Genomic DNA, 72089 nt, shown 5'->3' on the forward strand with positions numbered 1-72089 from the left:
TACAGATCAAATGAAATGAGTAAGATGCCCAATAGAGAGAAGCTCACCATTATTGTTATAGTATTGGACAAAAAATATATATATATTCAGTGCAATCAAGATCCTAAACCTCGAATTGAACAAAAAGCAAATTGAACTTGCGTAATATTGGGATGCCCAATCTAGAAGACCAGAACCTTCAGAAAAGAACCAACTTCACAATGTTTAAAATACTCGAAAAGGATCTATCAACTACATCCCGACGTCTTTTAAGGTTTTAATCTCTTGGCTAATTCTACAAACAAAAATAACGAAACTATTACTCGGCATTGCTGTCAGTACATTTGTATGTCCATCCTAGAAAAAGAAAGAACCGTCTACTACCAAAATTAAACATAGATTCTGGCAGCATCAATCTACACAGATTGAGCTGAACATTAATGAGCTTCTGCCAAACTTAGTAAAAAAAAGGCAAACATCAGGGGAAAGAAAAATCCAAGCTTGTTCAATAATATACAGATGGTAAATTGGTCAAAAATCCAAAAAGAAATTTGCATGAGAAAGAACAATGATTTCAAAATTTCAAGAACTGTAGTATACACACCTACAAAAGTAGCCGAAGAGTCCAGCCGAGGCTCTTTTAGCCTTTGGTCCAATTTGAAATTAGCGAACATATATTGTAGTCAACTTAAATACATAACCATTCGAAATTAGTGTTTTGAATAAAGTTATCAAGTAGCGAGTCTAGCGACCAGCTACTATACTCCATTATTTGTGCATTAAGAGCAATAATATTGTAGTCTCTGAGAGTTTTTGTGATACCAAAAAAAAAAAATTGAATTTCTCAGTAGTTCAAATTATAATACAAATGAATTGAAACAAGCAAGATGCCCAATGTATAGCAACTTATTGACTTTCATCTCCAATGCACCCAAATAAGACAGTGAAACTGAAATCATCAGGAGCAATGCTCGTTTAATCATATCCTTATGCACAAATTTTACCTATATGCACACATTAATGGTGATCAAGCATACACTAACAAACACCAGCCAATGACAATTATAAGCAACAACACTGAAAGGGAAACCTAATTAGTAAGCCAAAAGAAGATAGATAGTTGTAACCTATATTGTGTTGGGGGCAACCCAAACTGGTATTGGGTCAATAATCTTCACCCTGTTTGGATAATAAGGTTTTATGCAGTTATCATGACCCTCATATGTGTTGTTAAATCCCATAAAGTAATCATCTGAAAAATAGATAGAATTCCCCATCAGCTCAGGATAATCACGAGTAGAGAGAGAGAATGAATGATTAGAGCCCACAAATAGTGCCCGATCACCTAAGCATTCCACAAATTCCCACTTATTGTGATCGAGATCAAACTTATGAACATCAAATCCCAGAGTCCAATAAGCATCGTCATCATGAATGAAGTAATTTTCCCATTCCTCGTCATTATTGTTATTATTCACCACTTTATCAGCTGCCAACCTACGAGGATGCACAATTCCATCTCTAGCAACACTTACAGCTATAAACCTGCAAATCAGCAAAAGATCCCCAGAGGACTCAACTAAATAATTTTTCTCATCCCAATTATAAGATTCATTAATTTTTTTCTCAACCTTCCCAGCACAAAGGTTAGGACTCTCAAACAGTTGCTTTTTGGGACTAGAAGGGTCTCTGAGGTCCCAAGCTTCCATGCAATAATCTGATCTCATGGCATAAAATCGCTGGTCCTTGCTGAAATATAAAATGTCAGCATAACGTCGGAGCGAAACGTCCAACATAGTCCACCTCTCGTCGCCTGGTTTGCAGAAGGCAATTTCATCACCTGCGCTGTGGAGGGTCATTATAGTGCAGTTGTCGTCGAGTTGTGGTTTTGAATCTATTGATAGTGATGAAGAATAACAGGGGAGTTTTGGGGCTGATGACATAACAACCCTTCGAACGAAATAAGAACAGGCGCTTTCGGAGGACAGCTTTTCCTCGTATGTGTCGGCGTCGAAATCGTAGTTTTCGTGGATTAAGATCAAGAACTGTGTGATGAGAGAAGGGGAAGGGGAGGAGTGATCGGATTTGAGGGTGCGAAAGCCGCGAACGGAGGGGATGGTTTCGACGGAAGGGAGGGGGATGTAGGGGAAATGAGGAGAGTCTATTAAGGGATTGTAGAGATAAGGATGGCAATAGCGAGGGTGGTTAAAGGCCAACCAGCCGTGAGAAGAGCCCACGCAAAATGCATCCTTGGGCATAAGGAGATCCCTCTGCCATGGCAATCTAAGAGTCTTCCGAACCCTAAATTGATTCTGCTCCGAAAGGCTGAAGAAATGAAAATAGTCCTCCTCATTGTTCTTGTTGTTGTTGGACTCGTCGTTTTCTGAATTGTTGCGACCGACAAAATCAACACCGGGAGGTACCATGAGCAATGGTGATGAAGACAGTGATCGAGGAGGACTTGCAGGTGGAGAAGGTGAAGAAGAAAAACGCCGGATCGGCAAAAAGGTCGCAGCTTTTTTGAAGCATCCGCCCCCAAGGTGCAAACCACCACCACCACCGGCGGTACTGGAGTTGTGAAAACTCGCCGGGTTGGAACCATTGCACCATATTTTTTGCACAGACCGGTGGCAATACAGCATCCGACCATCTAAACTCCTCCAATTAGCCATTCCTCTCTCTCTCTGCTATTCCAAAACCGTAATTCATACTACTGCAGTAGCATTTAATTCTGAAAATGGTTTACAAACACGACACTTCGGTTGAAGTGTTGGACTTGGGTTCAGTAGCTCTTTTATTGTTTTTAGTCTTAAAGAGTCCGTTATAAGGAAAAAAATTATAATTAAATTATTTTTTAATATGTTAAGTAGATAATATTTTAAAATACGGTGTTAGTACTAATTTTACAATAATATTTCTTTAATAAACATCGTATTTGATTATGGATGGAATTGTCTTTATAAAAAATAATAAGAATACATTTTTAAAAGCTACAAATTTATTAAAATCGATAAGTACTAAAAGTACATTTGATAGTTACCAAACCCATTGATCGTCAAAGATTTAGTTATCAAGCCTTATTAATAGTTAAATTTTTAGTTATCAAACTTTTAAATATATATATATATATATATATACATATTTAAACAAATTTATTTTAAACTTAAGCTTTTGAAAAGCAATTCTAAATTAGTACAATTTTTTTTTACTAACAATACAAACCTGTTTAGTGTCATTAGACATAATCCTAGCCCATATATATGATAAAAACTCAGACATAATTGAGATCAACTTTGGTGGTTGAGGTGCAGGCACAATCCAAATTTAGACATTATTCTAACCGATAAAAAAAAAAAAAAAAAACTTTATCTCTGTAATTCTCGTTCTTAATATCAATCAAATTTTTTTTTTTTTATCCATATTCAACCCAAGTTCAAATTCTCTCTTTATTTATTTATAATAATAATAATTAATTTTCTTTTAATTGCCAGGTTGGGAGGATAAGATGGGCAGAAGGTTTTACCAACTTGAGCTTATGAAAATTCTTCACCTCCTACTCTATAATGTGAATGATTCCCGCAGTGTGTACACAAATTTTCGTCTGAAAATAAAGAGACTGAAAAATAGGCCAATAATCAAAATTATTAATTTTGTAAATAAGTTATTACCAGACAGACCGGTATATTATGTTGGGGGTTAATAATTTTAGGGGGCAATAGTAATATTTTATAGGTATATAATTAAAGAAAATAAATTAATGGAGGTATAATAGTAAAAATAAATTAGGATCGCAATTGTCCCTTGTCCCTCTGTAGATTCGTGCCTTATTACAATCCTCAAAGAATATCTTTTACACAAATACTATATATCCTAAGATTGTCCGAACTTAATCTTGAATTGAATTATTGAGAGTATTTTTTAAAGTATTTGTTATTGAAAAAAAAATAACAATAATTTATGACTAATGACCGAAGAAGCTTTACTTTATGTAGTATAAAAAAGGGCATGATCTTAACACGTTTATTAGTTTATTCTTCCTCAGAGTTAAGTTTTGAAAGAGAGGATATCCCGAGGTGTTCCCTTTTCTTTTTGGAATTTATTGTGGACAATAATTTTCATGTGGACAATAAAAACTTAATTTCTTTCGGGAATTTATTGTGGACAATAATTTTTATGCTTAAGTTTGGTTGATCATGATTGCAAGAATACTAATAAATTCTTGGATAAATTACACCGACCTACTTTCAATATTTAAATAAATTATATACACGTAGATCGTCCAATATTTATAACTTTAACTCCCAAAATATTTAAAATATATGAACATTTTAAAAACTTTGCCATTAGTTTACAAGATGATTAGTTGATGTGGGACAGTCCAATAAACTTCAACCTACCATCAACTTACATTTCTAGGTTCTGATTGGTCCATTTTGTTCGAGTTAAGTTTGTGTTCAATTCGGTTCCTGTTTACATAGGCTCAACTTACAGCCATTTTAATAATAATATAAGTTAAATTTGAGTCCTGAGTCCTGAGTCCTGAGTCATAATCCAAGATTAAAAATTTGAAACTCAAATTCAATTATAGTAGCAGAAGTTATTTCAACTAGTCCAAAAATTGGATTGGGTTTGGATCGGCCCATAAAATTTTTAAAAAGCCCACGGTTCTCAATCCACATAGGAGATCTCAAAAGTGAATTGCAGCGGGAAAATATACCAAATGTCTCGCGCGATTAAAAATTCAAACAACGTCTTGAAAACCACTAGTCTCGCGCCTCACTGTTTCACCCCCTTCCGATTCAATCTCAACTCTCTCTCTCTCTCTCTCTCCCTCTCCCCCCCCCCCACACACACACACTGGAAAAAATGGCGGACTCTTCGCATCTTGAGAAAATGGGCAGAGAACTCAAGTGCCCCATCTGGTAATCTCTGCAAATACATACGTATTACGTATATATGTGTGTGTATAAATGTGTCGGTGTAGATCGATGTTAATCATTGACATGGTTGTCAAATTTTAATTGATTATATTAATTTGAACTCTGTATCTTCCAATGAGCATAATGAATTTTTTTTTGGTTTATATTTCTTCTAGGGTTTCGGAATTTATTCTAGGGTTGAACACTTGAGATTGACATTTGCAATTCTTTTCTATTGTTGCAGCTTGAGTCTCCTGAATTCTGCAGTTTCACTCACATGCAATCATGTATTTTGCAAGTAAGTCCTCTGATTCAGCTTCAATTCCTTTACTTCGTCCTCTCTTTTACACACACATACCAAGGAAGCATTCTCGAAGTGTAAAATTATGAGTCTGATACTTTTGTTCATTGTGTGATTTCAGTTTATGCATTGAGAAATCTATGAGATCAGCTTCCGATTGTCCTGTCTGTAAAGTTCCATATCGGCGTAGAGGTACTTATGATTCTTTGTTTTTTTATTTTTATTTTTATTTAAATGTTATAATTTATGGAAAAAATAGTAAAATATAATTGGAGCTTATCAATGCGAATAATGTGTATAAAATCTTGATATATATATTTTTTCATTAGTTAAAACTGATCTGCTAATATAGCCACTTTTGCATTTTCTTTGTGACAATCAATAATAATTCAATGGTAAATGCTTTTGCTTTTAAACGCGGTGGATAACATAGAATGATTTAATCCTAAACAAGTTTAATTTATCTAGCTGAATTTGTTGATTGGTTTAGTTACTACTCATATCTGTATAGTCCGTGCATTTTTTGATGGATAGGCTAACTGATTAATATTTTCTGCCGTAGAGGTTCGCCCTGCTCCTCATATGGATAATTTGGTTAGCATATACAAGAGCATGGAAGTTGCTTCGGGAGTCAATATATTTGTCACTCAAATGGCACCTTCAACCAAATTATCAGGTAATGTTTCAGTATGCTTATTTGAAACGTGAGCACAAGTTCCAAATGCTAATGCTGTTGAAAGAATTTATTAGTTAATACATACTGTTGGAATTTCATTTATGAATTATGCTTCCCAGGATTAGTATCCTGTTTATGTAAAATAATGCTTAACTTCTTTTTTTTTTTCTTCCTTAGATGGTACTCACACACACATGTCTCCACTAAGGTTCGAACCCTTGACCTCCCTTTGGGAAGTAGGGACCTGGTACCGTTAGGTCATTGGCCCGTTGGAAATATTTCCCATTGAAAGTCGGAAGATTATTGATTTTGTCTAGCTTTATGTTCTGTATGGCGCAATTTATTTATTTATTTTTGATAGTGCATGACTTTTTAATTGAAAGAGGTTTGAAGTGTGCAATGCAAGTAAATTCCTGTTAGTTTAGCAAAAAGTTTTTTTAATTTTTTTATTTATTATAATACAGTAAAGATTTTGTTTTTCTTGTCTGTGATGTGCAAATGGTTAGATATTGAAAGCATCAAGTGGATGCACATAACAGCCTCTCATTAGCATTTATAACCTACAACTGTTTTTTATTTTATTTTTTTGGTGTCACAATTAAATTTTTTATACAATTACAATCACATTTGTCATATCCATAAGCACTAGGCTTAAGGTAGTTAACCAGCTTGTACATTAAGGGCAATAATCAGTTAACTATATCCTACACTTATTATTATATTATTTTTATCAATATCATTTTTCTTTCTGTACAGATGGAGAGAACAAACCCAAAGGTGATAGGGTTAGTGGAGAACAAGAGAATGATGGAATTAGCCTTGAGGCACCAGATAATCAGAGAAGATCAGGAAGGAAACGCTCAAAACAATCATCAGGACATAACCTAAAAAATTCTAATTTGAACCCTGTGAAACCTTCCTTTCCAACGAAAAAAAGGGTTCAGGTGCCACAGTATCCTCTTTCAGAGACTCCAACACGGCCTGCAAAGTTTGAAGGTGGGAGGGGTGAAACTATCAATGGACCTGGCAAAAGTTCAGTTTTATCAATGGAGAAAACTGTTTTAAATGAAAATGGAGAGCCAGTGTTTTCTCCATTCTTCTGGTTGAGAGAGGAAGATGATATAGAAAAATTAAGTCAGCAGATTGATGGTAATAATGACATTGATCCAACACCAAAAGCTCCTTGCTTCAGTGATATCAAGGACTCTGATGATGAAATCCCTTCTAATATGACTCCAACAGTAAGTATTCTAAAGATTCAATCAGTTTGTAATAAGCTTGGGTCATTCTGAAATTGTTCATGAAGTACATTGAGTCATCATCTTAGCTGGTATATATTGTGTATACATGAAGCTGGATAGGTTAACTTAGAAAAGCATAAAATTCAGTAACTGGGTTATGGATAACTGTTATTATCTGGTCTATATAGTCAGTTCATTAATAATCTTTCAAAACTTCTAACGAATTACCTAGCAGATCTTAGTCTATAATATGTGAAGAAAGAATTGATATTGCAGAACCTGACACAGTTTGTGCTGCCCCTGTCTAAAGTTAAGCTTGGTTTTGCTGAGTCACTTGCAGGGTCTCTACATAGTATTTCATCAATGCAAAAAATTTCTATACATTTATTGCCTTAAATTCTTTAATAATGCCTTTACACTTCATGTAGGGGGAAACAAATATTGCCTTGAATGATGCAGATTACTTTGACAGTGAAATGTTTGAATGGACACAAAGACCTTGTTCTCCTGAACTCTGTTCAACTCCACTGAAAATGCAGGTATGCTGATGTGCACTAATAATGTCATGGATACATCAAACTCATTTTTCTCTTTATAGTATTTCTTTTTACTTTTTTTCTCCATTCTTGCTCAGGTTTATTACTGAACTAGTTGTGAAATGCAGGTTGCAGACTCATATGAATCTGATGGAATTCCAGGAAAGGAAGGCAAAGCATCCTCACAGGGCACAAATACTATCCGGGAGCCCAAAAGTGGACAAACAGAAAGTGTGGTTCCCAAGCAGGGGGCTGACAATACAGAAGAAAGCTTACCCACATCCTCTCTTAGGACCAAAGGCACTAACAGTGAAGAACAAATTAAAAGATCTAATAAGAGAGGTAGGAAGGCTGGTGGAAGCACCAGAAAGCAGGCCAAGAGAAGTAAGGGTGAAGTTCTTGGAATCCATGCTGGTTCACAGGAAGTGGCTGAAAGAATTATTCCAGAGAAGATTGACAATAACGGCAATCCATTGAATTTGAAAGCAAGAACTCAAAAAAGTGGTGGGAGAGTTGAGTTTGACGCTATTGCTACAGAAACAATGCTGGAAAATTTTCCTACTCTATTTGCTGAAGCAAAATCTTTTAATCAGAGTGATGAAACTGTGGTCAATGGTTCCACTTCATCAGATCAGAAAGGAAGCAGTGACAAAGTTCTTAAGTCTAAGAAAACTGGCAAAAGTCGTAGGAAGAGTGTTGATCATCTACTTGGAGATCAACGTGCAAGCTTCAAAACCCAGAACCAGGATTCTGCAAAGAATAATGTGGCACATGATAGAAATGTTTCTGACTTGGGGGTGGGAACCTGCAATGGTGAAATTAAGACCATAACTAAGCAGAAATATGCTAGGGAACTGAGATGTTCAAAAAGGCCGAAAATCTTCACCAACAATATTTCAAAGGGTAAGTCGGTTGATGCTGTTCAAGATGGTAATAACAAGGTTTCTGCAAAGAGTAAAAAGGTTCAAGGCAATTCTGATGTCAAAGATCTGAATAACACATCAGAAAAGGAGAGGTCTCTTCCCAGTTCTGGTGCACTTTTGCGTAAATGTGGCACTGTTCTTAATAAAATTCAGTGTTCCTTTTGTCATTCTGCCGAAGACTCCGAGGTATATCAAGTTTCTATTCAACATGATTCCTTCCCTCTGTTATAAGTCTGTTTTTAAATTTTACCTGTAAACAATATGCTTCTTAATTCTGCAACCAAAATTACAGGCCTCAGGAGTCATGTGTCACTACCTTAATGGAAAACCTGTTGCAGCAGATCATGATGGAGGATCCAAGGTCATTCATGCACACAGGAACTGTACAGAATGGTATAAAATTCTATTAACTGGGAAAAATACAACTGCTTCCAAATGTCATGTATAAGTCAGCGTGTGACACAACTGCATTGCTAGTTCATTCCAGAATGATGTTAGTAGGATGACTTTGGAAAACGTACAAAGCTAATCTACTGTCTTAAAAATACCTCTTCCGGACCTATTTCTGTTTAATCCAAGCTGAAATACTTGAAGCAAGGTTTACAGCAGCTGAGTATTGTAACTAATAACATCAAGATTTAAAAAAAAATGCAATTCTGTTCCTCCCATCCCATTTTAAAATCATTGGAATTTTGTGATTTACTAGCCAAAGCATGAATAATTTTATTAATTTCTGAACATTCTGACTTGAAAAATGCTTGACTGGTTTAAGTGAATTGGGTCATTTGTTAAAACTTGGTCCCGATATATACAATAGGTAAAACCTTGATATCATTGGTCTAATTTAACTATTCAAATTCATATACACAGGGCCCCCAATGTATATTTTCAAGATGATAATGCAATCAACCTTGAAGCTGAATTAGCTAGAAGTCGAAGGATGAAATGCTGTTGCTGTGACATCAAAGGGGCAGCTCTTGGGTGTTATGAGAAGAGTTGTCGCAAGAGCTTTCATTTTACTTGCGCAAAGTTGATCCTACAGTGTCGATGGGATAATGTATTTGCTCAATAGACCGAGTTTAATAAAAAGAACTCCATTGTAAGCATATACTCATTTGATTTTTTATTGTGACAGGATAATTTTGTCATGTTATGTCCTCTTCATGCCTCTTCTAAATTGCCTAATGAGATATCTGGAACTCAAGTAAAAAGGCAAAAGATATGTAATCCAAAAAGGTATGCTGCCGTTCCCAGGAACAGTTTTGAAATTTTTGTGATCTTACTTTGAGAGCTTTTCTGCAATGTTAATTTGTTACTTCCCCATTTTAAAATTTATTTACAGGCAAACTCAGACCTACCAACCACAAGTTACAATTAAGCGTGCTGGTTCCAACAGCACGTGCGTGCGTTGGAATTCTTGTGGATCTTTGCAAAAATTGGTTCTCTGCTGTTCAGCTCTCACAAATGCAGAGAAGGTAAATGAACATCTGGATGTTGTTTCTGGTCTGATTTGATTCTAAATGAAAATTTCCATTGCTTTATTAAAGTGATATCTGGAATTGCAGGAAATTGTTTCTGAATTTGAGAGGCTATCTGGAGTTACAGTATTGAAGAACTGGGATTCAAGTGTCACCCATATCATTGCTTCAACAGATGAGAATGGAGCATGCCGAAGAACCCTCAAGATTTTGATTGGAATCTTGGAGGGGAAGTGGATACTGAGCATTGACTGTTAGTACAACTTTTTTAATAATGATTAAATTGATTGAATCAAATTTTAGCATTTTTAAGATTTTCCAAGTGTAAATTTTTTAACTAATATCTTGTCTGCACTTAGCTATTTATTTATTATTATTTTTCTTGGTTCCTTTTTCTGGTTTTGCAGGGATAAAGGCTTGCATGAAAGCCATGGAACCTGTTGACGAGGAGCATTACGAAATTGGTGTTGACATCCACGGGATCAGGGATGGTCCTCAACTTGGAAGATTAAGAATCTTAAACAAGGTTATTTCCACATCTAGAATTTTGGTAACAGATTAAAAAATTATGGACTGTAGAACTAAATTTGATACTTCTTTAGAAAAGTATAGGAAAGCAACTTAATGAGGATAACTCATTAGAAGTTTAAACTATACTGTTGTCTTCATCCTCTGGTGAACCTAATGTAGGTGTACCATAACCTTGACTCATGGTACATCTGTAACCTCCATAATGCAAGTATAAAAGGTCTCTGTTATGGAAGTACACATGGCAAATAATCTTTTCCATGTTTTTCGTTATTAGTTATGCCAGGGAAGCGAACTAACCAAAAACATGGGTTGACATAGAAAGATAATAGTTGAGACAATGTTTTGTAGAGTTGAGAAACAAGAAGGAAGTTTTTCATCATTCAATTTCCTCTCTTAAATCTTTAGCTTATACTGTCTCGGTTACTGATTCTTGAGTTGTCATCCCTTAACTAGTTGATAGCAAGCAGGTTTTGATATGCAAAAGACTTCCATTAATTAGGTTATACCATCTTGCTGTGGGGTTCAACATATTCTTGAATAGCATATCAAAATATGAGTATATATTTGGTTTGTATATTCAGTTCAGAGGTAATATATATTCCTGTGTAGAAGCTTCAGTTAACAATTTTCCTTACTTGCAGCAACCAAAGCTTTTCAATGGGTATAAGTTTTATTTTATTGGAGACTTTATAGCTTCATACAAGGGTTATCTACAAGATCTTATAATTGCTGCTGGAGGTACAGTTCTGCACAGAAAGCCTATTTCAGGACATTCATCATCTGGATGCTCTACGTCTCCAACATTCATAATTTACAGCCTTGAGCTACCCGATAAGTCTGACCCCAGCAAGAGAAATTTCATTATTAACCGTAGGCGGTCTGATGCAGTGGCTCTAGCAAGTTCTATTGGAGCCACAACAGCAAGCAATTCATGGGTTTTGAACTCCATTGCTGGCTGTAAGTTACAAAACCTAGCAGAATAAAAGAGTTGCTTGATTGTAGGACTGCGCTTCATGTTTCATCAATTCTTTAATCTATAATGTCACTAAATCTTTCTTCCTTGAATGTGTATAAACATCATGTTAATATATTTCAACTTTGTGACTGAAGTTTGGCAGTATAAATCATTAAATATCTATTAGTTCAGAGCAGACTGTATACAAAATTGTTTCATGTGATATGGTGGTAAAGAAGATTCATTGAAACATATTGTGCTTTCATGTTTTGATTATATAATCTGAGTGGAAGTTTGAAAAATCATAGATTAGCTATTAATTATTGTGATTACCTATTAATTAGTGTCGCATTTCACTATCACAGAATACCATTTAGAGCACCTATTGATTTTCCAATACTATTATTGATTGTAGTAAATTGATTAGTTGGACTGTCATAGCTTAGCATTGTTTCAGGTGTTTTGAGTAATATGTATTGGTAACGAAGGCTTCTTCGTTTTGACCTACTTTGAAATACATCTCTGTTGATACACTTTGATCCTGCTTTAATTTTTTCCGTTCTAATTGGACAAGTTTTGTTTCTCTATTTTCATTTGAATCATGACTTGAACTTTATGCACAGGTTATAGAATAATGTCATGTATTGTTTGCTTGATTAATCTGAGCAGGACAGCAAGTACAAAACAATCATACTTAAAAGTAAATATATACAAAATCTCATTATCATACGATCTTCAGTATAAGTCATAATCTCGAACAATGCAACATGAAACATGAAACTAAAAAAGTTGGTTGCGCAAAGCTTTAATGCTAAAAGAGTTGAGACTCCAGAACTTTTATTGAGAGACTACAAAAGGCAACATCAACTGATGAAGTGCAACATTTTTGTTCTCTCTTCAAAGAAGACAAAAATGGGGATCATACAACTCTTCAGGAACAGTACATGGGCTACAAAATTGAACAGTCAATAGCATATGAACAATGTGTAACATCACTAGTCACTCCTATTACGATACCCTATAAGTGATTCCTTTTTATTTTATTTTGATACCATAGAAATTTCTGTTTTTCCATCTATATGGAAAATGTTAGCAGAAAATTCTGTACCAGACACTTACGGTTTTAACTTACCCTTTCTTCTCATGCCAGAATAGAAGGCTGACTAGCACTGATCTCGCCTTTCGGCTTAACACACTCTCCTTTCTTCTTCCCATGTTCGGAGACCTTCAATTCAAGGCACTCGAACACATTCTCCAACTCTGAAATCTCCTTTTCAATATCAAGTCGTTGTCCATTCCTCGTGGCAATGTGTTGTTTGAATCCACGTATCCATTCAACTCTAGCTCCGACTTCCACCTCCATTTCCTCCATTGTTGTGCGAATTGCTTCATTTTCCTCTTTTGCTTCTTTTAACTTCCTCTTTAGGGATTTATACCCGTCAAGTGACCTTAGGAGTTGCTCTGAAAGTGCCTTGTTGCGCTCTAGGAGGGCTGCATTCGCCTTTGTCTCTCCTCCATGACCAATTTTCTTCTCTTTGTGCTCAGCAGCATACTCTTTTACTTTCTCCGACAACGTTTCATTTTGGACTTTAAGGTCGTTAGTGAGTTCCTCCATTCCACTCAATTCTTGAACCTTTTTTGCTAGCTCTGCTGCCATAATCTCTTTCTCCTTTCCCAAGCTAGTACACATGATTTCGAGGCTTTTTCGTGCTGCCAAGCTTGCATTGAGCTCTTTTCTTAACTTAGACTTCTCATCGATTATTGGTTCACTAGGCCTTTTGTCACTTTGGACATTACAAGGCTTGTGATCGGCATTGCATCCTCTCAGCTCAGCTTCGTTTTTCAAGCCAAAAGATTGGCACTTTTGAATTCTTGTCCTAACATTTTCGAGAATGGTCATCATTCCTGCCACCCTTAGCATTCTCCGGCCATCATTTTTCTCTTTAGTGCACGCCGCATTATGGTCTTGAATTAATTTTAACAGTAACTTAACAGTTGCAGCCACACCTATGGAATAGAAAAAAAGAAAAAGAAAGAAAGAATTTAACAAAAGATAATATAAATGAAGAAATACATTTAGCTTGCATATATAATTTCTTGACTTTTTCTATACCACATATCATTTCTGGCAAAAAAAAAAAAAAAAATGAAGAAGCCATATTTAATTGAGAATTAATCATTTTATAAGTGTCCAAAATGAAGCAAGAACTGGTTATATATATATTTGGTTTTCTGCAACATAAGCTATCATATAATACATTAATTAAATAATAGTAGCAACATAATTTTATATGAAAACAATGAAAGATTTATGCAATTATATTCTTTGATCTAATTATAAAATTTAATTCGAAAAAGAGTGATGCAATGAATAATTCACCTTCCAAAGTCGATTGATCATGCCGTTCACTTGTTCTTGAAGATGAATTTACTTGAACCCCACTCATATTTTCCCGAAAAACAATTTACAAGAGAAAAAAAATATTTTGTAATGATGATAAGATACAATGAGTGTCATGAAATGTAGCAACAATAATTGATGGCGAAGAGAAACAAAAAGGAATTATGATGAGTTAAAGAGATCCAAAAAAGAGAGAATTGATTCTGCAGTTTCTCTCTCTTTTTCTTCTCTCTTCCTCTGTGTGTAACTCTGTGGTTTGTCTCTCTATTTTCTATGTAAATAATCTACGTTTTGTTGGTGTTTGCTCATCTGAGAATGGTTGGTTAATAGTAGTTAATTTTGCGCAATTGTGGGTATTGGTTTGACTTTTCCATTGCCTCATGTGTCCATAACCATTCACAACCCTTTGCCTTAGTGTGGTCCCTCGCGCGCGCATATATACATATACACACACACACATATTATGGTTCGCACCATTAGTTATATACAAATATTATGGTTCGCACTGTCCGTTATGATTGCAGTGTAAAAGATTCGGACAAAATTAGTATAAACTGGCCGATACGAGTCGCATATCAGATTCGAAAAAGCAAAAAAGCGTTGTGTATGTTAGAAGATGCTATATTTGGAATATATTATTATAGGAATACTTCAATTACTCCTAGAATATTGATTGGAGTGATTTATGGTATTGATTTTAGAAATCTTCCATTAATGTATTTTTCATATTTATCACCTCTATTCGTTCACCTATAAATAGAGGTGAGAGAATATATTATAAAGTGATGTAGTCCTTTGGACTCTTTGTGCTGTAGATGTAGGCCCCTCTTTGTGCTGTAGATGTAGGCCCTAGTGGTTGAACCACGTAATATTCTTCTTGTATTCTTCGTGTTTCATTTCTCTCTTCCCTTCTGTTTTATACTTTACAACATGGTATCAGAGCCTAATCTCTCTTCCTAGGTTCGGACCTCTATTTTGGGGTATTCCCTTGGAATCTGAAATGTTGCTAAGGGTTTCTTGCTGCTATTTGTGCCTTGTTTGGGCTGCCAGTTTGTTCGGCGATAATTTTTATTAACTTGTTTCGGCTGCTGGTGTGTTCGGTAGCATTGTTGTTCGCTACCTTCGCCATATGTTCGGTTCTTTGTGGACTTATTTGGGCTTCCGGTGTGTTCGGTAGCATTGTTCTTCGCATTCACCGTGTCTCTAGCAGTTTTATTGTCTTTTTCCAAATCGTTGGAAAAGGATGTTTCATGATTTGATATGCAAGCTGAGTGTTATTTCCATACACCCTTCAGCTTGAGGGGGAGTGTTAGAAGATGCTATATTTGGAATATATTATTATAGGAATCCTTCAATTACTCCTTGACAGAATATTTGATATAAGAATATCATAGGAGAGATTTTAGCCCATGATAGAATATTGATTGGAGTGATTTATGGTATTGATTTTAGAAATCTTTCATTAATGTATTTTTCATATTTATCACCTCTATTCTTTCACCTATAAACAGAGGTGATTATTGTATACAAAGATCAAGAGAGAATATATTATAAAGTGATGTAGTCCTTTGGGCTCTTTGTGCTGTGGATGTAGACCCTAGTGGTTGAACCACGTAATATTCTTGTGTTCTTCGTGTTTCATATTTCTCTCCTTCCTTCTGTTTTATACTTTACAATAGTGTATCATGTGTACTAACTAAGAACATCTTAATTAAAAGGTCCATATTAAAAGGTCCATAAGAAAGAGGGAAGTGATTTTACGAGAATTTTATTTTATTTTATTTATTTTTTTTAACTTCACAAAATTATGAAAAAAAAAAAGAAAAAAAAGAAAAAAGAAGAAGCAGGAGAGAAGAAAAATCATTTAATAAACACCATTAAGCTAACTCCATAATTTTCATCCTTTTGTAGACTTATTCTAAATAAAAATTTCAAATAAAATGCACTTTACACAAGTTGCATGATTAGTCACCATTAAATCATAAAAACCATGAAAGTGATATGAATGTTTTTTTGATACAAGGAAGATGATGGATACAAATTTGCCCCTTTTCTATTAAATACCAAATGGGCAAATTTATAATTAAAATTTTGGTATTAAAAGAGAAAGAAATTTGTATTAAAATTTAAAATATAAATAATTTATCTTTCAAATTATTATATACCAATTTACTTTTATTTTAGAAAAAAAAAAAAATTACTTTCTCCAACAATTCTCTAAAATATTATGTCAGAAATGATCTCCTCGAATGCTTTTTCTCTCTAATAATTTCTAATCTTTAATTTAACTTTTTTTGTTTAGAATATTTTGACTCATAAAGTGACTGATGAGGCACGATATAAAAATAATATCTCAATAATGACCACCATTTCCCATTTTCATTCCCACTCAAATCAAATGATCTATCTCACTTCCCCTCACTTTCCCGGAAAATTCTGAATACTTCGTCGGAAAATCTGCCGATCCATGGCGTCCTCTTCGAGCACACAGCCACCGGCCGAAGAAACGAGGAACTGGCTCGAACTGCCGCGAGACGTGACGGCGATGATACTGCACAAGCTTGGAGCGATCGAGATACTGACTAGCGCACAGAAGGTGTGTATGACGTGGCGTATGATCTGCAAAGACCCTGCGATGTGGAGGACCATCGACATGCACAATTTGGGGGACGATGGGGACATGGATTACGATCTCGAGAAGATGGCGAGGCACGCCATCGATCGCAGTTGTGGACAGTTGGTCGACATCAATATCGAGTATTTCGGAACCGATGAGCTTGTTCAGTACATCATTGAGCGGTATCACACTGTCTTTTATATGTATATATATATGTGTGTATATATGTGCTATGATTGTGTTTAAATACATTATTGATTAGTGATTACTGATAGTTAAACACCGTCGATGAATTTATGTCTTGAATGTTATGCTAAGGTTTTTTGTTTTTCTTCTATTAGTTATAGGGTTTTTTAGATGATGAGTTCAACTTAGTTGGGTTAAATAGTTGTTATTTATTGATTAATATTTAGTAGTATCTAGCTGATCTGTACCATTGTACTCTTAAATTTTTGTGATTTTTATGGATTTCTCTTCTCCTGCCATTTGATAAATGATATAATGGAAAAGATAAAGGAAAGAACTTAAATTATTAATCGTACTTTACTCATTTTTTAGAACGAAAATGAAAATGTCAAGTCAATTGATGGTTTGATGCTAATAAACGTAATTTGTGATTTGTGCAGTGTTTTGGTATCACTGATCTTATAAATTGCATACCTTATCTATTAGGAACTCCCTTTGGAATATATATATATATGTATATGTTTTGAAAATCATGCTGTGTTAACTTCATTCTTTTTGAAATCACAAGTTCATCTTAATTGGTGCACAATGATCTTACAAAATTAATAAATATTGACCTATGTTACATGGACTCTTAAAAAATGCTTGAATACCCGTTTTGGATTCAATAAATACACCTAATATTTAATGATAAATTCTATCTAATGGTTTTTAGATGAACTAATACTAGCATAGAATATTGGGCTTTTTGGAAACAAGATTTTCATAAAATAAGTATGGTCAAAATGTGTATGTGGAGATGCATGTGTGAGAAGACGAGAAAGGACAGAATTAGAAATGTACATATGTGAACGGACTGAAACAACACTTTTTTGAGGTAATTAGAGAAAATTAACCAAGTTGATTTGGCCATGTGTATTGAACACCAAAATTGCAACAATGAGGAAGAGTGATGGTGCACATATATGGTAATGATAGAAGCAGAAGAGCAAAATTAACATGGTCTTCTATATTAAAGAAATATATCATAAAAATGATTTAACAGAAGTTGTGCTCTAAGAGAAAAATGGCAAAACAACATAACCCTAATATTTGGGGAAACTTTGTTGAGCTGAATCAATTTTTAGTTGATTTGTCTTCAGTGCGAAATTATGTTGACTATGGTTTTGTTGGTTGTTTTATTCATTTTGACCTTAGGTTTTACAGCATATTTTCCAGCTGAAGTTGTTCGGCCGTCCTTGGTTTCCTGAATTTTCTGTTGAGGGTTGTTCCGACAGTTACTTGGATGAGCTCACTGGTCCCTTTTGAATTGTGTGCCTGCATGGACACAGTAGTTTTCTTTTACAAGGACCATGAATTTTGCTACTTTCAAAGATCTGTTTTTGTATACATATCTTACTGACGCATGATAAAAAGGAAAATGTTTCCTCTTCGTGAATTATGGATAGCCAAATTTTCACGTGCCAATAATCATGAGCTGCCATTGATCCATATATATGGCCTATATTTGGATTTCAATAAACGTAGTCATATTGCTACAATAGTAGTAGCAAAAAGTTTTGTGCCCATTGGAGTTTTGAAATGAGTGTTATTCTGCTCAAGCTTTGCTTGTTTGAAGTTTGAACTTAGATCTATCTTAAAGCCAAAATAAAGATTTACTTGAGCTCAATAACTCCTGTTCAAGTTTGTTCATTTAGGGCACAAGCTTGTTTCTCTGCATAATGGAGCTTATTCATTGTCAAATATACTCATTTTTGTCAATTCAAATTAGCAGCTGCCACACGCTAGAAGATACCTTGAGTTTCCTTTACACCTTGTTCCTTCATATTATCACATGGTGCACACGGAGGCACACAGATGCAAAAAAACTTTTTTATATGTATAATTACTCATTTTTCTTGCCACTTTGTTTTACAAACTCTTTACAGGACCAGTCAACTTAGATGTCTTCGTCTTATCTGTTGCTTATGCATTTCATCTTATGGCTTGTGTGAAGCTGCTAAAGGACTACCATTGTTAGAAGAGCTTCACATGTATCTCTGCCATGATGTTCCAAAAGAAGCTCTTGAAGCTTTTGGTCGCTGTTGTCCTCTGCTAAAGTCATTTTCATTAAACAACATAGGGTGGAGAAGCAAGGTAATTGAAATAGAGTTTGACGACGAAGCGCTAGTAGTTGCAGGAAACATGCCTGAATTACGCAACCTTAAACTCTTTGGAAATAGGATGACAAATGTTGGACTGCAGGCGATTCTTGATGGTTGTCCTCACCTTGAATCCCTTGACCTGCGGCAGTGTTTCAATGTTGATCTTGAAGGGGATTTGGCAAAAGGACTTTATAAGAAGATCAAATATCTACAACTTCCTAACGATTCCACTGAAGCCTATGAATTTGGTGCTCAATTTTACGATGCGGACTCATTTGGTGATGAGAGCCCTTCTGAATTATACGACTCCTCTGATTATGATTGCTCTTGTGAAATCGATGGTGACAGTGACTTTGATTATGATGACTTCACAAAAATCCCTGGCGGCAGCAACTTTTCTGACTTTGAGGAGCCCTTTTTATCTTAGTTGTTGTCTTTGAAAACTATCAATTATGAGGAAACCCATGGTATGTGTGTGGTGTGTGTTTGCCCCCCTCATCCTCCTTTGCAATTTTAAAGCTTATTAGTAGCAGCTACTTGCTTGGTAGTTCAAACTTTTAGTATATCCAGTCAAGACACTACTTTCATGATGGTGGTAGAAGTTGATTTTGTTGGCATTTTGCTCATCTGGATAAGATTGCTGAAATGGTGTTGCAGTCTGATGCAGTGCTTGAATAAGTTGCTGTTGATCAGAGTTAATTTCATCATCTTTCTTTATGAACATGAGCTTACTTTGTGTACCCATGGGGACTTCAGCTTTGTAGAAGATATTTGTTTATTACTATCTCTTTGTTATGTCTAGGATAATGATTTTTCGCATAATTTGAATTCGGTAATAATGCCCCTAAATGACTACTCATATGTTTATGGTTTTTGATTTCTTATCACTGTAGACAATTTTTTTTTTTTTGGGATGCTATTTGACATGTTTTGTTTTTGCATATTTTGGGTACACTAATGATCATCATTAGATGACCAGTCATTTTTTCCCAAAAAATACACATAATTTTTTCAATGGTATGATTAGCAAGAGGTAGCCTAAGAGCGTCTTTAAGTCCATAAGGAAGAGAGCAGTGGTTTTAAGAGATGTTGTTTGTTTGTTTTGTTTGTTGGTTTTTTTTTTGAACTTTACAAAATTATGAAGGAAAAAAAAACAGAGAGAAAAAAAAATCATTTTAATAAACACCATTAAGCTAAATCCATTATTTTTATCCTTTTGTAGACTTATTTAATAAAAATTTCAATTAAGATGCACTTTACACAAGTTGAATGATTAGTCACCATTTTTTTATTAAATCATAAAAACTATCAAAGTGGTATGAATGTTTTCTGATACAAGGAAGATGATGGATACAAATTTGATCCTTTTCTATTAAAATTTTAGTTGAACTCCAAGTAAGGGTAACACAGGCAATTTTTTAAAATTCCAGCAATAGAAGATCTCACTTATAAATAGAAGTTAATATCCACACCAAAAGAGAAAAAAAAAATTGTATTATATTTTAAAATATAAATAATTTATCTTCAAATTATTGGTACGAGCCCCTTCTACCCCCAGACGCGTAAAGACCTTGACTTACCACATAAATTCTGAAAACTTCGTCGGAAAATCTGCCGATCAATGGCGTCCTCTTCGAGCACACAGCCACCGGCCGAAGAAACGACGAACTGGCTCGAACTGCCGCGAGACGTGACGGCGATGATACTGCACAAGCTTGGAGCGATAGAGATACTGACTAGCGCACAGAAGGTATGTATGACGTGGCGTAAGATCTGCAAAGACCCTGCGATGTGGAGGACCATCGACATGCACTATTTGGGGGATGGGGACATGGATTACGATCTCGAGAAGATGACGAGGCACGCCATCGATCGCAGTTGTGGACAGTTGGTCGACATCAATATCGAGTATTTCGGAACCGATGAGCTTCTTCAGTACATCATTGAGCGGTATCACACTGTCTTTTAGATCCATATATATATATATATATGTATATGTGCTGTGATTGTGTTTAAAATGCATTATTGATTAGTGATTATTGATAGTTAAACACCGTCTATGAATTTATGTCTTAATGTTATGCTAGGGTTTTTTGTTTTTGTTTTTCTTCTATTAGTTATAGCGTTTTTTAGATGATGAGTTCAACTTAGTTGGGATAAATAGTTGTTATTTATTGATTAATATTTAGTAGTATCTAGCTGATCTGTAACATTGTACTCTAAATTTTTGTGATTTTTATGGATTTCTCTTCTCCATCCATTTGATAAATGATATAATGGAAAAGATAAAGGAAAGAACTTAAATTATTAATAGTACTTTACTCATTTTTTAGAACTAAAATGAAAATGTCAATTCAATTGATGGTTTGATGCTAATAAACGTAATTTCTGATTTGTGCAGTGTTTCGGTATCATTGATCTTATAAATTGCATACCTTTATCTATTACGAACTCCCTTTGGAATATATATGTTTTGAAAATCATGCTGTGTTAACTTCATTCTTTTTGAAATCACAAGTTCATCTTAATTGGAGCACAACGATCTTACAAAATTAATAAATATTGACCTATGTTACATGGACTCTTAAAAAATGCTTGAATACCCATTTTGGATTCAATAAATACAACTAATATTTAATGATAAATTCTATCTAATGGTTTTTAGATGCACTAATACTTACAGCATAGAATATTGGGCTTTTTGGAAACAAGATTTTCATAAAATAAGTATGGTCAAAATGTGGATGTGGAGATGCATGTGTGAGAAGACGTGAAAGGACAGAATTAGAAATATACATATGTGAACTGACTGAAACAACACTTATTTGAGGTAATTAGAGAAAATTAACCAAGTTGATTTGGCCATGTGTATTGAACACCAAAATTGCAACAATGAGGAAGAGTGATGGTGCACATATATGGTATTGATAGAAGCAGAAGAGCAAAATTAACATGGTCTTCTATATTAAAGAAATATATCATAAAGTATGATTTAACAGAAGTTGTGCTCTGAGAGAAAAATGGCAAAACAACATAACCCTAATAGTTGGGGAAACTTTGTTGAGCTGAATCAATTTTTAGTTGATTTGTCTTCAGTGCGAAAGTATGTTGACTATGGTTTTGTTGGTTGTTTTATTCATTTTGACCCTTAGGTTTTACAGCATATTTTCCAGGCTGAAGTTGTTCGGCCGTCCTTGGTTTCCTGAATTTTCTGGTGAGGGTTGTTCTGACAGTTACTTGGATGAGTTCACTGGTCCCTTTTGAATTGTGTGCCTGCATGGACACAGTAGTTGTCTTTTACAAGGACCATGAATTTTGATACTTTCAAAGATCTGTTTTTGTATACATATCTTACTGACGCATGATAAAAAGGAAAATGTTGCCTCTTCGTGAATTATGGATAGCCAAATTTTCACGAGCCAATAATCATGAGCTGCCATTGATCCATATATGTGGCCTGTACTTGGATTCCAATAAACGTAGTCATATTGCTACAATAGCAGTAGCAAAAAGTTTTGTGCCCATTGGAGTTTTGAAATGAGTGTTATTCTGCTCAAGCTTTGCTTGTTTGAAGTTTGAACTTAGATCTATATTAAAGTTTTTTTCATTTAGGGCACAAGCTTGTTTCTCTGCATAATGGAGCTTATTCATTGTCAAATATACTCATTTTTGTCAATTCAAATTAGCAGCTGCCACACGCTAGAAGATACCTTGAGTTTCCCTTACACCTTGTTCCTTCATATCATCACATGGTGCACACGGAGGCTCACGTGCAAAATACTCTATGTTTATATCTAATTACTCATCTTTCCTGCCACTTTGTTTTACAACCTCTTTACAGGACCAGTCAACTTAGACGTCTTCGTCTTATCTATTGCTATAACATTTCATGCGACGGTTTGAGTGAAGCGGCTAAAGGACTACCATTGTTAGAGGAGCTTCACATTTATTTCTGCGCTAATATTTCAGAAGAAGCATTTGAAGCTGTTGGTCGCTGTTGTCCTCTGCTGAAGTCATTTTCATTTAACGACAAAGGGGTGAAAAGCAAAGACATAGAAATAGAGTTTGACGACAAAGCACTAGTTATTGCAGGAAACATGCCTGAATTATGCCGCCTTCAACTCTTTGGAAATAGGATGACAAATGTTGGCCTGCAGGCGATTCTTGATGGTTGTCCTCACCTTGAATCCCTTGACCTGCGGCAGTGTTTCAATGTTAATCTGGAAGGGGATTTGGCAAAAAGACTTCATAAGATCAAAGATCTGCGACTTCCTCACGATTCCACCGAAGACTATGGATTTGATGATCAAATTTACGATGAGGACGACCCATTTGGATCTTCTGACGTTAGCTCCTTTTCTTTTGACGATTATGGTGACAGCTACCAAGATAATGACTTAGATTATGACAGTGACTTTGATTATGATGACTACTACACAAAAGTCCCTCGACAGTGGGCCCCTGGACAGTGGAGGCTGTGGTAGTTCAAAGTTTTAGTATATCCAGTCAAGACACTACTTTCATGATGGTGGTAGAAGATGATTTTGATGGCATTTTGCTCATCTGGATAAGATTGCTGAAATGGTGTTGCAGTCTGATGTAGTGCTTGATCAGAGTTAATTTCATCATCTTTCTTTATGAACATGAGCGTACTTTGTACCTAAGGGGGGGACTTGAGCTTTGTAGAAGATATTTGTTTTTTACTGTATGTCTTTGTTATTCAAATTCACATTATGTGAGGTACACCACCACATTCACATAATTTGAATTCGGTAATTATGCTCCTAAATCACTACTGTAGACCAATTTTATTTTATTATTTTTTATTTTTTGGGATGCTTTTTGACATTTTATAGGAAAACCCAGCAAAAGCAAAGTAATTTTGTTTTTGCATATTTTGGGTACACTAATGATCATCATTAGATGACCAGTCATTTTTTCCCAAAAAAAAAAAAACATTTTTGTATGGGTCTCGAACCCACTATATGAGTATGATGCGTGTGACAATGTCCTGTACCACTTGAACTACAGAGTTTTTAAAAATACTCTTTTTTATTTTTATTTTTTTTATTTTTTTGTAATATTTAAATTTATAATGATAATTTTGGTAAGTACAAACATTTTTTCTTCTTCCTTTCATGTTATCCAAATTTATAAAATACTAGTAATATTTTTTTGTAACTTTTTTGAAATTTTTTTTTATTAACTAAATGAATGTTGGAAATTTGATTTTTCATTTTGTGATGGATTCCTAAAATGTCAAAAAACTACCTGTTACTTAAATGATTTTCACCTATGTTTTTTTTTGTCTACTTATCTCTAATACTTAATTTAATGTTCAAAAAATTACATTTTAATTTTTCTTTAGATAAAATTCTGTATATATAAAATTATAAAAAAATTAAAATAATGACATAACATATTTTTTATTATATAATTTGATTTTGAATTAAAATTTTGTTCTTGATAATTTGGATATTGAAAAAGTATTGAGGAGAATATTCAAATCCCTATAAATGTCTCCAAAGCACCGTTTTTAACCGGAGAGTTCAAACCACAAACCCCGCCCACGTTCAGCACACACATCCAGCCATTTAAGCCCTAATATCCACCGTTTCTCTTCTTCATTCCCACTCAAATGATCTCTCTCACTTCCCCACACTCTCCCGGAATATCCCGAAAACTTTCTCGGAAAATCTCGCGATCGATGGCGTCCTCCTCGACCTCACAGAAACGGGCCAAAAAAAGGAGGAACTGGCGGGCCAAAGAAAGGAGGAACTGGCTGGAACTGCCGCCAGACGTGACGGCGATGATATGCACAAGCTTGGGGCGATAGAGATCCTTGAGAGCGCGCAGAAGATGTGTATGGCGTGGCGTAAGATCTGCAAAGACGCTGCGATGTGGAGGACCATCGACATGCACAATTTGGGGGACCTCTTCGCCATGCCGTACGATCTCGAGAAGATGGCGATGCACGCCATCGATCGCAGTTGTGGGCAGTTGGTCGACATCAATCTCGAGTATTTCGGCACCGATGAGACCCTTCTGTACATCACCGAACGGTATAACTCTGTTTTTTAGATTCGTACATATATATATATATATATATATATATATATGTATATAAATACATTGCTGATTAGTGATTGCTGATAGTTAAATATTGTCCCTAATTTATGTATTGAATGTTATGCTAAAGTTTTTTTTTTTTTTTTAGGATTTTCTAGATGATGAGTTCAACTGGTTAAATAGCTGTTATTGACTGAGTAATGTTTAGTAATATCTAGTTTTGTTCTCTAAATGTATGTTATATCTTTTATGAATTTTCTCTTTCACTGGCCATTTGATTAACGATAAAATTGGAATGATAGAAAGAACTTAAAGTATTAATCGTACTTCACTAATTTTTTAGACCTAAAATGAAAATGTCAATTCAATTGATGGTTTGATGTCAATAAACGTAATTTGTGATTTGTTAAGTGTTATGGTATCATTGATCCTATAAATTGCATAGTTTATCTGTTAGGAACACCCCCCTTTGTAATACATATCGCGAATATAATGTATATATTTCTCGAAAATCATGCCTCAACTTCATTTTTTTTAAAGTCGCACGTTTATCTTAGTTGGAGGTTGAGCTATACATGGACTCTTAAAAATACGGGAAATACCTGTTTTGGATTCAATTTATACAACCAAGATTTAATGATAAATTCTATTTAATGGTTATTAGACAAACTAATACCTATAGCACAGAATATTGGCTTTTTTGGAAACACAATTTTCATAAAATAAGTTTGGTCAAAATGTGGATGTGGAGATGCATGTGTGAGGAGAAGATGAGAACTGATAGAATTAGAAATGATTACGTATGAATTTGTGTATTATATAGAAATGTTTGCTACATGTGAATTTTGGTGTTTAAGACAAAGTACTTTTCTTTTACAAGGGCCATGAATTATATAGAAATGTTTGGTACTTTCAAAAGTCTGTTTTTGTATGCATATCTTACTGATGCCTGATAAAAAGGAAAATGTTCCAACCAAATTTTGTTAATAGGAACTGGAAGTGGAATCAAAGGTATGATCCACGCATATTGATTTGTATTTTCCATAAAAAATACCCCTTTTTATTTATATTTCTTATTTTCTTTTTGTTTTATCTTTTCCTATTTCTAAATAAAATCAAAAATATATTCAATTTAGAAATTGCGAATTACCGTTGTTCTGAATTTCGAATAGTATTCAAGATCCTCTGTTTTCGATTATCTTATAAATCACTTAATGAAAGTAGATTATCTTTCTATTCATTTAAAAACTTCCATAATCCCTTCCCGAACCAAACATAAATCTTTCGATTCATTTGGTACCCAAGGTAGCCAGCTGCTCATTCTTGAATGAGAAAATTGATTTCCCTAGCAAGTCTACGGTAAAATGCAATGAATTGTTTCAAAATCAACCTCAATTGCTTAGCCCCGTTCATCTTCGGCGCAAGAGGGCTCAATCAGTGAGCTATTACGAACTCTTTCAAGGGTGGCTGGTTCTAGGTAAACCTCCTGGCTGTCTTTGCATCCGGCTTTATGCAGGCGAGTTGCAGCCTGCAATCCGAACTGAGGATGGGTTTTTGGAGTTAGCTCACCCTCGCGGGATCGCGACCCTGTGCCAATAATCATGAGCTGCCATGTGATCCATATATGTGTCCCTGTATTTGGATTCCAACGTACTCATATTGCTGCAATAGCAGTAGCAAAAAGTTTGATGCCCATTGGAGTTTAGAATGAGTGTTTTTTTTGCTCAAGCTTGGCTTGTTTAAAGTTGAACTTAGATCAATCTTAAAGACAAAATCAAGATTTACTTGCTCAATAACTCCTGTTCAAGTTTTGTTCATTTAGGGCACAACCTTGTTTCTCTGCATAATGGAGCTCATTCATTGTCAAATATACTCATTTTTGTCAATTCAAATCAGCAGCTGCAACACAATAGAGGATATCTCGAGTTTCCTTCACACCTTGTTCTTTCATATTATCACATGGTGCACAAGGAGGCACACAGATGCAAAAAAGTCTTCGTTTATTTGGAATTATTCATCTTTCTTGCCACTTAGTTTTACAAACTCTTTACAGGACCAGTCAACTTAGACATCTTCGTCTTTTCAGTTGCTATGGCATTTCATGTGATGGTTTGAGCGAAGCAGCTAAAAGGACTACCATTGCTAGAAGAGCTTCACATGTATTTCTGCACTGATGTTTCAGAAGAAGCATTTGAAGCTGTTGGTCGCTGTTGTCCTCTGCTGAAGTCATTTTCATTGAACAACAAAGGGGTGAAAAGCAAGAACATAGAAATAGAGTTTGACGACGAAGCACTAGTTATTGCAGGAAACATGCCTGAATTACGCCACCTTCAACTCTTTTGGAAATAGGATGACAAATGTTGGCCTGCAGGCGATTCTTAATGGTTGTCCTCACCTTGAATCCCTTGACCTGCGGCAGTGTTTCAATGTTAATCTGAAAGGGGATTTGGCCAAAGGACTTTATAAGAAGATCAAAGATCTGCGACTTCCTCACGATTCCACTGAGACTCTGGATTTGATGCTCAAATTTACGATGAGGATAATCCATTTGGATTTTCTAACACTAACTCCTTTTCTGATTATGATGACTATGAACCATGGTGACATCTATGATTACATTGACTTTACAAAATTCCCTGATGACAGTGATTTTCGTGACTTTTTGTAGAGCTGTTTTCCTCTTTAGCAGTAGCCTTCAAAAACTCTCAAGTATGAGGAAACCCATGGTATGTGTGTGGTGTGCAATACAGGCATGTTTTCCCCTTCATCGTTCTTTGCAATTTTAAGCTTAGTAGCAGCTACTTGCTAGGGAAGTTTACTTTTCGGAAAAAAAAAAAGAAAAAAAGAAAAAGAAAAAGGTTCAAGTATATCTAGTCAAGATACTACCTTCATTATGATGCATCTTTAATTGGTGGAAGATGATTTTGTTGGCATTTAGTAGGTGGGGACTGTGTGTGATCTGGAAGGATATGAATGGCGATTATTTGCTTCACTGGAGAAAGATAGCTGAAATGGTGTCGCAATCTGATGCAGTGCTTGAATAAGTTGCTGTTGATCAGAGTTAATTTCATCATGTTTCTTTATGAACATGTAGAGCTGACTTTGTTCCTAGCCTTGAGCTTTTTAATAGAGATTTGTTTATTAGTTAAATTCAAATTTTTTTTTTTTTTTTTGCTCTCTCTACGTGGATGACTCTGTTTTTTTGTCGCATAATCTGTATATATTTCTAATTTCCTTGTAGTAATATGCTCTTTGACATGCTATAGAAAAACCCAGCAAAAGCAAAGTTATTGTTTTGTTTTTGCTTTTGGGTAGCAACTCCAATACTCTTTCATTTTGGGCTCTCAAACTCATAATTTGAGAGATGGGGGTGAAAAGGGGCTCTCCAATGGCCTTTCATTTGGCCTCTCAAAATTTGAAAATCTCAAATTTTCTTTCAAATGTAGGAGCTGCCAATTTTTTTGGCAAGTCACTTTTAATGCCCTATGACGCCGTTTCTTCCTTTCTCCTTCAATCCCCTGTTGCTTTTTCTGTCCCTCAATATTGCGATCTCTGTCGTCTCTTTCTCTCCCTCTCATCTGCCACGATATCTGCTGTCATTCCGTATTCATTGTACCAATATTCAGTATTCACATAACAAATATATACATATATATAGAGAGAGAGAGTTTAAGCATCCAATTTACAAGAGAGAGACAAGAGGAAAGCCCACGATCTGCCTACGCGATATCTGCTGTCAACCACAAGTTTAAGCTATTTCTGAACTTTGGCGGCGGATTCAACGATCTGGCCTTGGGGCTGCAGAGAGACCTAGCGGCGGTGTCGTAGGCGCGTACGGCAGCTTCGGCGGAGTCGAAGGTGCCGAGCCAGACTCGGGTCTTCTTCCAGGGTCTATGATCTCGGCGGCGAATCAACCCCACGGTCACTTTCGCACGTCGCCGTGGCTCGATCATGGCTCCCTCTGCCGTGGTTCTGGGTGGTCCGATCATGGTTCTGAGTGGTCCGATAATGGCTCCCTCTGCCGTGGTCTCTGGGGTCCGATCATGGCTCCCTCCGCCGTCGCTATGGTTTTGGGTCGTGGCATGACCTCCGGTGAATCTGTTTCTCTCTCATCTCTCTCTTATCAATCTGTTTCTCTCTCGTGCCAAATCTATATTTGCAATAGAAAAAGAATGGGGGTTAAAAATGGAAGTTGGGAATGGTTGTTGAAAAAAAAATAGTGATTGTGTCAAAAAATAACAAGGCACCATTGGAGTAGAATTACTAAAATATATCATTTTAACACTGTAACATTTCTCAAAATATAAATTTGACATCCACAAATAGCTTTATGCATCGAAAATGGCCAGCATTAAAGGGCTAGTCATTTTTCCCAAAACAAAACATTTTGTTATGTATCTCGATCTCGATCCCACCATATGATGTATGGAACAATGTCCTGTAACTGTTTTTTTAGTATTTGAAATCACACGGATAGCTTTGGTAGATGGAATTATTATATTTTTTTTTCTTTTCATGATATCCAAATTATTAAAATAACATTTTTTTACATAATTCTTAAAAAAAAATTGTTAACAAAATGCACTGTGAAAATTTGATTTGATTTGATTTTTTTTTTTTTTTTTTTTTTCACTTTCATTATAAATTTTTGTATTTCAAAATTCACTAAAGGTGCTAACCCACCGGACTATCGAGACATCTACTACCATCACCAACAAATATCTAATACTTTAAAGTCATCCTAATGATTTTTTTCTAATTATCTCTCGTCCCTAATTTAAGGTTCAAAACAATTTTTTTTTTTTTTAACATAAAGTAGTGTGTTTACGGTATAAAATTATACAGTAAAACTGACATGACATTTTTGATTTTTGAATAATTTAAATTAATTTTTTTTTTTTTTTTTAACATAAAGTAGTGTGCTTACAGTATAAAATTATACAGTAAAACTGACATGACATTTTTGGTTATTGAATAGTTTAAATTTGAATTGAAAAATTATTGGGAGAATATTCAAATCCCTAAAATGCCTTATGCGTCAATGTCCCCCAAAGCACCGCTTTTCACCGGACAGTTCAATCTGCAAACCCCGCCCACGTTCAACACATACACACATTCACCCATTTAAACCCTAACTAATGACCACCATATTTTCCCATCTTCACTTTCCCTGAAAATCCTGAAAACTTTTTCGGAAAATCTCGCTATCAATGGCGTCCTCCTCGACCTCAGAGCCACCGGCCGAAGAAACGAGGAACTGGCTGGAACTGCCGCAAGACGTGACGGCGATGATACTGCACAAGATTGGGGCGATAGAGATACTGGAGAGCGCGCAGAAGGTGTGTATGGCGTGGCGTAAGATCTGCAAAGACCCTGCGATGTGGAGGACCATCGACATGCACAATTTGGGGGACCTCTTCGACATGCCGTACGATCTCGAGAAGATGGCGATGCACGCCATCGATCGCAGTTGTGGACAGTTGGTCGACATCAATCTCGAGTATTTCGGCACTGATGAGCTTCTTCTGTACATCATTCAGCGGTATAACTGTTTTTTTAGACTCACACACACACAAATGTGTTATATATGGTTGTGTTTAAATACATTACGGGTTAGTGATGGCTGATAAACTAATACTGTCCTTGATTTATGTCTGGAATGTAATGCTAGTTTTTTATTTTTTCTTTATTTATTTTTTTTTTTTAGGGTTTTTGAGATGATGAGTGCAACTTAGTTGGTTTAAATAGCTGTTATTAACTGATTAATGTGTAATAGTATCTAGCTCATCTGTGACATTGCTCTCTAAATGTTTGTTCTTTTTTTATGAATTTTCTCTTCACCTACCATTTGATTAATGATAAAATTTGAAAGGTAACAGAGAGAACATAAAGTATTAATTGTGCTTTACTCATTTTTTAGACCTAAAATGAAAATGTCAATTCAATTGATGGTTTGTTTGTGAAGTGTTATGGTATCATTGATCCTATAAAGTGCATAGTTTATCTGTTAGGAACACCCTTTGTAATACATTTTGTGATTTTTCGTATAAAAAATATATATATGTCTTGAAAATCATGCTCTTTAACTTCATTCTTTTTAAAAGCATAAGTATATCTTAATTGATGTTGAGCTATGGTACATGGATTCTTAAAAAATGCGTGAATTACCCGTTTTGGATTCAGTTTATATAACTAAGATTTAATGATATATTCTATCTAATGGTTATTAGACGAACTAATACCTATAGCACATAATATTGGCCTATTTGGAAACACGATTTTCATAAAATAAGTATGGTCAAAATGTGGATGTGGAGATGCATGTGTGAGGAGAAGACGAGATAGGATAGAATTATAAATGATTAAGTATGTGAACTGACTGAAGCAACACTTCCTTGAGATAAAGTTAGTAAATTTTAACTAACTTGATTTGGCCATGTGTCTTGAACACCAAAATTGCAACAATGAGGAAGAGTGATGATGCATTTATATGGTCAGTGATAGAAGCAGAAGACCAAAATTAACCTGGTCTTATATATTAAGAAAGATATCATAAAACTTATAAATAAAAAAAAGAAAAAGAGAAAGATATTTTAAAGTGTGATTTAACCGAAAACAACAAAACACCAATAGTTGGGGCAAACTTTGTTGAGCTGAATCAAGTTGTAGTTGCTTTGTCTTCAGTGAAGTACGTTGACTGTGGTTTTGTTGGTTGTTTTATTCATTTTGACCCTTAGGTTTTACAGCATATTTTCCAGCTGAAGTTGTTCGGCCCTTCTTGGTTTCCCCAATTCCGGTGAGGGTTGATCTGACAGTTACTTGGATGAGACATTTGTATTACTAAGACGAAGTAGCTCATTGGTCCATTTTGAATTGTGTGCTTGCATGGACACATTAGTTTTCTTTTACCAGGGCCATGAATTTGTGTATATATAGAAATGTTTGCTACTTTCAAAAATCTGTTTTTGTATGCATATCTTACTGATGCCTGAGAAAAAGGAAAAATGTTGCCTGTTAGTGAATTATGGATAGCCAAAATTGCATGTGCCAATAATCATGAGCTGCCATGTGATCAAAATATGCGGCCTGTATTTGGATTCCAACATAGTCATATTGCTACAATAGCGGTAACAAAAAGTTTGGTGCCCATTGGAGTTTTAGAATGAGTGTTATTCTGCTCTAGCTTCGCTTGTTTAAAGTTGAACTTAGATCAATCTTAAAGCCAAAATCAAGATTTACTTAAACTAAATAACTCCTGTTCAAGTTTTGTTCATTAGGGCACAAGCTTGTTTCTCAGCATAATGGAGCTCATTCATTGTCAAATATACTCATTTTTGTCAAATCAAATCAGCAGCTGCCACACACTAGAAGATATCTTGAGTTTCCTTCACATCTCGTTCCTTCATATTATCACATGGTGCACACGGAGGCTCACATGCAAAAAACTCTATGTTTATATCTAATTACTCATCTTTCCTGCCACTTTGTTTTACAAACTCTTTACAGGACCAGTCAACTTAGACGTCTTCGTCTTATCTGTTGCTATGACATTTCATGCGACGGTTTGAGTGAAGCGGCTAAAGGACTACCATTGTTAGAGGAGCTTCACATGTATTTCTGCACTAATGTTTCAGAAAAAGCTTTTGAAGCTGTTGGTCGCTGTTGTCCTCTGCTGAAGTCATTTTCATTCAACATCAATGGGCGGAGAAGCAAAAACATAGAAATAGAGTTTGACGACGAAGCACTAGTTATTGCAGGAAACATGCCTGAATTACGCCACCTTCAACTCTTTGGAAATATGATGACAAATGTTGGCCTGCAGGCGATTCTTGATGGTTGTCCTCACCTTGAATCCCTTGACCTGCGGCAGTGTTTCAATGTTAATCTGAAAGGGGATTTGGCAAAAAGACTTTATAAGAAGATCAAAGATCTGCGACTTCCTAACGATTCCACCGAAGACTATGGATTTGATGCTCAAATTTACGATGAGGACGACCCATTTGGATTATCTGACATTAACTCCTTTTCTGATTATGATGACTATGGCTACAGCTACGAAGACAGTGACTTTGATTACGATGACTTTACAAAATTCCCTGATGACACTGAAATTTGTGACTTTTTTGAGGAGCTGTTTATCACTTAGGGCAGTTGCCTTCGAAAACTATCAATTATGAGGAAACCCATGGTATGTGTATGGTGTGCAATACAGGCATGTGTTTCCCCCTCATCCTTTGCAATTTAAAGCTCAGTAGCAGCTACTAGCTAGGTAGTTGGAAGTTTTAGTGTATCCAGTCAAGACACCACTTCATCTTGGTGGAAGATGATTTTGTTGGCGTTTTGCAGTTTGGGACTGTGTGTGATCTGGAAGGATATGAATGGCGATTATTTGCCTGCTGAAATGGTGTCTCAATCTGATAAGTTACTGTTAAATTCATCACGTTTCTTTATGAATATGTAGAGCTGACTTTGTTCCCAAGTGGCCTTAAGCTTTCTAAGAGAGTTTTGTTCATTACTATTATGTCTTTATTATGTTTTTTGCTTTTGATTTCTTACTACTCTGGGTATGTGCAATTTTGGATGAGATTAGGTTGTCTTAAATACCAATAACGCACGGAAAAAATAGAAATAATGTGGTAAATAGATATTACTCAAAAATTTAGTTCACAGGAATTGATTTTTGAGACCTAACAAATATATTCGACCTTTGATACTACTCTATCAAATAATCTGGGAAAATAAAAAGTATTTTTTATTCTTGCTATTGGTTGATTGACTTGATTCTATGATAAAAATAAAAATAAAAAAGCAGATTATTTGATAGAGTAGCATTAAGATTTGCTTGGTTTGTTATTTTGATAATTTTACAAAAATTCCAATTAATTCAGTTTATGAAAAATATTTTTTTAAAATTTAGTTATAAATTCTGAATTGAATTGTTTCTTATCCCTTTTGTATGATCTGGGCTGCTGTCTTTCGGACTCAAGTCATGGGCCGCCCACCTATTGACTTCATGTGCTTACTGTTAATTGTTAGGGTCATGGGTGTGCCCATGGGACAACTATGCATGGATGAGGTGGGAGCAGGAGGTGTATTTTTTATGGTTGGACGGGGTCAGCAATCTTTGTTAACTCTATATATTTAAGATTTATTCACCACTTGACCTTTTATAGGAGATCATCTATGCATGAATCGCAATCGCACAATGACTAATATTATGTTTGCGAGTATTGAATAGGTGTTTTGAATTTAAGATTCGAAAAGTTTAGTTTAAAATTTGTATTATAATTTATCCAATTTTAAATTCAAGGCGCTAATTTGATGTCACCTAACATAACATAAAGTAAACTTGAATTACAATGGCACAACCGTGATTAGTTAAAAATAAAACCTTGTATCATTTGCAACTCGATAATTTATAGTAACTTATCATAGAGAATGGTCGAGTTCCTACATAACTTATCACTAAAATATCCTTTGAAGAGGATGATAAGGGAAAGAGGAGCCAAAAGAGTTTTACCACGATAGGAAATAAAAACTATTAGCCTCACAAGACGTTTATGAATAAGTGATTGTCTGGTGAAGAGTAAGAAATATTTGTTATTTTGCTAAATAGAATATATTGAACTCATAAATGGTACGATACATTTTATGAATGCCAATTAATTATTGTAAATAGAAAAAAGTACATTAACTTGTATCTTTTTTTAATAAACTCCTCTTATTTAATTTTTTACCAAAGAACTCCCTTAACTTGTTGTCCTTTCTAATAAATATTCTTTGTCTAATTTTTTACAAAAGAACGCCCCTCAACTATTTAAAGGGTGTAAAAAAGTTAATATTTGGACCAAAATGCCATTTTATTTAAATCTTAATTTTCCCAAACTTCAAAATTTCATATCTCACAAACCGTACATCCAAATATTGCAAATAATATATACACAGAAAGCTTATAAAACAAATATTTTAGAAATATAAGATTTGTTTAACAAAACTTCATAACCATAGAGCAATAGACAATCTAAAAATCTGCTACAACAATTTTATTTTATTTTTTATAAAATACTCGGGTTATTTGCAAGAAAAATTTCAGAATTATTCACTTTCATATGGAGCATAACATATAAAAAAAATTAGCTCCAATAGGGACCGAATATTCATTTTTATATTTTTTTTAAATGACGAGTCTATAAAAGAATGAAAATACTTTGACGCAAAATATGATATCTCATGAAATTGATCTCTGTTGAGGTTAAATTTTTTATATATTCGGCTCCATATATAAATGAATGATTCTGAAAATTTTCTTACAAATATCTCAAGTATTTTATTTTTTAAAAATAAAATAAAATTGTTGAAGTAGATTTTTAGATTACCTATTTTTCTCTGGTTATGAAGGTTTTTTGTACAAATTTTATATTTCTGAAATCCTTATTTCATAACCTTTCCGTACATATGTTATTTATAATTTTTAAATGTACAATTTGTGAGATATAAAATTTTGAAGTTGAGAATTAATATTTAAATAAAAGGACATTTTGATCCAATTATTAATTCTTTTATCCTCTCCAGATAGTTGAGGGGGTTCTTTGGTAAAAAATTAGACGAGAAATTTATTGGAAAAAGGATACAAGTCGAGGGGGGTTCTTTGGTAAAAAAAAATAGACAAGGAGTGTTTACTGAAAAATGTTACAAGCCGAAAAGAGTTTTCTGTACTTTGCCCTTGTAAATAAATTGCTCCCAGTTGTTCTATCATTTAATAATAAGATTTACTAGGTGAATTTTTTACTTTCTGTGACTTCAAAAGCTTATACTTGCAAACCCTCACAAATATTGATAAATGAAATGACGATAATGGGCTACACAGCAGGAGGTAGCCCTCCCCAAACTTACAAACCCTCACAAATATTGATCAAGCAAAAGGACTGCTAGCTTGAGTTTAAACACACACATATATATGACACAAACATGTCATCAATCAACAGAAAGGAAAGAAATATATATTTTTTTTTCGGCAAAAAAGTGGAGATGATCACTTTTATTTTATAGAAAAATGAGATAGAGAGTTCAAAGATTATTGGCATTGGAGTTTGATGTCCCTTTATTGAAGGCCTAGCTCGGAAGCTCTATCGGCTCTGACAGAATTCCGTTGGTACTGTAAAGGATCGGAGACTCTTTCGCTGCCTTCACTGGTAATGTAGTTACAAAAGACCCTCGAGGTTCCACTGGTAATGTAGTTATCGGAGACCCTCCCTTAAGAAAATTCATATACCACAGAGCTGAGTCTTTTGGATGTCTGGCTAAATTATTCTTGTAATCCACATGAATGAGACCGAAACGGGTAAGGTAACCATCAGCCCATTCAAAATTATCCATGAGAGACCAAACAAAGTACCCCATTACATTAACATTAGCGCTGTGCATACAAACAAAAAAAAAAAAAAAAAAAATCCAAGTCATATATATATATATATAATTGATGTACAAAAATATAATAACTAAACAATATATGTATTACAATTTTCATTATTAATTTAGTCTAAACTTTGTGTAAATCATTAATATAACATTTTTTTTTTCCAAGAACTTACTTTCTTGCTTCTTTAACCTGAAGAAGATGATCTTGGATGTACTTTTTCCTCCTCTCATCATTGCAGACTTCTGAAAGATTTGTGCCTTTTACATCATACTTGTCGCAGATCCCTGTAAGAGAACGAGAAGTATTTGACTTAAATCATACCTATGTCTATGGTAGTAGGTATGTCTATGGTAGTAATATATATATATATATATATATATATATATGGTATATATCATTCTGCCCAAAATATATATATATTATATATACACACACAATTAACCTTGCCAAATTTAAGGCTTACCATTCTCCGTAACGTAAATAAGCTTAGTATCGTACTTTTTCTTAAGATTTAGCAAAACATGTCCAAGCCCTTCTGGGCAGACATAAAGCCATGAACTAGCCTGCAACATTATCAAATTAATTAATTGTATAAGGTAAGTACTTGATTAAATGATGATTAATATTCTATTAATAAATGAAAACACTTATATGCCGTTCGTTAATTGCAGCAATTTACTAAATTATACTCTGGAGAAGGTTGACTAAACTTTTTTTTTTATTTTTATCCTATCCTCCTCTTTGAGGATGTGGAAGTTATACTACTAGGTTAGACGTTCTTTTGTAGAGGTTGACTAAACTTGAAGGCTTACCTTTTCACCAATTGCTTGACCATTCCACCGATCTACAATCAAAAATATATTCGATCATTTTAGTTTGTATGGAATTAAAATTGCATTAGAAGTTTAGAACTAATTAATTATATACCTGTAAGTAAAACATCAGAGAACGGATGCAAAACAAATGGTTTTTCATAATCAGGTGAATTTTCAGCACCATGATAATCAGATTCTTGATATTTATCTTTGTCGAGTGCATAATATGCTGTATAGTAGTTCAATCCGATGAAATCGCATGAATTTTTTAGCAACTTTTGCTCATTCTTACTGAAATGTGGAAGATCTTTCACTCTATCTCTCATGCTCTTTGGATATTCCCCTGTTGTCAATGGATTCATAAACCTGAAGAACAAAATGGAAGAATCAAACTTAGAACCTAGCTACAATCATACAAGTTTAGTACTGAGACCTAAACTCACTTCTGCGGTTCACTGTCAGCACACCCATATTACCTATTTTTGGTCCGTTTGAGTTTGTTCAAATCATGATTTGCACAAGAACATTTTGGGCTTTGGAATCGGGCTACTATCCAAACGGTTGCATTTTGTGGGTTGGTCCATTATTGACCGCTTTGGCAAGTCGAATCTTAATAAAATAAGGTCCGGCAAATTGATTGCAAATGAAATTTATATAATACTCACCATCCTAACATGAAATCGGTTTCTCTCTCCCCAGCATCTTCGTGACCTTCAGCAGTCTTAAACCAGCGTATCACATTCACCATCCCGATCTTGCCATTTTGAACTTTCTATTAACATTCAATATCATTAGTACTTAAAGTAATCACAACAGTTTAATTTTGGACTGATATCAACATAGGAATGGCAACGGGCGGAGTTGGGGTGGATTTAGCTAAACCCTACTCCACTCCGTTAGAAAATCTATCATACTAACTCCGTCCATAGTTCGGGACGGGTTTGTAATTAGTACACCATCCTCACCCCTATTCTAGCAGACAAAGTACTGACTTCGTTCCGCGTACTCCGTTTAATTGCGTAGGCGGGGCGGGTTAAGCTACTTTTATTATTTAGCAAAAAAAAAAATCCCGTTGTGCTCAAATTGGACTGATAAATAAGCTGATTCGGCATTTAAATTATTAAATAGTGAATATTAATATATTAAGTGACACTTGCAGCAAGGTAAAAAAAGTATTAAATATATTTATATATATATAGATATAATTTAAAGGTACATATATAATCGGGCGGGGGCGGGGCGGGTTTAATTATTTTAAACCCGCCTCTGCCACAAACCCGATTCGGGTGTTTAATTATTTTACTATGTTCGCCCCAAACTCATTTAGAAAGAAGGGCGGGCAGAGGAAATTGCCATCCTTATATCAACATCTATCATCAATTTTTTTTTTTTTTGGATACAGAAGATGAACACAAAATTTAATTAAGCGGATGAAAATTGACCTGATAATTCTTCTTATACAAATCTGCTGCATTTGCATGAGCAAGAAGAAGGTTATGCGTCACGTCGTACATGTTCAATTGACTCTTGGAATTCCATGGATAATATCCACCCGGTGGGTGTGCACACTTGTGATGTCCATAAAAAGAGTAGGTCCATGGTTCATTAAGCGTGATCCAATTCTTTACCCGATCACCAAATTCCCAAAAGCAAAGGTTTGCATAGTCACGAAAATCATTCCTGTTATGTTGATATAAAAATCAGCATTATTTTATTTAGTTGCAACATTAAACTCCAAATGTTCACTAAAAAAATTAATTCTATAGTCGATGGATTATGGATAGAATTAAACTGAGCCACTTACACAATGTTTTCACTAAGGAAACCTCCATACTCATCGTCTAAGGCCTGAGGAAGATCCCAGTGGAATAGAGTCACAAAAGGTGTTATACCTGTGCATATATATATATACACACCACAAACATATACTTTGAGATGACAAATTAAAACTATGCAAGCTGATGCAGAAGTAAAATAAAAATTTAGAAAGGAATTCAGGTCGATTCATTCATGGGTACCGTTTTCTAAGAGTTCATTTATGAGATTATTGTAGTAGTCGATTCCTTCCCGGTTGACTCCACCACTTAGTTTTCCAGCTGATAAAATAACCACAATAATAATTAAAATTAGAATATATTCTGTTACTGAATATATATTGTCTCAAATTTTTTATCACTTGAGATATATGAGATCTTTATAAATAAATAAGGCAGAAAAGATTGATTCATACTCGGCAATATTCTAGACCATGAAATTGATATTCTGTAGGCATTGAGACCCATATTCTTCATTATATGCACGTCTTCCTACAACATGGTTAGAGAGGAAAAAAAAAGTGAACGTTAAATCTATCTTGTGCTATATAATTCAAATTAAATGTGCCAATTAAATAATCTAGTATATAGTTCAGACTTAATAATGTATTTATGACCTTATTTTGTAGAAAATTTTCTTAACTAATGATTGATTTACCTTGTATCGATTATAGGAGTCGTTGGCCACACTTCCATTACTACCGTCTGCAATTTTTTCTGTAATTTTATGATAAATATTGTCAAGATGTCTCATGTATAAACATAATGTTTCAACAATTAAAAAATAAATAAAAAAAGAAGAAAAAAGACAACTATATATGCATGTGTATATATGTATTTTTTTCATATGCAAGTTGCAAAAGTCACTCGCCAAAAAAAAAAACTCACAGTAGTGACTAGACAGAATCAGATTCTGATCCGAATTTGATCTGAATCCGATCCGATTATTCGAATATGGATTGAACAAAAAAATTCGATAACCCAATTAGGATCTGAATCCAATAATTCGATTTAACAAATTAGATATGATTTTTTGTTGATCCAATCCGATTAAATTTATATATATATATACACACACACACACACAATAATCATATCAGATTTATATTAGATGTAATAATAAATAAATAAATAAAAGCAATCATATTATTATATGTACAATAGTGTGGTTTTCTCACCCATATACTAATAAATCTCTTAATGTATATATTAATAATGTCATAATATTTATTCATTAACAAAGAGTAAATGATCAATTTTTTTTTTCTTTTCCTTCCATATTTTATTTATCTTTTGTTTTATGTCATTTTTTATAATCATTTTTTTTTATTCTCTTTTGATATTAATTTTTTATAAAATTATATTTTATCGCATTAGATCAAATCGAATATCCATTTATTAACAAATCGGGTATGGATTCACTTACAAAACATCCGTCGAATTATTGAATCTGATCGGATCAAGTAAAATGCTTATTGGATTCAAATCGAATCAGGTCAGATCCGAATCCGACCCGTTAACAGGTCTAGTAGTGACCATACACCTATAAGATCTCATTTTCATTTGAAAAAATTGTGTACAATATTTGTCTCCTCGATGATGAGATTATTCTCCTCACCATCGATATGACATAATAATAAATTAGCCCTTGTCCACTTTGAATTTAAAATATTAAAAAAGGAAAATTAATTATTTTCTTATATATATTTTAAATTCAAATTAAACACATCATTTTATCATTATGTCATATTGCCGGTGAAGAGAAAAATTCCACATAAGCAAATATTATTAAAAATTTGTTAGATATATATCCTATGTGTATCGACAATATAATACTCCCATCCAATAAACATGTGTCATTTGCCTGTAATAGGAAATAATAAATATTCACTATGCTATTGTATGGAGAGATGATTGAAAACTACGCATGATTGCATTTTCAGGATCCATTGATTAAGGGTCTCTTAGTTTGCAATCTAATGAAAGAAAAGAAATGTCAATTAGGCTCGTTTGTTTGGACGTAAAATATTTTTCAAAAAATATTTTTTTTTTTTCTAGTGTTTAGTTATCGTAAAATATTTACGAAGAAAAAAAATATTAAAATTTAATAAAAATAACTTATTTATCAATTTTCGACAAGTTATTTTACATATTTCGCCTGATGGACTCAACCTCAATCTCGACGTAGACCTTTTCTAAACACTGACAAAAAAAAAGTTTAACTAAAAAAAATATATATATTTTTCGTCAAAATAAATGTAAAATTTTTGGTTGTTTATTTGTCATATATAGAAGTAAGAGAGAGAGAAAAAAAATATATATATTTCTTAGAATTGATTTTTCTTATTTAATGGGAGAAGGGGATCGAGCTTCTAGGTTTCTAGAGAAATAAGTCAAGAACTAGAAGCTAGCTAGCTGGGTTAATGTGGTGTTCTCGACTTCTTGGCCATATTGGAGTTGCTTCACTAGCATATATATATATATATCTATATATATATACATAATGTGGTTTAATTCTCTCTCATTTTTGGTTCATAGCTTCATTTGATTAAGATTCAGTGGTGTGATTTTCCCCTTCATCTGTTCAGGAGTACTACTAGCGCTATTCATGGAGGATTATCTAAGGGCAGTCCCGCGCTTATCATTTTCAAAATTCAAATTTGAATGAGAAATGAAGAAGATACACCCTTGAAAAATGAATTTCATACTAGTTTTTGAGTGATTTGTGTGTGATTTTTAACTGGAGTTTGAGAGAGACCAGGGAATCGATCTGTAAAAGTGTCCCAGATACTAGGGCCTCTGCCACCTTCACTTGCTGCACCTTCAACCTGAATTAACAAACGAAACAGTAAGAGGCATAGCACAGCACAATGCACATGCATGCATATATACATGGGTTAAAATATATACGTAAGACTTTAGTAAGTAACTAGGAAGCTTGTATATACTTAAGTTAGTACTTAATTCAAGTAGAATAATTATATATAAAATTAAAGGTGGTCAAATGTGCAATACCTGATATGCAGCTGATCCTGCTCCAAACATAAAATCTTCTGGAAAATCGCTACGTTTTACTTCTTTCTTCCATACAGATGCAGGAACAAAGTTAGTGGGAGTTGCAGAACACACAGTGAGGACAGGACGGGAACTGGTGATAGAATATCCCATAACCGAAGGACAAGTTGAACTCCTCCTCCCTAGAGTAGTCGGGACAAGGCGGCTGGTGGTGGTGGTGGTGGATGATCTCGTGACAGAAGAAGGGCTATTGAAATTAGCCGGGAGAGTGCAGAAGGCACGAGTGGAAAGGAGGGGGGTTGCCATGATCACTAAACAGCTTAATTGATATATAGATTTTGTTTCAAATTTGATACACACCAAAAGCTTCACCCTTATGTTGGTTTATATAGTGCATGCAAGGGGACAATCACTGAAGTCCTTGCCAATGTTCAAAGGTTTTAATTGGGCAAGGACGCGTCCACCTAACTGCAGCAAGAAATTAAAAGGGCAACTTACGGCAGGTGTAAAGACTCGTAAATATGAAAATATAAATATTATTATCATTATTTTTTTATTTGATTTTATTACTATTAATACTACTATTATTTGTTTATTTAATTTTATTGTTGAAATTATTATTGTAGTTATTGGTGTTGTTGTTATATAATATTAAGTGTATTTATGTGATAATAATTTGTGGTAGGTGAGAATGTAATTAATAAAAAATAGTAGGTTAGGGATGAAATAAAGGAAAAGAAAAGAAATGTATTTATATATATGTGTGTGTCGTTCCTTTGCTTTATATAATATAAGTTTTCTTTATACATGCACGTTAAAGGTTAAACTAGGACAATAAAATGGTTAGACGAATTATCTTCTTTTTTTAAGATTAAGAGGATTCTTCTAGTTGAAATTGTTTCAAATTAAACGAATTATCTTTTGCGGTTGACAACGTTTAAACAAATTACAACTGTTTGATAGGAAGGGATGTTGCATAAATTATTTTTATCAGCTTTGTTTTTTATTTATTTATTCTGCATTTAATTTTATTCCAGGAACCAATTGTAGTCTAATTGATATTGTAATGGCTGTTTTCGCTACCATGACTGTCATACTGCTTTTGGAACTAGAGACACATTACCACATTGGTTCAATTTTAATTTTTAATCGGTTACATACCCTTTGGAACTTAGATATATTGTCTTGAAAGTGAATAATGTGACTTTAATTTTGAAGTTTGAATTGTTGAATTTTGGGTTTTGAATTTGGTGCATTCTGAAGCGGGTTGTTGAAATCGTTTTGTATTGTTATGTTTGCATATATTTGGGTGTTGTAATTTATTTGGTGATCTGATGATGGTGGTGGTGGTGGTTGGCTGGGGAGGATGGAGGTGGTGGGCGAAGGAAACAGAGAAGAGAGACCCATTTGATATGTTGAGGTTAGAGAGACAAAAAGACAATGAATGTAGGTTACTTTAGGTAACAAATTAAGATGTATAGTAAATTTTTATGTCCATCTCAGACTTTGAGAAAATTTCATTAATTTGGATTAATTTTGATTTTATTCTTTCGTCCTTTAACCCCAAAGCTCCATTTTTATGGAATTATCCCTATATAATATATAAAGTTTTCTTTATACATGCACGTTAAAGGTTAAACTAGGACAATAAAATGGTTAGTATGGTTTATATAGGAAAACGTGTCAGGATGGTGACCAAGTGTTACGCTAAAATGAAAACAAAATAGTTAAAAGGAATTACAAACGTGAGTGAACTACATAAAGTAAATGAAAGCAAAATACATATATATATATATATAAAAGATGAAGTGTAAAAAACTCTCAGTAATTTTAAAAATATACAAATAATAAATATTTTTCTTGTTCAAATTTCATAAAGTCCGTTGGTAGGTAAATAAAGTGGGGCGGACGAAAAGACTAAAATGTCCCTCACTCTACTAATAACAAAAATAAAAAAAATAAAATAAAATAAAATAAAAAACTTAAAACATGAAATTACCTCGAAGGACAGACAAATGGGATTTACTAAGCCAAACTTTTCTGTTCTACGCAAATCTCACCCATCAAATACACCAAGGCCGGCCCTGAGATTCCAAATATATTGAGAGGCCCTAGGCGAACTTTCAAATGTGAGGCCCTTGAGTTTCACACGCGCAAAAAAGAAAGTGTGAAATTTTAACACGATGTTTTCAAATTCTATAGCTAATATAATTGTGCCCCTGTGCATTGTGCACAAGACAACTACCTAATAACTATAAATTTATCACCACCAACAAATAATTGTGCGCCTCTACAGTGTGCATAAGACAACTAACTAATAAGTATAAATCTATCACCACTAATTAATAATTATGCGCATATGCAGTGTGCTTAAGACAACTAACTAATAACTATAAATTTTTATCACCACTAATAAATAATTGTGCGCATGTGCAGTGTACATAAGACAACTAACTAATAACAATAAATTTATCAATTAAAGAGCGAAATTTTCACAGGCACAAAATGAAAAATGAAAAGAACAGTTTACTAGAGAACAGAAAACTGCAGCTTCTTTTACATTCATTGTTTATATAGCTAAAAAAATTTGATGATTACCGATGACAAAAATAGGTGGAGATGAGGTGACTATATATATATATATAGGAGACTGAACTTGTAGTACTGAAGAAGTAGTGAGACTTTTAGGTTATATGTGGCCTCCACTATCATATATAGTTTTGTCTTTCACTCTTTATATTAACCACACTACACTTTGTGTGTGTGTTTTTTTTGGGAGCCAATTACCCGCAGTGATTGATTGATCATTGCTACCGAAGACCTATGCAAATTAATAGAAAAAACCATTAACTTTTGTTTTGTCAGAGCCTGCTCTTAATTTCCATGTGTTTGTACATTCTGATGGCAAGTGCTTTGACAGTATTATTAACTGAAATTCTAGCTGAGCCAACTTCAAATAACATCAATAATGGTGGTATGTATCTTCATATAAAAATAAAATAAAATAAAAATTAAAAAAAAACCCTTAATTTGGCACTTCTAAGTATGAGCATAATTTAGAGATCGAAAAAGTTAATTATTACCTCAACCCACTAGAAGGGATCCTTAATTTTCGTGGGATTGAATGTGAAAATGCAAAAAATATGAGGAAAAAAGGGTATTGTTGCTGCTGTTGTGAGATTGGAGTGGACTTAGGGAGAGGAAAAAAAAAAAAAAAAAAAGTACGTGCCATAGATTATGGACTCGATCGCCATGAAAGACACATGTAGAACGGCACACATTTATTAAAATACTAAGAGAACCATAATATATTCATTCAGCTTTTGATAGCCATCACACACAAACACGAAACCCTAGCTACTTTTCACTATTGGAACAAAGGTAACGGCCCGAATCAAACGAACCAAAGTTAGAACAAATCAAATGATGAGATGACCGAAAGAAAGAAACATATATAAAAGATCGATTCATGCAAAAGGAGAGAGAAGAGAGAGAGAGAGGATGAACATACCTTATCACCTGAGGCGATAGCGGAGGCTACGCCCTGCGGAGTGTCGAAGTAGATTGTGTCGTCTAAAACTTGCCCTAACTTGTCGTCTAAAATTCCTTAACTGATATCATGCTACGAATCCGCGTCATAGCCTCCGTCCACAACCGTCGATTAATTTTGAATCCAAAGGCTATCATTCAAACTTTTCGAAGGTGGGATCGATCCGCATCATACCAAATGCCCATGCTTGCTTAGGTATGACGCGGATCGATCCCACCTTTGAAAAGTTTGAATGATAGCATTTGGATTAAAAATTAATCAACAGCTGTGGAGGCTATGACACGGATCCGTAGCATGATATCAGTTAAGGAATTTTACAGCAACTATTGAGGGGCTGGAGTCTTCTTTATTTTCTGGGTGAGTCACATCTGCTCCAAATATTATGGTTGGTATGTCCCTGACTAACGATATCCTACAGCTGATAGCATCCAGAAGAACAAGCAGTGTTTCTACCCCCCATCTGCACCATCAATAAGAACACTTAAAAAGTTGGCAATATTATGAATTCAATTGATATGGAATTAAGAATAAATTTGATAAATAATGTGAGAAGAGTATGAAAGCCCAAGCTAGATGCAGCAATGGCAAATATATCAGGGAAAAAATGTCGATGAAGTTTGAAAACAACATGTAGAACACATGAAATATATCAGTTTCAAGTATGCAGCTGAGAGAGCGAAATGTGAAATTTAAAGTGGTGTCCACAAGGATACATCGCACCCAGGCCAGCCCTGAGATTCCAAATATTTTGAGAAGCCCTAGGCGAACTTTCAAATGTGAGACCCTTGAGTTTCACACACGCAAAGAATTATAAGAGTGCGAAATTTTAACACGATGTTTTCAAATTCTACAACTAATATAATTGTGCTCCTGTGCATTGTGCATAAGACAACTAACTAATAACAATAAATTTATCACCACCTACAAATAATTGTGCGCCTGTACAGTGTGCATAAGACAACTAACTAATAAGTATAAATCTATCACTACCAATAAATAATTGTGCGTCTGTACAGTGTGCTTGACAACTAACTAATAACTATAAATTTTTATCACCACCAATAAATAATTGTGCGCAAATTGTGTGCATGTGCAGTGTGCATAATACAATTAACTAATAACAATAAATTTATCAATTAAAGAGTGAAATTTTCACAGGCACAAAATAAAAAATGAAAAAAACAGTTTACTAGAGAACAGAAAACTGCAGCTTCTTTTACATTCATTGTTTATATAGCTACTAAAATTTGATTATTACCGAATGACAAAAATAAGTGGAGATGAGGTGACTATATATATATAGGAGGCTGAACTTGTAGTACTGAAAAAGTAGTGAGACTTTTAGGTTATATGTGGCATCCATTATCATATATAGTTTTGTCTTTCGCTCTTTAAATTAACTACACTACGCTTTGTGTGTGTGTTTTTTTTGGGAGCCAATTACCAGCAGTGATTGATTGATCATTGCTACAGAAGACCCGTGCAAATTAATAGAAAAAACCATTAACTTTTGTTTTGTTAAAGCCTGCTCTTGATTTCCATGTGTTTGTACATTCTGATGGCAAGTGCTTTGACAGTATTATCAACTGAAATTCTAGCTGAGCCAACTTCAAATAACATCAATAATGGTGGCATGTATCTTCATATAAAAATAAAAATTAAAAAACCCTTAATTTGGCACTTTTAAGTATGAGCATAATTTAGAGATCGAAAAAGTTAATTATTACCTCAACCCACTAGAAGGGATCCTTAATTTTCGTGGGATTGAATGTGAAAAAAATTATGAGGAAAAAGGTATGGTTGCTGCTGTTGTGAGATTGGGGTGGACTTAGGGAGAGGAAAAAAAAGAGTACCTGCCATAGATTATGGACTCGATCGCCATGAAAGATACATGTAGAAAGGCACACATTTATTAAAATACTAAGAGCACCATAAAATATTCATTCAGCTTTTGATAGCCATCACACACACACAGTGACGCGCACACACACAAACCCTAGCTACTTTTCACTATTGGAACAAAGGTAAAGGCCCGAATCAAACGAACCAAAGTTAGAACAAATCAAATGATGAGATGAACGAAAAAAAGAAACATATATAAAGGATCGATTCATGCAAAAGGAGAGAGAAGAGAAGAGAGAGAGAGAGGATGAACATACCTTGTCACCTGAGGCGATAGCGGAGGCTGTGCCCTGCGGAGTGTCGAAGCAGATTGTGTCGTCTGAAACTTGCCGTAACTTATTTTTATTTTATTTTTTTTCCATCCCCTTTGTCGTCTGAAATTTGCCCTAACTTATTTTTATTTTCATTTTTTTTCCATCCCCTATGGGCCTCAAAATTTGAGGCCCTCTAAAATCTGAGGCCCAAGGCGACCGCCTTGGTCGCCTTGGGCCAGGGCCGGCCCTGAGATACACAGGCCAGTCATCCCTCGCCTACTCAGCCACGTCAAAACCATCGGCTGAGTCATAGGCAATTCCGGGAAAATCATCAAATGATACTTGAATACAAATAGAACAAGGAGTATAAGGACCCCGAGAAACAAACCAGAACCACATCAAACTGAAAAGACAGACAAAAAAAAATCAGAGCAACACCGTGAACCACGAAAATTGCATGACAACGAGGCAGCCCACGAACCCAGTCAGACACAACATCCATGATCCCACGAGGCCTAAAGAACAGAGTAGGGTCCACACTTGTAGCTGGCCCAAGAAAAACAGCACAACCCACGTTAAAGCTTCCTGTGTACGCCTCCCGTGCACACAGTAATGATGAAATCAGATTTGAAAAGCTGATGAGATGCCGGCCTGGATGGGCCCCCACGCCTTCGAGAAAGATCGTTCCTAGGGCTCTTCGTAAATCATCAAATAGTTTGCTTAATTGAGTTTTAGTCTTTTAGATTACAGTCTTTAATTACTTCAGTTTTAGATTTTAATGCTTAGTTTGTCTAAGGTCTATGGTGAGAACATATAACCTCATTGAGATTTGATTGCATCTACTTAATATCCACAGGTACTGGCAATCTGGTTGGGAAATTTTTTTTTTTTTTTATATTGATCTTTTGAAGACCCATCTAGAATTTTGAAGGTACGCGGATAATTAATATGGACGTGAAGATGCCAGCAATGAACCTGAAAATCAGTAACGATACTTTAAAGTTGATGGGTTTTCTATTTTTCCTTTAAACAAAATTCATCATATCCTCTCTTTTTTTTATTTTCCCTTAAACAAAAGAGGATTACCTTTGGATAAAGGAACTGATGTGGTATACCCGGTGATCATTATCTCCGTATGTATGTGAGTATGAATATTGTAAATAAATAACAATAGGTAAAAGTATGAAAAAAAAAAAAAAAAAAAAACAATGTCAGGAGTGCTACCAGCCTACTTGGTCAATGCTAATGACCTTACTGTTGGGAAAAAAATTAATTCCCTCCAACTGACCGATGAATTCTTGTTGAGAGTTAAAATGACCCAAGGCGAAGGCAGTCAGTCGCTTATGGCCTCATGATTTATAGGGCCTCAAATTTTGCGGCCAATTGATGATGGGCTTAAAAAAAGAAAAAATTAAGGTAAATGACTTCAAATTTGAAAAGGTCTCAAAATATTAGCCCATCTTATTATTTCAATAACAAATTTTAATATGAATCATATGATCACTATCTTATGCCTTTTGCCTTTTCTTTTCTCTTTATGCCTTTTTCTTTAAAGTAGGCACACAACTTCATATATTTGTTCCTGTTGGATAATAAAAAATTTATTTATATGTTTTCTGGCGTTTGTGTAGTCAAATCTCCCTTATACTTTGTATATATTTATACTTATGATCATCACACTAGGTACAAGCTTATAATTAAGTGCAAACCAAACACAGAACATTCTTACTTTCTGAAAAAAAATAAAAAAAATTAAAGAAAACTCTTGATTGTTGACTCCTCGATTTCTTTTCTCGGATTTTCATTTTTCTATAGCTGAACTCTTAGCATCCTGTCTATGTAGACTGTAACTACCTTTTGAATTTTTACAAAGGTTTTTTTTTTTTTTTTTTTTTTTTTTTTTTTTTTTTTTTTTCCTCCATGTAAATCCTATATATATATTTTCTTTTTTTGGTTGATTATTTTTTCTATTCTGACTGATATAATATTATCTCTTACAGGTGCATTTTTAAGATTTTAGGATTTGAATCTCATGAAGTATTTTTTTTTTTTTTTTCTGTAAATCATATTATTGCATATTGAGCCATTGAGGTAATGTATATTTTCTTTCAGCAAACCATTTTTTTCTTTTTAAGTTTAGTTTTATATTAATTGTGTTTCCTGTTATTTAGATTTCAAGATATTCATTTTGATTGGGCATAAAAAAATTGCATTGAGGTAATATCTATATTTTATTTCAGTAACCTGGATTAATTCATTGCATTGCATTGAGGTAATATATATTTTATTCAAAAAAAGAATTGATTCAAGGCCTCACATTTAAAGTTCGCCTAGGGTCTCTGAAGATTTTTTCAATCTCAGAGCTGGCTCTGCCTTCATCACACAAGCGGAAGTATCATCACATCACATCAACACAAGTATATATGGAGATAACAATCATACACAACGCAATATTTTACATAGTTCACCTAACTCCATGGTTAGGTCCATAGGAGAGAAAGATTTCACTATTATGAATCAAGTAAGAGAATATACAATCACATGTCAAAACCCCACTCACCCACTCATCATCTCTTATGAGGCTACATGTATACACTCAGAAATTGTAATACCCCTAAATTCAAAATGATAGGTTTGGTATTTAATTAATTATTTATTTTGCATTTTTAAATTGATTAAGTGTGTATTTGCATTAATTGTTAAATTATTTGATTTAAATGTGTTAGTTTGGTGTTTAAATTTCATTTATTTGCTTATTTGATTTATTTTATTTTAATTCAATTAATTGTGTATTTGTTTTCTTTAATTGATTGTTTAAATTTATTTTCTTGCATTAACTGTTAAATTGTATTTCTCTTGTACATGCACGTATAAATTTAAAAACGCTAACCGACTTAGGTAGTGGATGGATTCTAGGGTTTTATGTTTGAACGTAGCCGACTTAGGGTTGGTGTAGGATTTAAATTAGGGTTTCAATTAAAACCTATAAATATATAAGTATAGGTCTGCCAAGGGTTTTGGTTAACCCTATTCACGTAACAGAGTCCTACAGAGAGTTGTGAGAACAGAGAGAGAACAGAGAAAGAAAGGTTAGGGTTGGCTTAGAGTCAAGGGCTGAACCAAGGAGGAGATGTTGATGCATGCTCGTGGATTGAATTAGGAGCAATGAAGGTCAGTAAAAACAACTAAGGTCGCCAGAGTTGCTAGAGACGGATGTTTAAAGGTTTCTAAACTGAAATCGGAGGCAAGTCTTGTTCTAGCTCTTTCCCTTTAACTCGTGTTCTGTGCATGCCTAGGTAGACTTCAGGGCTTTAATGGATGCTAAAACAAGTCTTTATTGCATGTTTGAAATATTTTAGTTCCATTGAATTAAATTGATATGCGAATTTCTGTAATCTCTGTTAACTGGTTCCTACCGTTGTTGTGTTTAAACTATGTTTAATTGAGAAACTTGATGCATATTGATGTCTTAAAAATTAGTCTGGGACATTAATTGAATAATAGAACACGTAGTAAAAGATTTACAGAGGCCTGGGTAAACTGAAATAGCTTTGTTGGAAATAAACTGTATTACAAGTTCTTTCAATTCGGTTAATTGATGCATGCTTCGTTTAAGTTTAAGCTTTGTTTAATTGATGTCTTTGATGCATGTCAATGCTTTATAACTGTTGTAGGACACTAATTAAACCTTAGAGCAAGTATTAAAACAAATACAGAGGTCGTGGAACACGCCGGAGTCAAGGAAAACGAAGCAGAGACAGGGAGACGGCTCTCAGGGGTGAGAGAGACGGCTCCCAAAGGAGGGAGTTGCCTCCTACAATGCAAGAGCCGGCTCCCAAGGCCTTAGAGCCGGCTCCCAAGGGTGGGGAGCCAGCTCCCATATTTTGGAGAAGGCTCTAAATTTTTCTGAGCCTTCTCTTCCTCTGAAACGCACAGTTATGTATTTTTAGGGTCTGTTTGGTCGGTGCAGGGTATTTTTACTTGGTTTAAACTACTTTAAATCACGTGTAGGAATGTTGTAAACCTGTAAAAATAATAGGGAAACATCAATTCATAATTTGATTAAGGAATGGAGTAGGGTGAACTTGAGGAAAAACCTGTAGGTTGTGCACTGTTATGGTTAAGAAATTTATTACTGTAAATTGGAGATTGTTTTTATTTATGATTTAAAGTTGTGAATCATATTTAGATGGAGTTATAAGTATAGTGATTTACCTGAAATTATCTATGCTTTGTTTGGATTAAAAATTGATATATGTTTGCTATTTAACTGCATCAATTTATGGACAAGTTGGAGAATGTAAATGCTTAGATTATTTTAGCAGTTCACATTATTGGAATGTTATTTTTAGGCCCTATATTTAATGCCTAATACTGATATATATGTATTAATTTATATTGATGCATAGTGTAGAGTATGATTGATGAATTGTTTAATACTGTTTAATCAATTTTGTTATGTGGAGGTTTGTATGCACCAGTATGGGACGGTGGCATACTAGGGACGGCTTAGTTCAAAACACTAAAACCTACCTATGCTAGGGACGGATTAGTATAAAATACTAAGTCCTACCTATTTTGAAATAAGTTGGATTAACTACAAAAGTTAAGTCCTATTTATATGTATGTATATGCACCGGTATGGGACGGTGGCATATTGGGGATGGATTAGTTCAAACACTAAGTCCTACCTATTTTGAAATAAGATGGATTAACTGCAAAATGTTAAGTCCTACTTATAACTTTATGTCAGGTCAATAAACCTCTTGAATGACACACCTTGAACGGACTTTATATATTTATGTTATGGTGCCATGGTATGAGTTTGAGTCTCAGGACCATGGTTAGGGTGCATATATCGCCTAGGATGGATAACTGGACGGTGGTTTCTGTTCCCTGGTAGGTCCAGATACATATGACCACAGTATGTGCGATTTGGATGGTATCTCTACTCAGGCTGAGACGTACCGCTTAGACTAGTGAGCGTCCTATAGTGTTTAATTATATATATATGGACTACTTTAGATATTATTGAGCTATCTAGGATGTATCTGCGTATTGGGTTTCTGATTGGATCGTAGTAGAATAGGACTTGCATGTGGGCCTAACCCGCTCCTTTATTTTTCAGGTGTTGTTAGTTTCAGGGCTAGAGCTTGGACGTGCAGAGTAGATACAGACACTCACTCCTCCGATAATGTAGGATTTCATTTTATATTCTAGATTAGGATTTTGTTTTCAGCTGATTATTTCAGTTTGGATTTTAGGGGTCCACTAGATGGATTCCTGAGTTGTATTTATTTTAGAGATTTGGATTTTTATTAATCTTTATCATTTGGAGGATTTTGAATTTAGTATTCTTTCCAGCTTTAATATTTATTTCGTAAATCTATTTTGTAATCTGTTTTCGTTTATGTATTAATTGTTTGGTATCCCTCGGATCTGTGCTCGGACTTGATCACCCGTGGCTCTAGAATCGAGGGGTATCACAGTTAGTATCAGAGCACTCCAGGTTCAAGTGTCTCTAGGATTCTATCGTATTAAGACTTCCGCATAACGTTCTCTTTTGTTTAGAGCTTTAAGTTTAGGATTCGTTAAATTCCTTTACGGTCCGTTTACGATCGTACTGATGTCTGTCTTTCTATGTTAACAGTATGGTTAACGCTGGAAGAGGACAGAATATGAACAGACGACAGAGGAGATTGGCACGTAGGCAGCAAGAACGCCTGCGACGTCGGGAAATAGGGGAAGAACAACAAATGCCTAGGTTTCAGGAGGAAGATGGTCAGTTGCAGATGGAGCATGAGGAAGTTGAGCATACTCAAGAGTCTCAGCGTCAGGCCTACAATCAGGGCAGTGATCCAGAGTATTCTCCTCAGTTAGTTTACATCATTGCTCAGGCTATAGCTGCAGGCGTAGCAGCAGCACTTCAGAGTCAGCTACATGTTCAACAAACACTCGAAGCAGTACTAAAGGTGCAGAATGAGTCTCATAGTCATTGTTTTACCTGCGGAGACTTTGGGCATACATCCAACCAATGTTCTGGGTTAGCTCAAGGACAGCAGAATGGGGGACCACAGGTCGGGCGTGATCAGCCACAGTCTAACCAGCAAAGGAGTCCGTTTGGTATTTTTAGGGGTACTTGCTATACTTGTGGAGGGTAAGGTCACACTTCCAGGCAGTGTCCTATAAGCGGAGATATCGGGCCATCCCAGCCGGGGGGGGGGGGGGGGGGGGGTAATAAACCGCAAGAAGGATGGTTCTTTTAAAAGTAATTTTAATTACTAGTGGCAGTGGAGATTTTTAATAAAGGTATAGTAGGGATTTAAACGCGTACACTAGTAGTATATTAAAGAATAATTTACGATTATTTGTTTGACAGCTATGGTTTAGAAAAGTTCTTAATAAAGTGAACTAATGGTTTTGGCTATCTTTATTATGTTTTGTGATAGTATTGTTGTGATATGTACCTATATGGTTTTATTAGACTATTGGGATGTGTATGTTGTGATAATAGAGGAATATCACAATGAAGTGATTGGTTTTGACAGGCAAACAGATATATGCTTGTAAGTACATTGTATGGGGATAGGACGATTACCAAAGAGTTTATAGAGAACTTATACGGTAAGTTGGTTTTCAAGGAAGAATGCTCAGGATAGAGTGATACTCTAAATATGAGTGGATTTTAGAAATTTGTGCATACCTTATGTGTTTAGCTCTACGTTGTTTTTCAGCATTTTTGATTTTAAAATTTAATGGACACAGGTATGTTGATAGATCTCTCGGTGTTCCTACACCTTTAGGCGATGTTGCCATTTTACTTGGGAGTGATGTGCCTGTGACACTAGATATTGGTAGACTGAGATTTCTAGCTAATCTAATGGTCCTGGACATACACTTATGTGACGTAATACTTGGGATAGATTGATTATCGCATTACCATGCTCAAGTTGATTGTTTTGGATAAGTCCATTGTGTTCACCATACCTGGTCAGGATATGTACAGCGTTGCTATGCCACGTTCTAACGGGGTCCTAGCATTTGTTTGTTCCATGTGGAGGAGAAAACAGGGGGAGGTTACTGTGACATTTGATTGTATACCAATTGTACAGGACTTTTCAGACATTTTTAGGAGATTTCAGGGTTTCTACCTAGTCAAGAGTTAGACCTTGTGATAGACTTAGCTCTAGGTACTACGCCTATTGCTAGAGCACCATACAGGATGGCATTAGTGGAGATAAGAGAGCTGAGGGATCAGATTCAACAATTACTCAGCCAGGGTTTTATTCGCAGGAGTACTTCACCCTGGGGAGCACCGGTTTTGTTTGTGAAGAAGAAGGATGGTTCACTTCGGCTGTATATAGATTACAAGGAGTTGAACAACGTTACTATTCGTAACAAGTACCTTTTCCCAAGATTGATGATATCTTTGATCAGTTGAAGGGAGCTATGTATTTCTCTAAGATTGATCTGCGGTCTGGATATCATCAACTTCGGGTTAGGGGGGCAGGATGTGCCAAGGACAACGTTTCTCACTAGATATGGATCTTATGAGTTTTGTGTCATGCCGTTCGGGTTGACTAATGCACCAACGGTTTTCATGGACTTAATGAATAGAGTCTTCAGGGCGTAATTGGATCAATTTGTCATTGTCTTCATTAATGACATTTTGATTTACTCGAGGTCAGAGGACGATCATGCTAGACATCTTCGGATAGTCTTGAAGATGCTTCGTGAGCACCAGTTGTATGCTAAGTTTGAGAAATGTGAATTTTGGTAACGGGAGGTGAGATTTTTGGGTCACGTGGTATCAGAAAAGGGAAATAGCGGTGGATTCAGCCAAGGTTTTAGCGGGGGTTGAGTGGGGATAGCCTACTTCACCTACCGAGATTCGGAGTTTCCTCGGATTGGCAGGGTATTATCGTGGGTTCATCCTGGATTTTTCCAAGATAGTAGGACCATTCACTCATCTGACTAAAAAGAGTGTAAGGTTTGTGTAGGATAAACACTGTTAAAAGGCTTTTGATGAGCTAAGTGTAAGTTGACTTCTGCACCGATTTTTGTGCACCCCACAGAGTGGGATAGAGTATCTTGTCTACACAGATGATTCTTTGCAGGGACTGGGATGTGTGTTGATGCAAGAGGAGCGACCGATTTCTTATGGATCTCGTAAGCTTAAGCCTCATGAGCTAAATTATTCAACACATACAAGAGTCTGCAGTATTTGTTCACTCAGCAGGAGCTGAATATGAAACAGCACAGATGGTTGGAGTTTGTGAAGGACTATCACTGCTCTATACAGTACCATCCAGGGGAAAGCGAATGTGGTGGCAGATGCACTCAGTCGCCGACCTGTTGGTAGTCTTTCTGCTTTATTCGCCACTGAGTGGAATGTTTTGAAAACTGTGGATGAGTTATCAGATGTTTTCATGGCTTGCAGGATAGTTACACCTTCTATCATTCATAAGGTTTTAAGGGCATAATTCTCGGGTCAGCAATGCATTGACCAAGTTGCAGAGATTGTGAAGTGGTATGGAATTCCGTTGTCTATTATATCGGATAGGGATTCGAGCTATGTTTTAGGATTTTGGAAGAATTGTCAGCAGGCTTTGGGTATAGTATTGCATCTTAGCACTGCTTATCATCCTTAGACTGATGGCCAGACCGAGAGGGTTAATCAGATCATGCGGATATATTTCATTCTTGTGTTCTTGATTTCAAGGGCCACTAGGAGGATCGTTCATGTAGAGTTTCCATATAACAATAGTTTCCAGAATACTATTGGTATGGCACCATTTGAGGCATTGTACGGTCGATAATGTCGATCGCTTATTTGTTGGATAGAGGTTGGAGAGAGCAGGTTCTTGGGTCCCGTGTTTATTAAGGATACTTCTGAAAAGGGTGTTCTTATTAGGGATCGTATGTGCACGGCTCAGAGTTGGCAAAAGAGTTATGCAGCTCGTCATACTCATGCGTTGGAGTTTCAGGTTGGGGATCAGGTTCTACTCAAAGTGTCTCCTCTAAAAGGTGTTATGCGCTTTGGGAAGAAAGGGAAGTTGTCACCGCGATTTGTCGGTCCATTCATGATTATGGATCGAGTTGGAGCTTTCGCTTTTCGGTTAGCCCTTTCCGGATAATTTGGATCTCGTCCACAATGTGCTTCATGTTTTCATGTTGCAAAAATATCTGCGAGATGAGAGTCGGTATCAACATATCGATGTTGGGAAGATTGAGTTGCAGCCGGATGAGACTTATTTGGAGTCACCGAGTCGTATTGTCGACCGTAGGGATTAAATCCTTTGTAATAAGGTTATTTCTTTGGTGCGTGTTCAGGGGATTCATCACAATAAGGCTGAGTCCACTTGGGAATAAGGGGTTGGCAGTCGCTCGCAGTTTCCATAAATTTTGGAAGAAGGTAAGAGCGAATTCCGAGGACGGAATTCGTTTTGTTATGGGAGAAGAATGTAATACCCCTAAATTCAAAAGGATATGTTTGGTATCTAATTAATTGTTTATTTTGCATTTTTAAATTGATTAAGTGTGTATTTGCATTAATTGTTAAATTCTTTGATTTAAATGTGTTAGTTGGGTGTTTAAATTTCATTTATTTGCTTATTTTATTTATTTTATTTTAATTCAATTAATTGTGTATTTGTTTTCTTTAATTGATTGTTTAAATTTATTTTCTTGCATTAACTGTTAAATTGTATTTCTCTTGTACATGCACGTATAAATTTAAAAACGCTAACCGACTTAGGTAGTGGATGGATTCTAGGGTTTTATGTTTGAACGTAGCCGACTTAGGGTTGGTGTAGGATTTAAATTAGGGTTTCAGTTAAAACCTATAAATATATAAGTATAGGTCTGCCAAGGGTTTTGGTTAACCCTATTCACATAACAGAGTCCTACAGAGAGTTGTGAGAACAAAGAAAGAAAGATTAGGGTTGGCTTAGAGTCAAGGGCTGAACCAAGGAGGAGGTGTTGATGCATGCTCGTGGATTGAATTAGGAGCAATGAAGGTCAGTAAAAACAACTAAGGTCGCCGGAGTTGTTAGAGACGGAGGTTTAAAGGTTTCTGAACTGAAATCGGAGGCAAGTCTTGTTCTAGCTCTTTCCCTTTAACTCGTGTTCTGTGCATGCCTAGGTCGACTCCAGGGCTTTAATGGATGCTAAAACAAGTCTTTGTTGCATGTTTGAAATATTTTTAGTTCCATTGAATTAAATTGATATGCGAATTTTTGTAATCTCTGTTAACTGGTTCCTACCGTTGTTGTGTTTAAACTACGTTTAATTGAGAATCTTGATGCATATTGATGTCTTAAAAATTAGTCTGGGACATTGATTGAATAATAAAACACGTAGTAAAAGATTTACAGAGGCCTGGGTAAACTAAAATAGCTTTGTTGGAATTAAACTGTATTACAAGTTCTTTCAGTTCGGTTAATTGATGCATGCTTCGTCTAAGTTTAAGCTTTGTTTAATTGATGTCTTTGATGCATGTCAATGCTTTATAACTGTTGTAGGACACTAATTAAACCTTAGAGCAAGTATTAAAACAAATACAAAGGTCGTGGAACACGCCGGAGTCGAGGAAAACGAAGTAGAGATGGGAGACGGCTCTTAGGGGTGAGAGAGACGGCTCCCAAAGGAGGGAGCCGCCTCCCACAATGCAAGAGCCGGCTCCCACATGTAGGGAGCCGGCTCCCAAGGCCTTAGAGCCAGCTTCCCAGGGTGGGGAGCCAGCTCCCATATTTTGGAGAAGGCTCTAAATTTTTCTGAGCCTTCTCTTCCTCTGAAACGCATAGTTATGTATTTTTAGGGTCTGTTTGGTCGGTGCAGGGTATTTCTACTTGGTTTAAACTATTTTAAATCATGTGTAGGAATGTTGTAAACCTATAAAAACAATAGGGAAACATCAATTCATAATTTGATTAAGGAAAGGAGTAGGGTGAACTTGAGGAAAAACCTGTAGGTTGTGCACTGTTATGGTTAAGAAATTTATTACTGTAAATTGGAGATTGTTTTTATTTATGATTTAAAGCTGTGAATCATATTTAGATGGAGTTATAAGTATAGTGATTTACCTAAAATTATCTATGCTTTGTTTGGATTAAAAATTGATATATGTTTGCTATTTAACTGCATAAATTTATGGACAAGTTGGAGAATGTAAATGCTTAGATTATTTTAGCAGTTCACATTATTGGAATGTTATTTTTAGGCCCTATATTTAATGCCTAATACTAATATATATGTATTAATTTATATTGATGCATAGTGTGGAATATGATTGATGAATTGTTTAATACTGTTTAATCAATTTTATTATGTGGAGGTTTGTATGCACCGGTATGGGACTGTGGCATACTAGGAACGGCTTAGTTCAAAACACTAAGACCTACTTATGCTAGGGATGGATTAGTATAAAACACTAAGTCCTACCTATTCTGAAATAAGTTGGATTAACTACAAAAATTAAGTCCTACTTATATGTATGTATATGCACCGGTATGGGACGGTGGCATATTGGGGATAGATTAGTTCAAACATCAAGTCCTACCTATTTTGAAATAAGATGGATTAACTACAAAATGTTAAGTCCTACTTATAACTTTGTGTCAGGTCAATAAACCTCTTGAATGACACACCTTGAATGGACTTTATATATTTATGTTATGGTGCCATGGTATGAGCTTGAGTCTTAGGACTATGGTTAGGGTGCGTATATCGCCTAGGATGGATAACTGGACAGTGGTTTCTGTTATCTGGTAGGTCCAGATACACATGACCATAGTATGTGCGATTTGCATGGTATCTCTACTCAGGCTGAGACGTACCGCTTGGACTAGTGAGCGTCCTATAGTGTGTAATTATATATATATGGACTACTCTAGATATTGTTGAGCTATTTAGGATGTATCTGCGTATCAGGTTTCTGATTGGATCGTAGTAGAATAGGACTTGCATGTGGGCCTGACCCACTCCTTTATTTTTCAAGTGTTGTCAGTTCCAGGGCTAGAGCTTGGACGTGCAGAGCAGATACAGACACTCACTCCTCCGATAATCTAGGATTTCATTTTATATTCTAGATTAGGATTTTGTTTTTAGCTGATTATTTCAGTTTGGATTTTAGGGGTCCACTAGATGGATTCCCGAGTTGTATCTATTTTGGAGATTTGGATTTTTATTAATCTTTATCATTTGGAGGATTTTAAATTTAGTATTCTTTCCAGCTTTAATATTTATTTCGTAAATCTATTTTGTAATCTGTGTTCGTTTATGTATTAATTGTTTGGTATCCCTCGGATCTGTTCTCGGACTTGATCACCTGTAACTCTAGAATCGAGGGGTATCACAGAAATTACATATACTCACTTCTTTCTTCACAACACTTACCCTTAAACCCTTTACATCTTTTCTCTCATCTCTCTCTAAACCTCTCATACCAATCTTTATTTATAGAGTCTTCAAACACAATTTCTTATTAGACAAGTATTCCCCAACTTGTATACAAGAAATTATAGGATACAATTTCTTTTACAACTTTTAACCTATCAAAACGGAAAAGGAAATTAATATCTGCACACAATTTTGAGCCACAAACCCAACACTTATGAATATGTACGCACCATTACAGAGAATTAAATCATACTGTTGGTTATTGGGGATCGAGTTTTAAATGCTATTGAACTTTGATTTTAATTAGGGAATTTTATAGATTAGTGGTAGTAACAAAAGTATATTACCAATTCATGAACGTAATTTGCATATTTACCATATCATGAACCAAAAGTCAAGACTTTCTATTTAAACCCTTTTATAAGAAAAAATTATATTTTTACCCCTAAAGTTTATTTTATGCACAACTTACCCAAAGAACAACTTGAGGAAATTCTAGAATTTTGTCAAATAGCACTTAGGAACTGTTACATCGCACTAGAAATAGGAGACACAACGCGTAACCTATAACGAAGAATAGAAGAACTTAGATCTAGAATTATTCTAATACAGAATATTTTAGAAGCTAGACGACAAAGATTTTCGCTAGGTTTATGAGTAGAATAAAATTTAATAACTTAGATAACTCTATAAAACGATTAGGAAAAAATCTTGATTATATTAAGGAACAAGTAGCACAGAATTCTAGTCCAAATAATTTAGATAACAAGATAATATTAGTCGCCATTAAAGATATAAATAGCGATATTAAAAATATTTCTGAAAATCAAAAAATATTTATAGATTATTTAAAATCTCTTAAAACTGATATCCAAAGGCTATTACAATAGTTTTATAACCACTAGTAATCCTGATTATCTAACAGTTTTAGCCGAACTTAAGAAAATTGACAAAGACCCAGTAGGATTTACAAGTTTTAAAACCGACGTACATCAACTAATATAAATATTAGACAAAATAACTTTTTAATCCAGTTATTACTCCAATTATCTGAAAAAGTTAATAAACTTGAAGAAAAATTAGAAGTAATACAAGAAAACATTCCTAGAGAATCTTCTAAAGAATTATCTGAATTATCAGATAAAATAAAGGATTTAAAGGTATCAACTAATCCGTTCTCGCCTACAACCACCAAGCGTGTAAATTTATTACAACCACATAGACAATGACCATTATCCTTAGAAAAGCCAAAGAAATAATGAGGGTAGAAGATTTGTATGATAATGAGCATGATGCTAAAAAATATATAGAGCAAGGAATGAAGAAGGTAAAAAATAAAGTTAACATTTATTTCAATAATTTACTAGATTTCCAGAGCAAGATAGATAATCATCTTAGCTAGAAAAGAATAAGTGCAGTTAACAATCAAGTTATTTTAGACCTTATAACCCTAGAGGCTTGTCAAGAGCTAAATGATAATAATTTAGAACTTATGCATTTAGGTGTAATAATGATAGAATTAGTATAATTAAAAAGAGCAGAAGTAGGAATTAGAGCACTTGCTTATATTTATGAGGATCGATGGAATAACCATCAACAAGCACAAATAACCAGCGCTGAAATAGATCTAGCAGCAAACGCAACCATCGTAGGATGTATCCCCAATTACACAATGACTACTAGAGAATTCAGTAAATATATCAAGATAGCTATATCTACAAAAGGATATAATATGACAGGACAATTTGAAAACCTATTAGTTGATACCTTATTTATGGGAAAAGCAGTTAATCAATATAACTTAAAATTTAAAGCCCAATTCAGTGAAATAGTTAAAACCTTTTAGTAGCAAATATGTCCAGATGATAGAAACTAGGAAAGTAAGCAGTATTACCGATGAAGGAACATAATGGCAATTACCTAATCTCACTACTACAACTAAAAAGATCCTCGGAAGTAATATGATATATGTAAAAAATAGCGAAAAAAACTAGTATAAGGTTTAGTAATTATAAAAGACAAGATAATTTAGTAGATGATACGCAAAAAGATTTTTTAACTACACTAATAGAAATAGAATATCCTGAAGAAATAAATATCCTTTGTGATAGATTAGAAGATGAAATTTTAGATAAAATAATGCATGATTTTGATAATCTTAAGCTAGAAGATTTGAAAGAAAAATATTCTGAGCCAAATTACTAACTTATAGAAAACATTTATTTAGGAGAAGGAAATAACGATAATATTAAGAGAAACATATTAAAAGTAGGGTTTGAATCATTCAACACAAAACACGAACTAAACACCCTAAAAGAAGAATTAAATATCTTAGAACAAGTAGAGCATAGGGAAGGAAAAGAACCAGAAGGATCTATCTCTCAACCTACAGGATCAGTAGACCAAGAAATGCATAATGCAACTAGTAGTACTAATACAACAAATGACGACTATAATACTGGACAAAGATTACAACCCACACAAGAAACATATGTTGAAAATAAAAACATACCGGACATGTACACGTGGACACCATATCGTAAACGTTACGATAATATTGCAGCATATGACTCATGACCTATATTAGACATATCACAACATGATCCGCAAGACTGGGCAAGAGTAATCGACGATTGGGAACAAGACTGTATTAGAACAACTATTTTAACCCAATTCGATAATAGAACACAAGCATTAACTTATTGTGAAACCCTATTAAGAGGCACAATTCAAAACTAGTGAAAATCTTATAAAGTTACTTATGCTAATGATTATGCCCTCTTAAAAGATACTTTTACAATACAAATGTTTACCAGTTTAATCAAAAGGGTATTACTAGGTGAAAACAGATTACTAGAAGAAACTCAAATAAAGCAAAATGAAGCCTTACGTAATCTAGATTTATTACAAATTTGTGATTTTAGATATATAAGAGAATACACTAATAAGTTTTTTGAATATTTCGCCGCCATAGGAAAAACCGGAGACATAATCTTACTCGATAGATATCTTCAGAAGTTACCAGGAAGTGTAGGAACTAAGATTTGAGAAAAATGGTTTGAGAATCCTCGAAGGGATAGATTAACTATAGGAGATAGAGTTAACCATGTCTATGACATGTTAAAAAATGAATGCAGACAACGTAAAGAGTCTAAACAAATTAAGAAATAATTTTTTGATGTATGTAAACAATTAGACTTTCTGCCAACATATGGTTGTATGCCTTAGAAAACCTACAAAAGAAATAAACCAAGAAAATACAAATTACGAAAAAGTAGAACTTATAAAAACTATAATAAAAAAAACCATATTTTAAAAATTTTAAAAGCAACTCCAAACCATTTAGAAAGCGTCCTTGGTATAAAAAACGAAAAATAATTAAAGATAAAAAGGATAATAAAGATAGTAAAGTTAATACACTACCCACACGAGAAAGAAGTTGCAAATGCTTCATTTGTGGAGACCCAGGTCATATACGACCATATTGCCCTTATAGATATAAGCAAAACCCTATCAAGCAAACACAAGAAAAAATTAATATACTTGAAGATATTGAGGAACAAATAGAATAATTATATGAACTAGAAAGTGTTTATGATTCCGAAGACGACAATGAAAGCATATATGGTATAGAAAGCATTGATAACGATTTCGATTATGATGAGGATTTTGAACAATGACTTCATTCTATGGAAGATTTTATTTGTACCTTAAGCAATCCTTCTTGTTATTATGATCTAGTTAATTTTCATTTCTCAACCTACAACTGTAAACAATAGAACTGTTCCATCAAGGAAGGACATTATTGTAGAAACCATTGTAAAACTTTATTATGTCATGACTGTTATTTAAAATATGAAAATACCCTAGAAAATTCATTTGTTGAATCCATAAATTCAATATATAAACCCTCGAGTTTAATCCAATTCCCAGTAACATTAGAATTCAAAGAAAGATTAGTCCAAACCTTAGCTATGTTAGATACTGGAGCATCTAAAAACATAATTCAAAAACATTAAGTACCAGAGGAGGTATTAATAAAATTAAATTATAATGTTAATATGAGTCAATATAATAATGAAAAACTACCAATAACTCATTGTGTCCAGAATATTCCTATATTAATTAATAATGAAATATTTGTTTTACCACAAACCTATGTCGTTAATAATATTCCTAGTACTTATGATTTTATTTTAGGATTAAATTTTATAAATTTACTCACCGGAGGATTCATGTATACCCCTACAGATTTACAATTCTTTAAAAAAGGAACATTTATTCCATCCAACCGTCATTGTATTCATCAGAAAGAAAAAAGAGCTATTACTTATGTCAATACTTTACTTATGACAGAAGAAACTATGGAAAAGTTATTTGATGTAACCGAATTTTTAGAAGATATTTTTGAAGCGATAATGTTTCTTAGTCATTTAGATAAACCAAAGATTTTCCTTAATAATAAAGCTATATTAAAAATTCCCAAATTAAACATAGATAATCTTTTAAGATTAGCTAAAACCACTGAGATTCTAGGAGAAAATCCCCAGAAGCACTGGTATAAAAATAAAATTGAAGTAAAATTAAACATAATAAATCCTTTCATAACTATAAAAACACAATATAATCCTCATACCTTAGATAATCAAGAAGAATTCCAAAAACAAATAAAAAAACTTTTATTACTAAAAGTAATAAGAAAAAGTAATAGTAGACATAGGAGTTTAGCTTTTATGGTTAGAAATCATGCCGAAATAAAAAAGGAAAAGCTCATATAGTTATAAATTATAAAAGATTAAACGATAAAACTTACGATGACAGTTATAAAATTTCTAATAAAGATGTCTTAATAAATCGAATACAAGATAGAAAATGGTTTTCTAAATTTGACTGTAAATCAGGATTTTGGCAAATCCATATGGCTGACGAATCCATCGAATGGACTGCATTCACATGTCCCGAAGGACATTATAAATGGTTTGTTATACTTTTTGGATTAAAAAATACACCACAAGAATTACAACGGAAAATGGATACCATATTCAATAAACATTTAAAATTCTGTTGTATTTACATAGACGATATTTTAGTCTTCAGTCAAACTAAGGAAGATCATAAAAAACATCTTGAAATTATATTAAACGAATTTATAACACAATGACTCATTATAAGTAGTAAAAAGATGATATTAGAAAAACAAAACATTGAATTCCTAGGCTTATACATAAAAAACGGAAAAGTAGAATTATAACCACATATTATTCAGAAGATTTTAGATTTTCTTGATAAATTAGAAGAAACCAAGTTACTACAAGCATTTTTAGGATTTTTAAATTGCGGTCGCAATTTTATTCCAAAATTAGGACAATTAGTAAGACCATTGTACTCAAAATTAGGTAAAAATGGTCAAAAATATTCTAATAATCAATATATAGAATTAGTTAAGAAAATTAAAGCTTTAGTCACTCAGTTAGAACCTTTACAACTCCCACTTGAAACTAGTTATAAAATAATTCAAACAAATGCATCAGCTCAAGGATGAGCAGGTTTACTTCTTCAAAGACCCACAAAAGAATCTTCTCGAGACGAAGAACAAATTTGTCGTCATGCTAGTGGAACCTTTAATAAAACATAATTTAATTTACCCTCAACAGATCTAGAAATTTTAGGAGTAACCAACTTTATTAAAAAATTTCAGATATTCCTTAATAAAGAATTTCTTATAAAAATAGACTGTGATAATATAGTCAAATTTTCAAACAAAGCTAAGCAACAGCGGATGTATGCAAAAAGATGGATTTCCTTTATTGACTGTATTACTCGATGAGGTTTTAAACCTATATTTGAACATGTCAAAGGAAAAGAAAATTATTAAGCAGATACTCTATCTCGCTTACTAATTGATTGCAAAACTTTGCAGGAATGGAAACGAAGAGCAGCAACAGCTATAGCCTTATACCAGGCACTTTTAATCCTCTTTTGATTATCCAAAACCCAGCTCAATAGTTCCGCGCTAGACCTAATCTTTTTCCTGACCAAAAACTTATTTTAGATAATATTTATTTTCTAGAAATAATCCCGATATAACCCTCGTTAGAAATTTAAATACTTTAAGCGAATATTTTGTATCATCTAATAAAACCTATCTTACTATACAACAAAAACATGAGACGCTTATATCTCATTTTAAAAAGTTGAATTTAGCCTATAAAAGAACAACAACAAATCTCACAGAGCTAACCATTTCTAAGCAAACGACTAATGAAGATGAAAATCTTCAAAAAGTTTCAATTTCTGCAGGTACAAACCAAGTATGCCAAGTTATTACCCATTTTCACTCCAACTTACAGAGAAATCCTAAGATAACAAGTCGAACTCTTCCCTGAATACATTAAAGAACTTATCTTTGAAGAAACTAAGTCTGATGGTCTCAAAGAATGGGTTGATATTCAAAATTACCTCAGAAACAACAATCCACCCAAAGGAACACTGTATCATTATTATTTCTTACGATTTATACAAACTTGCAACTTCGTACCGACTATAATTTTATTAAACATAGACCTTGTTTTTTTACTGCCCTATTGATATAACCAGAAAACCCTATTTTTCCACAAGAACAACCAGTGTTTCGCAAACAAGCTCTTAGAATTACGAATGGTCAACAGCATTTCTATACCAAAAGATATGCCATTAGAATATTTAAACTCCCTAGGAAACCTTCCCAATCGTTTAAACCAAGCAATTACTTTCGAACAAAAGTTAACCTAAAATCTCATGCCAGAAAGTCCAATTCTCCTTCAAATCCACAGTACTCCTCCAGAATGGGTAAAAGATGGAACTACAATTCTCGGACAATATCAAATTTACATTCATTCTGATCCCACATAAGTCCAAGTTCTATAAAAACATATCGATTTTGTAAATAATTTTCGTAATAATCTTGACCCAGCTACCTTTAACCATTTGATGTACTACAAAGCCTATCGACAGGTTAACCTAAGGTATAACCCTGGTTTCATACTTTTCGACCATAATGTAAATATGGAAATTTTCATCAAAGCCAGAATTCCCCATGTCATCAAATCTCCTCCAGAGATTGAGATATCTCCAGAAGTTGAAGAAGTAATAAATAAAGAAAAAATGTTGATTGAACAGTACGAACTGGCATACAGAAATGAAGAAACCAGCTCACCTGACATTTCACTTAACAATGATACTGACAGAAATTTGTCTAATATGGCAGAAATCTAAAGATCATCCAAAGAAAAGCAAATTTTCCATCAGTATACAGTATCAAGATGAAAACAGATCCACCGAAAGCAGATTCTTTACAGTAAAAGATAAAAGTAGATCTATCTAAAACAAATTCTCAATAGAAAAAGTTGATAAGACTCTTCAGAAGTAGGCATCAATAGTTTAGCAATAATTTAAGCCATCTTATCTTCAAAGCATCTTGTATCTCCACCGTTTAAGTAGCATTTGCAATTTCAGCTGAATATATAATTTTCACTTTTTCCCATAAAAGGAGCCTCTCTGCTCAAGCAAAGATCATCGAGTTTTAAAGCAATCAAGTTTTGAACCATCAAACATTCCAGTCTTCAGCTCCCTAATGTGTTTCTTTCGTGATTTCTTTCTTTCAGTTTTTCTTTGTAAAATACTATATGAGCGTGTATCCATGTATAAACAGTGTGTATCCATGTATATATTGTACAAGAAATAAAATAATCCAGTTTGCCTTATTTCAGAATCTCCTTTCCTTGAATTAGTCTTTTCTTTTCTTTCCGGCAAAAGGCTTCTGTCCACAAAAGATTTAGTATATAGATTTCCTTTAACCAAACAGTGTAGATCCTAAATTTTTTTTGAAACCAGCCAGTGCAAGTTGCCTTAGTTTTAATTTAATAATCTCTTCTGTGAGTTGACTTGAACTGTTGGCTTGTTGGCCCGTTCTTGCCTATGTTCATGTGTTTTTATAGGGCGTTATTAGAGCGTTATTAGGTTCGACAGTCATTTCTGTGATTTAATTATTAAATTTAATGCTATGTTATTACATGCTTCCAGTTTGGATGGTTTGAATTTAATTTTGGTATTAGAGCCTATACTATTTTGTTAAAAGAAATTTATATATCTATAATCTTTTGTCTAAAGAAGTCTATAAGTCCATACTAATCTACTGTTAAATTTTAATTTATTGTGAAAAACTTAAAAAACATTTAAAAATATTAACTAATTTGTTCAAGAATCTTTTCGTAAGATTATTTCATGTTATAAGGTTTTTATATTATAAGAATATATTATTTTGGGTCATTATACTAATATAAATTGTTGTGTGGTCCTAAATGGAATATAAGTTCTTTTTGTAGAAATAGTTCACGTGGTCCTTTCATTTTTAAGAAAAAGTTTGTGTGATCCTCTTATTTTCTAGTTATAGCCCAAGTTTGACTTCATTATATTGTAATATTTGGACCTTAAGCCCATGTATTGGTAAAAATCTCTTTTAATTATTCATACCCATACTAGTAGATACATGGCTTAGTTGTTTACGGCGAGATGATATAAATAAGTGAAAAAAAAAAGAAGAGAGAGAATTTAATTCTTATTTAATTTCTTTTATATTCATGGCATGAGACTGTGTGGAGGAAACCACGGCGTGACAGCAGGACAGCCTCCTGATGTTGGTGATGCGTCACCTAACAGTAGGAAGGAATTAAAACGGCACTTAACATCAGGACAGCCTCCTGATGAAAAAATGGACGCGTCCTTGCCCAATTAAAACCTTTGAACATCCGCGTCCATTAAACTTGTTTTGGACCACCAACATCCTTAGTACACATCACCATTCCACTCCATGGTGGTTTCTATACTTGAGGCAATGCGAAATGAGAAAAACATTAAGGCTCCGGACGTAAAATATTTTTTTTGAAAAATATTTTTCTTTTTTAAATAAAATATTATTTTACTTTTATTTTGTTGGTGTTTGACAAAAATTTATGTCAAATTAAGGTTGAATCTATCGGGTGGGGCACGTAAAATAACTTTTCAAAAACTTATGGATAAATTATTTTTTATTAAATTCTAATATATTTTTTCTTCGTAAATATTTAACGATAGCCAAACACGAGAAAATAAAAAAATATTTTTTGAAAAATATTTTACGTCTAAATAGAAAAAATTAAAAAAATCTTAAGCTTCAATAATTACAGCTCACATGTAATGATAATTTGAGAAAAGAAAGGATGAGAAAAGGATTGTTTCATTAATTACAGCTCTTGTGTAATGATAATCAGATAAAAAAAAAAAAAAAAGGATGATAAAAAGGATAAAAATCTTAAGTTTCAATAATTACAGCTCTCGTGTAATGATAATCAGAGAAAAGAAACAAAAAGAAAAAAAGAAGAGAAAAATGATAAGTTTTGATAATTACGGCTAGTGGAATAATAATTAGAGAAAAAAACGTGTGAGAAAAGGATAAATTTATTTTTGTTGACTATTAAATCTCTTAATTGGTTGGGACATAATAATAGAAGAAAATTAAAATTTAAGAGAAGTTTGAATATATGAAAATATAAGAAATTTGAGGAGTTTTAGGCGACCGCATAAGTCATGCTCCAGTCGGTCCTGGGCTTTACTTAAGGATAAATTTATTTTTGTTGACTATTAAATCTCTTAATTGGTTGGGACATAATAATAGAAGAAAATTAAAATTTAAGAGAAGTTTGAATATATGAAAATATAAAAAATTTGAGGAGTTTTAGGCGGCTGCATAAGTCATGCTACAGTCGGTCCTGGGCTTTACTTAAGGGTGGTGCATGTGCATGGGGTTATTGGGTGCGCATTGGGCATAGTACATGCAAATACAATCCAAACACTTGTTGGATTAGAAATATCTTAAAATTTAAATATATTATTTTTTGAAAAATAATTATTGCACTTAATAGTTGTAGTGAATTGTTAGACATATTTTTTTACTTGATCAATTATGTAATAAATAAGGAAGTTGAGCCCTCTACTTAATTGTATTTGATATAAATAACCGATCCAAAATTATTAGGTTAGGCAATTCGGCAAATGTTGGGTGTGAGTATCATTACTTTATCTATATATATATATATATATATAGAACATATTTGGGACACAATTATACTTCCAGGACACAATATGAGTTATTACTATTTAAAAAAAAAATGAAATTCAATATCATTTAAAATATATTATAGGTTAATTAGAAGCTTATTATGAATTAAAAAAAAAAACAAAAATAAAAAATATTTAACTCCAAATTCCGGATTAGTAATTTCATCAAATTAATCCCATCTTATATAAACTTCCCATATTTTACCTCGACTCTTTTCATATAAGCTAGTAGTAGTAAGTATGCACATTATTGATGTTATAGCAAGCTATTTTTTTTTTTTTGATAAGTATATAAATTCTTTTTAGAAATCACAAAAATAATCATAACTTTCATAAGGGTATATGAGTATAGATTTTGTCTTTATATTTAAAAGATAAATAATAAGAAATATTTCTTTTATATATATATATATATATATATATATATATATATTCTGGTATTTGATAAAACAATAAATATAAAACAAAATATTAAATCATAAAGTTTTCCTTTTTACGTTGATAATTGTCTACTTGAATTTTTATAAGGGTGAACTACATTAAACCCCCCTTTTCTATTTTTTTTTGTCAAAAAAATCCCTCAACTATTAGAGGGGGGTGATTTAACTAATTTCCGTTAACCAACTATTAGAGGGGGGTGATTTAATTTTCAAATATATATATATATATATATATATATATAGCAAATAAATTTCAAGAAATATTTCTGGTAGTGTCCCTTTAATAAATCTATATGAAATGAAAATCAATAAAAACCAAATAAATGAATGCACAATATAATTCTCAAATATATATATATATATATATATATATATATATATATATATATATATATATATATGTATAGCAAATAAATTTCAAGAAAAAAAAACCTAGATTTTTTTCCTAAATAAAAAAAAAAACTTAGATTTATATTGGTCTGAAGGCTAGATGGAAATGAAAATATATTTAAATAATATCTAATGATACATATTATATATACCATTATATTATGATACAAATTATATATAATATTATAATGATGGGTAAATAAAAAAAGTTGAACAAGAAGAGCAGTACATGTTGTTGCAATGGTTTTTTTTTTTTTTTTCCCAATATAAATCTAGGGATTTTTTTCTTGAAATTTATTTGCTATGTATATATATTTGAGAATTATATTGTGCATTCATTTATTTGGTTTTTATTGATTTTCATTTTATATAGATTTATTAAAGGGACACTACGAGAAATAATGTCTAATTTTTTTTTTCCCAATATAAATCTAGGTTTTTTTTCTTGAAATTTATTTACTATATATATATGTATATATATATTTGAGAGTTAAATCACCCCCCTTTAATAGTTAGTTAATGGAAGTTAGTTAAATCACCTCCTCGGTTTTTTGACAAAAAAAAATAGAAAAGGGGGTTTAGTGAAAAATACAGATAGAAAAGAAGGGTTTAATGCAGTTCACCATTTTTACAATAAACAAGGTTTTTATACAAATTAATCATAAAAACAACGTATAATTAAAATAACACAATTATACAAAACAAAATGTGAATTCCAAGGTATGCGTTTGTTGTAGTGTATTCTCGTCCTTCCCTAGTACGCATCTGTTTTTTAACAATCACGTACGAGGTTTATCATCTTTTTGAAAAAAAAAAAAAAAATCTAGTTCACATGTGAACCGGACTTACCAAAAATTGACCCATCATTTTTCACGTGGAGCCAGAAAATTAAGTCGGGGCATAATCAACATGAAAATAAAATAATATGCTGGCCTACTAATAGTGTTACAAGACAATATTAGTGCAACCAGGTTGGCAATAAAGAAAAATTCCAAAACCTA

The 72089-nt window shown here is 33.9% G+C and overlaps 6 protein-coding genes and 1 pseudogene across 6 annotated transcripts; 5 read left to right on the plus strand and 2 right to left on the minus strand.

The window, feature by feature from the left end:
• Positions 1 to 4838: 4838 nt before the first annotated feature.
• LOC132311855 (protein BREAST CANCER SUSCEPTIBILITY 1 homolog) lies at positions 4839 to 11763 on the plus strand. Its single transcript, XM_059809994.1, has 14 exons — positions 4839 to 4901; positions 5143 to 5196; positions 5321 to 5391; positions 5762 to 5875; positions 6632 to 7116; positions 7545 to 7655; positions 7781 to 8761; positions 8868 to 8968; positions 9446 to 9632; positions 9711 to 9811; positions 9918 to 10050; positions 10141 to 10306; positions 10461 to 10579; positions 11226 to 11763. Exons 1-14 carry the CDS (start codon positions 4846 to 4848, stop codon positions 11565 to 11567), a joined length of 3021 nt encoding a protein of 1006 aa, XP_059665977.1. The 5' UTR covers positions 4839 to 4845; the 3' UTR covers positions 11568 to 11763.
• Positions 11764 to 12374: 611 nt separating this feature from the next.
• Positions 12375 to 14175, minus strand: LOC132313175 (uncharacterized). The gene is made up of 2 exons (XM_059811890.1): positions 13920 to 14175; positions 12375 to 13546 (listed from the first exon to the last, which is right to left on the minus strand). Exons 1-2 carry the CDS (start codon positions 13984 to 13986, stop codon positions 12681 to 12683), a joined length of 933 nt encoding a protein of 310 aa, XP_059667873.1. The 5' UTR covers positions 13987 to 14175; the 3' UTR covers positions 12375 to 12680.
• Positions 14176 to 16274: 2099 nt separating this feature from the next.
• On the plus strand, positions 16275 to 19688 carry LOC132311862 (F-box protein SKIP19-like). Its single transcript, XM_059810001.1, has 2 exons — positions 16275 to 16739; positions 18672 to 19688. Exons 1-2 carry the CDS (start codon positions 16408 to 16410, stop codon positions 19312 to 19314), a joined length of 975 nt encoding a protein of 324 aa, XP_059665984.1. The 5' UTR covers positions 16275 to 16407; the 3' UTR covers positions 19315 to 19688.
• Positions 19689 to 20372: 684 nt separating this feature from the next.
• On the plus strand, positions 20373 to 23595 carry LOC132311872 (putative F-box/LRR-repeat protein 23). The gene is made up of 2 exons (XM_059810012.1): positions 20373 to 20837; positions 22729 to 23595. The coding sequence occupies exons 1-2, from the start codon at positions 20509 to 20511 to the stop codon at positions 23369 to 23371; spliced, it is 972 nt and encodes a 323-aa protein (XP_059665995.1). The 5' UTR covers positions 20373 to 20508; the 3' UTR covers positions 23372 to 23595.
• Positions 23596 to 24463: 868 nt separating this feature from the next.
• Positions 24464 to 27746, plus strand: LOC132279679 (F-box protein SKIP19-like; annotated as a pseudogene).
• A 2232-nt stretch (positions 27747 to 29978) lies between these two features.
• LOC132311879 (F-box protein SKIP19-like) lies at positions 29979 to 33471 on the plus strand. Its single transcript, XM_059810025.1, has 2 exons — positions 29979 to 30498; positions 32463 to 33471. Exons 1-2 carry the CDS (start codon positions 30167 to 30169, stop codon positions 33100 to 33102), a joined length of 972 nt encoding a protein of 323 aa, XP_059666008.1. The 5' UTR covers positions 29979 to 30166; the 3' UTR covers positions 33103 to 33471.
• A 2312-nt stretch (positions 33472 to 35783) lies between these two features.
• LOC132313269 (beta-glucosidase 24-like) lies at positions 35784 to 42362 on the minus strand. The gene is made up of 13 exons (XM_059812001.1): positions 42020 to 42362; positions 41763 to 41832; positions 39663 to 39721; positions 39421 to 39496; positions 39209 to 39286; positions 38995 to 39082; positions 38633 to 38870; positions 37856 to 37962; positions 37303 to 37556; positions 37188 to 37219; positions 36839 to 36938; positions 36548 to 36659; positions 35784 to 36372 (listed from the first exon to the last, which is right to left on the minus strand). Exons 1-13 carry the CDS (start codon positions 42323 to 42325, stop codon positions 36069 to 36071), a joined length of 1824 nt encoding a protein of 607 aa, XP_059667984.1. The 5' UTR covers positions 42326 to 42362; the 3' UTR covers positions 35784 to 36068.
• Between the last annotated feature and the right edge of the window lie 29727 nt (positions 42363 to 72089).

The sequence above is a fragment of the Cornus florida genome, unplaced genomic scaffold, assembly GCF_030987335.1.
Source record: "Cornus florida cultivar Cherokee Brave unplaced genomic scaffold, ASM3098733v1 CherokeeBrave_3.0.0_Hap2_Chr01, whole genome shotgun sequence".
NCBI lineage: Eukaryota > Viridiplantae > Streptophyta > Magnoliopsida > Cornales > Cornaceae > Cornus > Cornus florida.

Bases quoted from the DNA above. Each gene is read 5' to 3' on its own strand.
- LOC132311862 (XM_059810001.1), top strand. From the start codon at position 16,408: ATGGCGTCCTCTTCGAGCACACAGCCACCGGCCGAAGAAACGAGGAAC. The intron at 16,740-18,671 runs GTATCACACTGT...AACTCTTTACAG, and splicing joins GTTCAGTACATCATTGAGCG to GACCAGTCAACTTAGATGTC.
- LOC132311872 (XM_059810012.1), top strand. From the start codon at position 20,509: ATGGCGTCCTCTTCGAGCACACAGCCACCGGCCGAAGAAACGACGAAC. The intron at 20,838-22,728 runs GTATCACACTGT...ACCTCTTTACAG, and splicing joins CTTCAGTACATCATTGAGCG to GACCAGTCAACTTAGACGTC.
- LOC132311879 (XM_059810025.1), top strand. From the start codon at position 30,167: ATGGCGTCCTCCTCGACCTCAGAGCCACCGGCCGAAGAAACGAGGAAC. The intron at 30,499-32,462 runs GTATAACTGTTT...AACTCTTTACAG, and splicing joins CTTCTGTACATCATTCAGCG to GACCAGTCAACTTAGACGTC.
- LOC132313175 (XM_059811890.1), bottom strand. From the start codon at position 13,986: ATGAGTGGGGTTCAAGTAAATTCATCTTCAAGAACAAGTGAACGGCAT. The intron at 13,547-13,919 runs GTGAATTATTCA...TCTATTCCATAG, and splicing joins TGATCAATCGACTTTGGAAG to GTGTGGCTGCAACTGTTAAG.
- LOC132313269 (XM_059812001.1), bottom strand. From the start codon at position 42,325: ATGGCAACCCCCCTCCTTTCCACTCGTGCCTTCTGCACTCTCCCGGCT. The intron at 39,722-41,762 runs GTCTCTCTCAAA...ATAAAATTACAG, and splicing joins TTTTACAGATCGATTCCCTG to AAAAAATTGCAGACGGTAGT. The intron at 37,963-38,632 runs GTCAATTTTCAT...GAATGTTAATAG, and splicing joins TGTATAAGAAGAATTATCAG to AAAGTTCAAAATGGCAAGAT.
- LOC132311855 (XM_059809994.1), top strand. From the start codon at position 4,846: ATGGCGGACTCTTCGCATCTTGAGAAAATGGGCAGAGAACTCAAGTGC. The intron at 7,656-7,780 runs GTATGCTGATGT...TGTGAAATGCAG, and splicing joins CAACTCCACTGAAAATGCAG to GTTGCAGACTCATATGAATC. The intron at 8,969-9,445 runs GTATAAAATTCT...TCATATACACAG, and splicing joins CACAGGAACTGTACAGAATG to GGCCCCCAATGTATATTTTC.